At 34.9% G+C, this 72,089-nt stretch overlaps 6 protein-coding genes and 1 long non-coding RNA gene across 11 annotated transcripts; 5 read left to right on the top strand and 2 right to left on the bottom strand.

Annotated features, from left to right (window-relative positions):
* Nucleotides 1-22,648: 22,648 nt before the first annotated feature.
* LOC145041321 (KRR1 family protein) lies at nucleotides 22,649-25,440 on the top strand. 2 transcript variants are annotated; one of them, XM_078989336.1, is made up of 2 exons: nucleotides 22,649-22,958; nucleotides 23,257-25,440. In XM_078989336.1, the coding sequence occupies exon 2, from the start codon at nucleotides 23,283-23,285 to the stop codon at nucleotides 25,131-25,133; it is 1,851 nt and encodes a 616-aa protein (XP_078845462.1). In that variant the 5' UTR covers nucleotides 22,649-22,958; nucleotides 23,257-23,282; the 3' UTR covers nucleotides 25,134-25,440. The 2 variants fall into 2 exon arrangements, with proteins under 2 accessions (XP_078845462.1, XP_078845463.1); XM_078989337.1 differs by having other exon boundaries at nucleotides 23,252-25,440.
* A 14,961-nt stretch (nucleotides 25,441-40,401) lies between these two features.
* Nucleotides 40,402-41,413, top strand: LOC145038327 (uncharacterized). Of its 2 annotated transcripts, none has more exons than XR_013679320.1 (4): nucleotides 40,402-40,714; nucleotides 40,900-40,959; nucleotides 41,074-41,210; nucleotides 41,299-41,413. It is a non-coding gene; the product is annotated as an uncharacterized LOC145038327 (long non-coding RNA). The 2 variants fall into 2 exon arrangements; XR_013679319.1 differs by having other exon boundaries at nucleotides 41,074-41,221.
* Nucleotides 41,414-45,748: 4,335 nt separating this feature from the next.
* LOC145041320 (fructose-bisphosphate aldolase 3, chloroplastic) lies at nucleotides 45,749-47,966 on the top strand. Its single transcript, XM_078989335.1, has 6 exons — nucleotides 45,749-46,011; nucleotides 46,489-46,758; nucleotides 46,854-46,963; nucleotides 47,052-47,142; nucleotides 47,245-47,514; nucleotides 47,580-47,966. The coding sequence occupies exons 1-6, from the start codon at nucleotides 45,853-45,855 to the stop codon at nucleotides 47,856-47,858; spliced, it is 1,179 nt and encodes a 392-aa protein (XP_078845461.1). The 5' UTR covers nucleotides 45,749-45,852; the 3' UTR covers nucleotides 47,859-47,966.
* A 3,041-nt stretch (nucleotides 47,967-51,007) lies between these two features.
* LOC145041309 (Pentatricopeptide repeat (PPR) superfamily protein) lies at nucleotides 51,008-54,909 on the bottom strand. Of its 3 annotated transcripts, XM_078989320.1 has the most exons (4): nucleotides 52,377-54,909; nucleotides 52,198-52,288; nucleotides 51,760-51,820; nucleotides 51,008-51,582 (listed from the first exon to the last, which is right to left on the bottom strand). In XM_078989320.1, exon 1 carries the CDS (start codon nucleotides 54,862-54,864, stop codon nucleotides 52,474-52,476), a length of 2,391 nt encoding a protein of 796 aa, XP_078845446.1. In that variant the 5' UTR covers nucleotides 54,865-54,909; the 3' UTR covers nucleotides 51,008-51,582; nucleotides 51,760-51,820; nucleotides 52,198-52,288; nucleotides 52,377-52,473. The 3 variants fall into 3 exon arrangements, with proteins under 3 accessions (XP_078845446.1, XP_078845447.1, XP_078845445.1); XM_078989321.1 differs by lacking the exon at nucleotides 51,760-51,820 and having other exon boundaries at nucleotides 51,009-51,582; XM_078989319.1 differs by lacking the exons at nucleotides 51,008-51,582; nucleotides 51,760-51,820 and having other exon boundaries at nucleotides 51,998-52,288.
* Nucleotides 54,910-60,711: 5,802 nt separating this feature from the next.
* Nucleotides 60,712-61,421, top strand: LOC145041318 (uncharacterized). Its single transcript, XM_078989333.1, has one exon. The coding sequence runs from the start codon at nucleotides 60,801-60,803 to the stop codon at nucleotides 61,260-61,262; it is 462 nt and encodes a 153-aa protein (XP_078845459.1). The 5' UTR covers nucleotides 60,712-60,800; the 3' UTR covers nucleotides 61,263-61,421.
* Nucleotides 61,422-61,609: 188 nt separating this feature from the next.
* On the top strand, nucleotides 61,610-63,320 carry LOC145041317 (sec-independent protein translocase protein TATC, chloroplastic-like). Its single transcript, XM_078989331.1, has 4 exons — nucleotides 61,610-61,971; nucleotides 62,133-62,425; nucleotides 62,510-62,800; nucleotides 62,914-63,320. The coding sequence occupies exons 1-4, from the start codon at nucleotides 61,728-61,730 to the stop codon at nucleotides 63,121-63,123; spliced, it is 1,038 nt and encodes a 345-aa protein (XP_078845457.1). The 5' UTR covers nucleotides 61,610-61,727; the 3' UTR covers nucleotides 63,124-63,320.
* On the bottom strand, nucleotides 63,249-65,935 carry LOC145041314 (protein DETOXIFICATION 12-like). Its single transcript, XM_078989327.1, has 7 exons — nucleotides 65,560-65,935; nucleotides 64,541-65,085; nucleotides 64,362-64,448; nucleotides 64,161-64,217; nucleotides 63,813-64,051; nucleotides 63,519-63,724; nucleotides 63,249-63,446 (listed from the first exon to the last, which is right to left on the bottom strand). Exons 1-7 carry the CDS (start codon nucleotides 65,800-65,802, stop codon nucleotides 63,387-63,389), a joined length of 1,437 nt encoding a protein of 478 aa, XP_078845453.1. The 5' UTR covers nucleotides 65,803-65,935; the 3' UTR covers nucleotides 63,249-63,386.
* Nucleotides 65,936-72,089: the final 6,154 nt, after the last annotated feature.

Here is a 72,089-nt window from a genome sequence, read left to right as displayed (position 1 = left end):
GTTAAATTGCGTTGTTTTCCGAAAAAGTTGATTATAAGTAGTTAATTATAGTTTATTTTTTTATAAAAATGTCAATATGGTGTCTTATTAGCAACATATATTTTTTTTTACCATTATTATCTTATAAGAAAATTATTTAATAAATTATGGGTCTCACCAACACAAACCAACCCTCCTAAATCCCTAAGGCAGAAGGAGACACCTCTCCTCCAACAAGGAAGAAAGGGAGGAAAAAGAAGAGAGACTCGATTTGTCATTGTCGAGTTGCCCTTCTAAGCCCGACATGACTAGTTCAAGTCTTGCAGTTCGTTGGGTCCTTGTCATCGCTGCCGATGGTGTGCTAAATCCGCTTAGTGCATTTTAATAGATTTTTTCATCAGTCACCTCGTCTCTTCTCGCCACCCCCACCTATCTTTTAGTTTAAAATATTAAATCGTTTTAAAACACTTAGTATTCTTTTAAAATCATATTTGCAAGAAAAAAAATATGATCTCATAGTATTAGTCACTAATAAGTTTCCAAACAAAAGTTTTAAGTGACATTTTAAATGTCCAAGCCCTCTTCTAAGATCTTCAATATTCCTTCTTATCTAAATACATATCAAAAATTCAAAATATATAGTTTAGGGACCGAGAATACCTGTTAAGTAATATATGGATTTGTCATCTTTAAAGTCAAAAGAATTGACAAATTGTAACGCTTTGTTCTGAATTGACTCCTAGTCCGAGGTTGTGGCTCGAAGCCCGGTCATCATAAGGATTATGACTTTTGAAAAATGTAAGATCTAGGCCATTTTGGGTGTGAGTGATGTATTAGAAGCGATCCGGATATTCGCTTTGTGTTTTGGAGCCTAGGTGTATTTCGGTAAAGTGTCAGTTTGGGCTTTTGTGGAAAATGGACTTTTGTTCGGAAGGTCTTAAGGAAGATATGAGTTAATAGAAGTGTATGGCTTCTCGTTATCTTTTCGTGGATATAAGGATCGTCAAAAACGGATTTATAACGAAGAAGTTATGGCCTTTGGAAGTTTAGTGGTTTCAGGCTTAGCCGAGTATGTTGGGCGTACACAAAGACTACATTGGGCGTACTAGTGAAGAAGGTAGTACGCTGGGCGTACTGACCAGGATGGTCGCGAATGTTCTTCGAAGTACGTTGGGCGTACCATATGTACGTTGGGCGTACGCCAATCGGACCTGAACCCTATTTTAGGGTCCTGGACCCTATTTAAGCCCATTATCTCATAACCTAACCCTAATATCTTCAGCCTCTACCCTCTAAACCCTAGAAATTGACCCTTAGCCCTCATTTGAGTGAATTTGGAGCTTGGATGACCATTAGAGGAGTATTTTGGTGTTTTTGAAGAAGAATGTGTTTAGAGAAGAAGCAAGAGGTTGAAGAGAGCTTGTAGATCCAGAGGTTTTACATCATTTCTAGCCTATTGAAGGTATAAAGTTCTCATCTTGGTGCTTCTACATCATAAATCTAGGTTCTCATGGATATTGCCTATTTTTGGTTTCAAGAATGGATTTTTATGGTGAAAATCTGTTTCTGGACTTTGGGTTGAAACCCATGAAGCTATTTGAGTCCCTTAAGCAGTAAAGTTGCAATCTTTAAGGCCTATTTGCATCCATGCAAGAGATCTATCCATTTCCATGAAGATAGTTACTATTTTTACAAGTTTGATCTCATTTGGTGGGGTGCAAGCCACCAAGTGATCAACTTTATGGGTTAAGAAGGGTTATCGGACTCAGATATGTAGTTTGGATGTAATGTCTTAAGGGTTTAAGAGGTTTGAAGAAAATGGCTTAACAGGAGAGGACACTGGGCGTACACACCAGTACGCGCAGCGTACAAGCCATACAAGCTGTACGCGCAACATACTGAAGAGTACGCTCAGCATACACTCAGATTCTGGACTTTACGTTATTGGGCCTCGGTTTGGGCCAATCTTTGGGCTTAGCAGATACTGGTCTGTGATGGGCCACCAGGAGATAGTTAAGGACCAAGGACTAGTTTGGGCTTGGGTGGAAAGCCCATTCGAGGAGTTGGCCCAATTTAGAAAATTGGGCCATTGGAGGACTTTACTAGGCCTTACTGAGTTTGGAAAGACTAGAAAGGATTAGGCCTTGGTCATGGTCCAATTTAGATCAAAGGGGTAAAATAGTCATTTTACCCTTAGATGGATTCTCAGTTTTTGACTAAGTGTTTATTTTGGTAATAATAGTCGGGGAGTCGTTGGAGCAGCTGACAGAGATACCCTCGCCCGAGTTTTCAGCATCCAGTTTGAGAGGTGAGTTTTCCTCCAGTAGGAACGGATCTAAGGCACCAAGGCCGGCTCGTTCAAGTAGTAGAGTACATCGGGGTTAGCCCGATACAGTCTATATGTTTCCAGACTTCGATCCGATGTTGGGGCGGTCCCGAGAAGTAGTTATGTATGCTTGATGTCTTTGTGATTCATGCATGTTTATGTGTTATGTGTTAGGTGTTTTGGACTCTGGTTCGATGTCGGGCAAACCCCGACATACATGGGTGATACCTGCACCTGATCCCACATCGACTTGGAAGGAGAACGAAGCATTTCCTTATAAGGGGTGCAGATACCTTCCTTGTCACAACGCGTTTTAAAGCCGTGAGTGTAACGCCCGTAGATCCGGGTTACTCACTTTAGAGACAATGAGCGTCAAAAATGAATTTTTGATAGAACATTATTTAGAATAAATAATCTTAACCAAGTTATAGTATATGTCACAAAGGTTTTGTAAATATAATGAATGCCGAAATCCGAGTTATAACGAAGAAGTTATGACCCGTCGAAGTTTTACAGCAAAACCGGCACCACACCGGGAATCGTAAAAAGTGAATTTACGACAAAATACTTTCTAGCCTTAGCGATCTAGACAAAAGTCGTAGTATATGTTAAACTGAGAGCGTGCATAAAAAGAACGTCCAAATCTGACTTCGTATGAAGAAATTATGATTTTTCTAAGATTTAGCATAGTAGTGTACAACCCGAAATTCAAATTTTAGATCGGTCGATTTTCATCCAGAATAATCTAAACGAGAAATGAAGATATTTTTAATAGGAGTTAAACAATAAAAAGACAAATGAAAACGGAGCTCGTATGCGAAAGATATGGACGAAGCTCAGTCTCTACTTTTCGAACGCGACGAATTCGATACAGTTTTGTAAATCTAAGATAGATTGAGAATTAGCCAACAGGATCTAAATAAAAATTGTAGTACTCGTAAATACCAACGCGTGGATATAAAGAACGTCGAAATTGGAGCTCGTATGTTAGAGATATGCACGAAACTTAGTCTCTACTGTTCAAGCGCGGCGAATTCGAATACAATTTTGTAAATCTGAGCTACAATGAGAATTAGCCAACGGAGTCTAAATGAAAGTTGTAGTAATCGTAAATACCAACGCGTAGATATAAATAACATAGAAAACGGAGCTCGTACGTGGAAGATACGGACGAAGCTTAGAGACTACTCTACGATAAAATCTCTATAAATAAAGGATGAATCCTTCATATTTTCTTCACACGATAACCTCTCTTTCTCTCTCTAACTTCTCTCTAGCCTCCTTAAACCCCTCCCAAGTCTAGGGAACCTCCCTAGCACGAGAAGGAAACCCCGGAGCGCTCGACAGCTCCGAGAAGAAGAGCTTTCGGCTCGGAAATGCTACTCCAACGAAGCCCGTTTTTTTTTTTTTTTAATAAAATCCGCTGTAAGTGAGCTACGCCTACACTATTTCTAATATAGCTTTTATTTAAAATATAGTAATGTTATTAGGACCTTATAATAATTATTTGGGCTATTATTATGAGTTATATAAGTGTCGTTATAATATCTTTTTAACCACTCGCGGTATGGGGAATCTAGTTTAAAAGGCCGCATAGGGTTGTTCGATTTTCGAAATGCTATATGCCAAAATGGTCATGCCCTCCGGTGTTTTATGTCTGGCCCCTGTCTGTACATAGTGGTTGGAAAATATCATTTAAACGCTTATAATAATAATAATGCTAAAGACTAATAATTAGTCACGGTAAATATTATACTAAAATCTAGTGGTAATAATACTAAATTTCGTCGAAGGAAATTATATTGTTAAAAAGCGAAGCGTTGTCCGAGTTTGGAATCATCACTTTAACAAGTGAGTGCATAGTTACTTTCATCTTACACATATATATGAAGTATTTTATATAAATTACGTGTCATGTGTGCATATTATCTGGATACTTGTTGTCTACGCTGGATGAATGATTTTATACATGTTTTGAATGATTTAAACTATATATTTATTTTATATCTACAAATATGTTGGGATAAAACATGGGTAGATGAAATAGTTGATGTGTGATGAAATAAAATGATGAGAGATAGGTGATGATAATTAGGTAATGATAGATAGGTGATGATGAATCAATGATGTAGGATGAAAGATACTATAACCATGTCCGACAATTTGGAGATGTAGTCATCTACCAGAGTATAAATAGCGACCACATACTATTATAGATAACCTCGTGGAAACACGATCAGACTGATAACCTGTAGGTGATGAATTACGAGTTCAGGCAATGTTGTAACTACGTATTCATGCGATGATACTCTAACCCCTTACTATGAATAACGAGTTCAGGCAATGTTGTAACTACGCATTCATGCGATGATACCCTAACCCTTGTTGGGCACGTATTGAGGGATTAATCACTGAATCAATATTATCTATGCGATGTAGGTGATGATCCTTAGGGAGAGTCCTTAAGAACAAACATATAAGGAAATGCGATATAAGGAGATGAGAGGTAAATATGATGTAGGAGCGACCCTTAGGATAAATCCTTAAAGAAGGTACTTAGGAATAAAGAAGATAATGGGGATGAGTAATTGGGTTAATTGTTTGATGATTAAACATAACAATTATGTTATTGTGGGTTGAAAACCCTATGTACTCACCAGGTTTCCCAACCCAACCCACTCAATTTACTTGTATCACGGGTGACGATGTGAAGTTACATTACACTGAGAGATTACGGAGATATAGATCACTAGTGTAAATGAATGTAAGTTCTATTTATGCTTATGTTTCTGTATTGACGATGACATCCCAAATGTTTTAAAAGGAATAAAAATACATTTCTTTGGAAATGCTCTGATAATGAAATTATCATGTTTTTTTGGGAACAAATTCCGCAACGTTTTTATTGAAAGAGATAATCTGATTTTTATAAAGCATAAACAAAATCAGTCTTTTCCTGGCTGTGAAAAATGGGGATTTCACAGTGAGGGCAGTAGATCCCATAAGAACTCAACAGTTAAGCGTGCTCGGGCGGGAGTAGTACTGTGATGGGTGACCCCCTGGGAAGTCCTCGTTCCGAGTGGCCTAAAGCGGACAATATTGTGATACGTGTCAGAGGGGGATGTTAAAAATGATATCAAAGCTAGGGCACAGGTCGATGTGTTCGACAAGGACATCGAACCCTATAATGGGGGGTGAAGGTGGGTGATACATGCACCTGATCCCACATCAACTTGGAAGGAGAACGAAGCATTTACTTATATGGGGGTGTGGATACCTTCCTTGTCAAAGTGTGTTTTAAAGCCGTGAGGGCAACCGATCCCATAAGAACTCTGCAGTTAAGCGTGCTCGGGCAGGAGTAGTACCGTGATGGGTGACCCCCTGGGAAGTCCTCGTTTCGAGTGGCCTAAAGTAGACAATATTGTGATACGTGTTAGAGGGGGATGTTACACAAATTCCTTACACCGATGAGAATCTTAAAATCATGTTAGTAAATGATAAAGAATCTCTTTTATGGAATGGAATACATTCCTAAACTTGTTGTAAAAACTCGTAAGTCCTTAGTTATAAATAATCGACAAAACTGCACAATTGGTCCTTATGATTTGCGAAAAACTTTGGATAGGGTCCAAAAAGTTTTCAACTTGCATGGAAGATCCAAAATCAATAACTTCCTGTGATTTTGGTCCAAAAAAACTTGAAAAGATGGTTATGCTATTTTATTTTCTTTTTTGTGTTTTTTATATTTATCCTAATACTATTTTACTTTAAAAATAAAAAGAAAAAAAAATAATTATCCCCTTACCCCCACCCACCCCCACCATTCTCTCTCTCTCTACCCCCCCTCTCACTCTCTCTCTTAAACAAAAAGTCACAAACTTAAAACACAGGACCTCAATCCACCACCACAGGACCGCCACTGCCCTAAACCCACGACTATCATCTCCCTAAATCCACTACCACCGCCGCCCTATATGTGTCTTACTTCTTCAAATTTTTTTCTTAACCAAATTGCAGTCATTTTCACTATTTGAAAATGGAAAAAATTGTGATTGGAACAGATGAAATCACTCAGTCGAGTGATTCTAGGGTTCCATCAATGGTGGTTCACATCAATGGAATACGAGGAGACGGTGTTTCAAGTTAGTGAAATTGAGAATGAAGGTTATTGGGTCAACTTTCATCACTAGCAACAAGACCCGTCTTCTCCATTCACTCTGATTCAAAAGGTAACCTCGATTATGCCATTCCAACTATTAGAATCAGGAGAGCAATGAGAGGAATCAAAGATAAAATCAATCTTCCAGAAGTCTCTAGTGATGTTCTGATCAATTCTGGAAGAAAGCAACTAGAGAAAGAAGTAGAGATGTTTCGATTATTACTCCGGAAACCGGTAAATCATTACTCTAGAAACCGGGATGGAAAGGCAGCTCCAATGTCAGGGGAAGGTGCAAGGGTCATCGCTTGAGCAGACACGGTGGCTGCCACCGAGATTTCCTTGAGGGAAACAATGAAAGCCTTCACCACACCCGTCAGAAACCTAAAATGCTCAAGAAACCCACCTGAAACCAGAAACACTCATCATTTTTGTGGATTTGATAGTCAATGAAGGAGCAGAGCTAGATAAAAATGGAGAAGATGAAGGGGCAAGGAGGTTTCCAATGGTGGTGGAGGGCAGCGAGGACCAGACAGAGAAATGGAGAAAACACAATCTCACATCTGAATTTGCTTCTTGTGTAATCAATTTCTTATGGATATGGTTATGAATTGTGCAATTATTGAAGTAGCGGAACCAGAATTAGTTGAATAGAAAGGAGGCGAATTGGTCTCGATCCTTTCCCTCTATCTTGATTATTTATTATAATTGACCCAACATCTGATACCTTCTCCACCTCCTATGTATATATGTGTTATGTGTATGTGCTGGTTATAACGATTTGAAGAGGGAGCAAGTACTAATTTTGGAAAATTTGCAAGTACTTGAAACCCATAAAATCTAATTAAGGAGGGAAAGAAGAAGATGGATCGGGGTTTTTATTGAATTTTTCTTTGAGAGAGAGAGAGAGAGAGAGAGAGAACGGTGGGGGTAAGGGGATAATTTTTTTTTTCTTTTTATTTTTAAAGTAAAATAGTCTTAGGATAAATATAAAAAATACAAAAAAGAAAATAAAAGGGAATAACCGTATTTTCAAGTTTTTTTGGACCAAAATCATAGGAAGTTTTTGATTTTGGATCTTCCATGCAAGTTGAAAACTTTTTGGACCCTATCCAAAGTTTTTCGCAAACCAGAAGAACCAATTTTGCAGTTTTGTCTAAATAATCATATAACATTTAGAAGTTATAATAAAAACCCTAAACCCATATATTATATTGGGTATTCAATCATAAATATAAACCCAAAAAACCAAAATATTTAACCTCCATAAGAGGAAGAACATGTAACTAGCAATCCTGACACCAACAACACTAACCAAACCCATAAAACCTGTCATTTTTTTCACCGTCGTCTTGATCGCCATAAATTTGTTGTCACTTTCACATAAGCAGCTTATAGGAGTAGAAATTATTCTTTATATCGTCCAACATGTTGGAAACATCATTGTGACCAACCTTAAGATCATCTACCTTTAGCTCAAGCATGTCTGCAACAACTTCTTCCCTAATAAGTGACATCTCTAACTGCGTTTGTAGCAAGGTAATATACATGTCTTGTAAACGAAATCCATTGAAAGCATTGTCATCCAAATGGTGCTTGTAGTTGAACGTGTTGGGTTATGAGCATTCTAACACTCCTAAGTGTACATGCAACCCTAAATACCTTGGATCTATGTTTCCTCTATTATACATGCAAATATGAACATCCAAGGTATTATCCTAATCTAGCATACAAAATAATGGATATAACAAGATAGAATACATACCTCTTTGATAGTGCTTGTCTTCATGAAGCTTGAGTGCTTAGTGCCCCAAGTGTGACACCTCAAATGGTTCACACAACACCATAAGCACTTGGAATAACTTAGAGAGAAATTAGAACACTTCATGAAATCGTGTAGCCCTCATATATACACATAGTGTTAGTCATAGTCACGATTTCTTGAGCCATGGGTTTCTTTTATATGGTGGCTATTAGGGTTACACCATGTAACTCATGACTTTACCCATTCCTTATGCTCCATGGGTTTTAACCTCCATGGAGTATCCATGGGTCACCCCATGGACTTAGACCAACATAAGGAATCTTGGATCACAAGCCCACATATATAAGAATGAATGATTTACGCAATCAACCCATATATTTAATTAGTCTTCTTTTGATCACTTAATTAATTCTAGATTAATTCTTGATCAATACTAATTAAATAATCTCATTATTCTTATTATTAATATACTAGAACTTATAATATATTAATAACCGTAAGTGTCTTATTTCTCTCATTATAGTCTATCCAAGTGCATGATGCCATGCAACCCAAATGGACCATGCCGGGTCGGGTCAAGTCTTACCAATTATAGTTATGGACTTAGACATTAATCCAACAGTCTCCCACTTGGATAAGTCTAAAACTATTATTGCGTATGACTTCAGGAACCAACTAGCAATCGTAGCTCTCAAAAGCTTCTGTCGAACTCTGACCTTGTAGATGAACTCTGATCTTTGTCAACGACTTGTCCATTAGATAAGGGATCATATATTCCTCCATTCTAGATATCATATGGACTGAGACATGGATTATAATCATTCTCTCTGTCCATTAGTTGTTTCCCGATTTCCGATTTATGACGACTGACTAATTGAACAAATCAAATCAGTCCTGGCCCGGCCGAGCACTTCCATTTGTCATCATCAAATCATCGAGGGGCCCACAAATATCGCTTTTATCCCGAAGGTAAAAGGAATGGATAAACTTCGACTCATATGGCTTGTTCTACTACTTGTTGAATCATACACAAAGGCACGTTTTATAGCACCGAGTTACCAAATGCAGTTTCGTGCAATCAATGTACAACCAACTCATAGTAACAACTCATATCTCTAGGTTTGAAGAATATAAGATATTATCGTCTCATGATCACTCGTGATAAAATCCATGAAGTGATTCCAATGAGCGCGGGTTGAATCCAATACTCAGAACTTATGAGCACTCATGAGTGTTGTAGCCCTTTGTCCAACAACTTAGACCTCTACAAGCCAACCCATGACAGTCTTAATTCATATCTACTTCCAACATATGACCGACTGTGGATGGTTTGAATAACTTAGTCATTCCGGAAGAATAACCTAGTTTATTCGGGAAGTCAAAACATGCAAAGTGAAACACAATAATAATTGAATCCAATATGGTCTCAGAACTTATGAATATAAATAAAACACCTTTTATTTATCACCATATGATTACACATTATTCATTGTATATTGTTTCAGCTATCAACATTATTCTTGAATTTAAAACAATAGTTGTCCCATGCTCCAAGCATGCACACTATGTTTTCTAAACACTAGTCATGCCATACACCAAGTATGCATACTATGTTTGTCTATGATCTTTACTTTGTGAACTAGATCAATTGAACATAACTTCAATGATTCTCTTTTCACACTCTCAAATCCTTACTGTAAATACAAGAATTCCAAATTCATGTTATTTACTGAAATCTGTTAGATTCTAAACTTATATGCATTGATCCTCTTGTAATGATTATGCACAAAGTCAGAAAGACTTTGCAACAATCATTACAGAGTATTCCAAAGGAGATCAATTCCTTGGAAACATCCTTCTTGCATTAAGTTTCCTTAATCTTACACAGATTGAAAATTCTAACTTTGAAAACATTTCCAGATTCCATTTTGACTATCACTTCTGAACAAGAGTTGCCTCCTTACAGATTATGTCAATATGGTCCTTCCAGAATTATCACTATACTTCCAATTGTCCTTGAGAAACTAGTCTTTGGTAAACCTTAGATTGTCCTCGACAATTGTTTAATCCTTTTAGTCATATCCAGTTCTAAACCTTTTCCCTTCTTAATGCCTTAGGCATTTGGAAAATTTTAGAAAGGATGAATATAGCACATGTAATCGATCCTATATCCGAAGCATATGGGACACGATTCATGATGTCTCACATAAAGACTAAACCAGTCTTTTGCTATAACATTTCCATTTCTATTTGCCAAGTTCTCATAATTCAGATTATGAAAAGGGATGCCGTAATCATAATCGAATTTAAGAACGCAAATAATGGATCCATATACAGAATTTCCTTATGTTGAGCCATTCCAACATGAAATTCATATATATCCTTGACTAAATGATTAAAACCTCACGATCTAAGCTTATAGATTTGAGATGAAGTATAATTTCCTCTCCCTTAATTATAGCAAAACAACTTTTTCCCAATTGAAACCTTTTGTTTTCTATAATTAACATTGCTAGCTTGCAATACTTATCGTAATTTTCATGCTCCCACTAACATGATGATTATAAGCATAACACTTATGCTCCCACTAGCTTTGACATGTACTCAGAAATCACTGGACTTCTAGAAATCAATACTTTATTGACTTTCTTACCAAAGTTCAGATTTCTGATACTAGATTGTTTTGATAAAACTTTATCAAAAACATACACCTTCCTTAGATAGCTTGTGGGTGTGTCAAAACAATTTTAAGAACTATGAAAAGGGATGCCGTAATCATAGTCTTGATCGTTTTGACCTTTGCCATTTCTCACAAGTCCAAGTTAGTGTGCCGGTAAACCACACACGCTCCACTAACGACTTTGAGATCACAATTGCTATCTAGCTAAAATCTACTTAGTGAAAGTGTTTCCTCACCATCATTTTCATGAATCGGAGAGAAACCTTATGACACTTAGATTTAATGGTGTATGAGTTCCTACCCATATGAATTTGTCAAAACCATAATCACAAGACAAGGATAATGACAAATCCAAAACCATATGGATTGAACTCAATCTTAATTTCTTGCCACCTGGCAGCTCAAGGGCCTACCATTGCTTCCAAGTTGTTGTGCAACACATTGAGAACTCTAAGAACTCATATGCAAAGCCAACTTTAACTGGAATGGGCACAGAATATGTCAACACGATAGGTTATAAACCTTAAGTCGTGTGCTAGTGAAGAACTTTAGGTTTTATTCTTGATTAGTTCTTGAGACTTTCAAGACCTTTAAGACTCCCACTGTCCTCTTGACCTATAAGACTTCCTTGTCAAACATCCAAGAGATAGTGTGGATTTTAATCAAGACAAACACTTCACACAATTGGCCTTAGTTGGTCTTTGTTTTATCCAAAACATCACAACTTACCAATTTCAAATGTACAAGAGTAGAAAACTTTTACTCTTACACTTGATTAGTGTTTTAAACCTTCTTTAAGACATGTCACTCAAATTACAATCTTGGAGTACGACTCTAAGACTTGTATTGGAACGAAGTATGACTCATCTTCTTGATTTAACCATTTCAACAATTCAAGATCCCTTCTTCTTAGTCATAAGAATGCACTAAGACTTCCTTAGAGAACTAATCTTGATATGGTTTCTTAATCATTAAGATGATCACAAAACTGATACTAAAGTACTCTCCCATCTTTTCAGATTTGAGAAACTTTTATCCTTCTGCCTAATTTGATTCTTCTTATTCGCTCTGCCTTACATTGGAACCTTTTTCCAATGTCTCAGAGTTACACTTAAGCTTGTAAGTATAATCATATTTACTGAGCTTTAGTAAACTATGACGAATAGCCTTATATCTTTTGTGGTGGACTTAATCAGTGCACATGACTATGTACTCGATCCCTTAGTCCATTACTTGACTCACACATCCATGTGAACAAGTAATTAGTCTTAATTTTTCCAATACTTGAAAGTTCTCATTCATCATGCTATACAACTTGCATGATTCCAAGTCCCGGTCCAATTGAGACTTTGGATGATGAGAATCTTTCCTTATTTGGTAAATTTAGACATTACCACAAATGAAAGAATCAATTTCATATTTCCACTTTTGCTATTAATGGAATCATATAAGCAACAATTTTTCCTCAAATGCCATTGTAAGGATATTTTAAAATAAATAAAATCAAAAATTTTCTTTTATTTTAAAACTATGCGGAAAAACTTATCCTTACAATTCATATGAAAACTTGTTGTTATCTATTCCTTAGCAATATCTCATAACTCCTAAGAAGTAGCTCAAGAATCCGATCTTCAAACTACGCGATAGAAATCCATCTATGCGATCAGATTCAGCATATTCTTTCTTTAAGTTCCTTTACTTTTCTTTGATTCTTAAAACATCACCATGTGACCCAGTCACATCATGTATAAGGAATCTCAGAATAGAAACTTAACAGAGTTAGAGTAGTGGACTTTTACCTGAAGTAGAGTCAATCTTATTGACTTTAACATCCTTAGGTAAATTAGGCAGCTTCGCAACTAATGACCCTTACTTTGGCAATATAAACATATGGACCCTTTGATAATGGTACACAGGACTATTACATACTTAGCTTTTCTCTTTACCATTTGTTCAACCGAGTTGACTATGGCCGATCCCTTTCCATTGGGAAGAGAATGCTTTTTCTGTATTTCCAGTGTCACCATTGTCAATGTCCATAAAGTTTCAGGAAGTTGATCTTAACAATAGATAAGATCATTAAGAGTCTTGTCATAGTCTATTTCATAGGTGTCCCAAAGGAACTCACTATGTAACTTAGAAAGTGATTGAACCACCAACTTTCTCAAGACATTGACACCCAACTCTCCTGGCTTGTCAATATGTGACTACATCTCCAAGATGTGATCACACCTAGACCTTGTCTTGCCAATAGGGTTCGAGTGACCTTAAATTTTTCAAGAACTTGTGGGTTAGGGAGAATAATTGGAGGAGGAAAAAGAAGTATGATATCCATGGGACATCATCTTCATTAGGAATGCTTGTTTCAAGAGATTTGGGAAGATCATAAATGTCTAAACCAGACATCTTTTGGGAGATATTCAAGATAGTTGATCTAAAGTCCTTAATATGACACCCAATATGAAATATTAAGGCTAGGACCCAACAAACTATTTTATAACTTAGAAGAGGTATGCCGTAATCCAAGCTATAAAACAATTTGAAGGTAGGTGAATGACGATTCACCAATTTCCACCAAGATAAACGAAATGTATTATTAGGTTTTAATTGGTTTTGAAACTCCTAGATCTTTTGAGATTCATTGAACTGTTCAATGGCATGTTTCAATCTCGAGTGTGCCCTTCAGGTTTTGTGACTGGGATGCCGAGGATCACAAAACAAGGTGTGAAGTAACCATGCAAATTACTGGGTACCCTTAAGTGTTTATCCCTCAATCGATGTGCCGGTTAACCACACACGCTCCATCGATACTATGATAAACATTAAGTTACCTTTTGCCTACCTTGTTACATACGAGTTAGTGTGCCGGTTAACCACACACGCTCCACTAACCGACTTAAACAAAGTGCAAAGTGTAATTTCATGGATTAGCACCTTATTCACATTTTTCTAAGTAACTAAGGTTGGGTATTATTAAAAGTTTAGTTACTTAGTATTTATCATTAATACTTTTAATGAAGGGAGAATTATAGTCATGTCAAACCCGTTCGGCTAACGACCCTCCACCAGTCAAGCGAGCGGTGGGTGAGAGTGAACACCCATTAAGTTGCCATTTTATAGGCAACAACCTTATACCCACCTTATAGACCGGCTTCGTGAATGAGGCGTACTAGCGGTAAGACCGACTTTACTCTTATACATATAAATATTATTAACTTATAATATTATAAAGTATAAGGGTTGAATTTTAACTTTTAAAATTCTAAGGGCTAACTTGGAATTAAAGTATTCATAAGAGAAAACTTTACAAATTCCAAAACTTGAGGGCAAGTTTTGAAACTATTCAAAACTAATTAATTCCATAACTTATGTATTTAAAGTAGTTTTAATCCAAAAACTCTTCAAGTTCCATAACTTGTGGACAAATTATGGAAGACTTTAAACTAATAAAGAATTAATCTTTTCTTTATTTTATAACTTATGGAATTAATTAAGGTTACATATTTTATTTATTTATTTATTAATGAAGTGACTCTTGAACCTCCATAACTTAAGGACAAGACTCTTCATCTTTTTGTAACCTTTGCCAACTTTATGAGTTTTATGAGTCTTTAATGTGACTCTTCATGTAACTTAAGGATAAGTTACACAAACACATTTTATACTCAACTCTTAGATTAATTTGGATTGAAAACAACTTTTTCACTCAACTTTTCTATTAATCTAAGCAACTCATAAGAACAAGATAATTCAAATCAAACTTTTTCATGTAATTAGTCTAACCTTTAAACTAATACAAAACATGAATCTATTGACAATTATCTTGAAAATGGATTAGCATGAACATTACCACATTTAAAAACAAGTTTATAAGTTCAAAACAACTTAGGGTAATGTTCCTAGTCCATTTCTAGCCAAAAACCTCGAAGATATGCTGTCTGGGGTCCAACTCGTCGAGTGCATGAACACAAATCGGCGAGTTGGATGCATTTTGCCTTGGACTCGTCGAGTCCCTTTATGGACTCGGCGAGTCAGCTGGGCTGACAGCATCAAAACTCGATTTTTCAGCTTCTATTGCAGGTATAACAAGAAAACAAGCCTAGGATCTGATACCACTGTTGGGTTATGAGCATTCTAACACTCCTAAGTGTACATGCAACCCTAAATACCTTGGATCTATGTTTCCTCTATTATACATGCAAATATGAACATCCAAGGTATTATCCTAATCTAGCATACAAAATAATGGATATAACAAGATAGAATACATACCTCTTTGATAGTGCTTGTCTTCATGAAGCTTGAGTGCTTAGTGCCCCAAGTGTGACACCTCAAATGGTTCACACAACACCATAAGCACTTGGAATAACTTAGAGAGAAATTAGAACACTTCATGAAATCGTGTAGCCCTCATATATACACATAGTGTTAGTCATAGTCACGATTTCTTGAGCCATGGGTTTCTTTTATATGGTGGCTATTAGGGTTACACCATGTAACTCATGACTTTACCCATTCCTTATGCTCCATGGGTTTTAACCTCTATGGAGTATCCATGGGTCACCCCATGGACTTAGACCAACATAAGGAATCTTGGATCACAAGCCCACATATATAAGAATGAATGATTTACGCAATCAACCCATATATTTAATTAGTCTTCTTTTGATCACTTAATTAATTCTAGATTAATTCTTGATCAATACTAATTAAATAATCTCATTATTCTTATTATTAATATACTAGAACTTATAATATATTAATAACCGTAAGTGTCTTATTTCTCTCATTATAGTCTATCCAAGTGCATGATGCCATGCAACCCAAATGGACCATGCTGGGTCGGGTCAAGTCTTACCAATTATAGTTATGGACTTAGACATTAATCCAACAGAACGACCAACTGTGAGTAGGTGAAGATACAATCGAAATTTTTCAAGGGATTAAGGTGTGGATGTTTTAGGGAAATTGTGGTAATAATGTTTAGAAATTTGACCATTTTTAGGAACAAAGGACATTATATAGGGAGAACAGTCACACACATGGGGCCTACACATCCTTAATACACAGAAGAATAAAACGACGTCGTTTCTTCCATACATCATCCATGTCAGTGCTAATGTGGCCACTTAAACCGGCTAAATTAGGTTTTGGTGACTAAAAAGACAGCTCACTTATGACCTTATGTCCCTATAAAGCCAAAATTTTCCTTACTAACTATTACAAGCACACAAACCAAACATCATCATCATCATCATCTACCACCAACAAAAAAACCCTAAACCCATATACTATATTGGGTATTCAACCAGAAACACAAACCCAAAGAACCAAAATGTAACACTGTAAATTTCAAAACAAATTTTCAAATTTTTTTATAACACATAATTCATTTAATATTAAGAAAACAACCATTTTTAATCATTCAATCCAAGTAATACAAAATCCCAAGATCTCAAAATCATAAATCCCATGCGTGTGTACTGATCAAGCCGGCGCCTTCCCGCGGTCGTCACTAGTACCTGAAACAAATAACATCAAACATTGTAAGCACAAAGCTTAGTGAGTTCCACAAAATACCATATATAACACATATTAGCCACTCGAGGCTATAACTCTGTGGGTCCGTGCACCCAGACTCTTTGAACCCTCAGGTTCTAACTTTGTGAACCTTCCGGTTCTAACTCTGTAAACATGCACAACATAAATCACATAGAAATAATGCAGTACAACACATAACATACATAACATACAAATACTCTGTCACATAACTCTGGTTACCTACTCAAGGTAAAGTATAGTGAGAAGACTCACCTCGCGTGTCTCGGTAATTTGTAAATCCCTGAAATCACTAGTGCTCGATCTCCCGAGCTATAGTCCTCCTATAACACAATACATTTCTAATTAACACTTTCCCAACTAAGGTTGACTATCCCTTAACAAGTCAACATAGGTCAACACTGGTCAATGGTCAACGGTCAACTTTGATAGGACTCGACGAGTACACTATAACGACTCGGCGAGTCTAAGCGCATACACTGATTTCCCTGGGATCCTCTCTTGACACGTCGAGTATTCTCCTAACTCGACGAGTTCCACCTGGCATGAGTTGTGGGGCCACCACGACTCAACTCGCCGAGTCTCAAGAACAACTCGACGAGTCCAGCTTGACTCAATCCACCTGTCAACTCACTCTGACTCTGCCTGACTCACTGAGTCAAACCCTCAACTCGGCAAGACCACTCGCTGTGTGGTGCTGGGCAATGTTCATGCTACTCGCCGAGTCTGTTCTTCGGACTCGGCGATATGCAATGACTCAAACTCGCTCCTAAGGTCAGATCCGATCCATTAACTCATAGATCCAGTCCTTCCAAGCTTATTTAGCACGTAAAGTCACTATCTTGATGTACATACAACATCTATATGACCATATATGATGATTTTGTCCTAAATACCACAACTCAAGGTCATAATCTCCATTGCTCTTCATAAAGCTTGATGAGTGAGGCTCTCTGGACCTCTATGGATCCAGATCCAAAGCCTCAACATTAGAAAGGGACTATTTGGCATCAAATCAACCCAATAAAGGCCACAAGAAACCCTAAATCCAAATATACTTCATAAAACAGAAGATGAGCTGAAATAATACCTCAAGTTCGAAGATCTTATCTTCAAATCCACAGTATAGCAATCTCCTATGCTTCCTCTTGGTTATGACCTCCTTCTCCTTGCTAAATAACACCACAAAGGTCAAAAATGGCTTCCTTTCTCTCTCAAAACGCTCAAGCACTCTAGGGTTTCTCTCTATGGATTGGTGAGCACAAATGACGGCCATAAGGCCCCTTTAAATAGGTCTCAAACCCCGGGAATTAGGGTTTCATCACACAGCGTGGACTCGCCGAGTCCGGACGCGAACCCGTGCCCAATACCGCGATCCTACTCGGCGAGTTTGAGCTCCAACTCGCCGAGTCCACTCACAATTTCCAAAAATAAGCCAATAATAAATACCTGTAAATTCCGGGCTGTTACACAAAATATTTAGCATACTTGTGACATCTCGATTTTCAACATAAAATTTTCATTTTTATTTATTCAACTATATTATAGTATAATTACATTATGCGGAAACATAGTACAAATGCACGTATGTACTATCGAACCTTGTCCTTCTCACGAATCAATGAAACACCTGAAAAACATTTATAATCAACTGGGTAAGCACGAAGCTTAGTGGGTTCCCCAAAATACCATATATCACAATACATATACATGTATACAAATAATGACTCACAATTTGCCAATAATATGGGTGTCTTAAACTTATAGCCCAACCATTTTGTCTTCAACACAGGTCTATGTGTACTTACGACCTACAAGCCATTTCGTCAACATGCGGGCGTATAGGCTGCCGACCTCTTTGTCGTTCAGCTACCATCTCCTAACTAAATATTAATAGACAATTAAAGTATCATAACAATTGTGCACCTAGAGACTGCACTTTCGAATCTATTAGTAAATGCACATTTATACTTTCCACTCTACCAGTTTCAAGTACATTAACATATATATACACACACATATATATATATATATATATATATATATATTATATTATATTATATTATATTATATTATAATAGTATAGTGAGACAACTCACCTGAATAATTACTCAGACGACTGCCAAATATCCTTTGAATGATCCGATTGGTGGTATGCATTTATTAGGTATTATCCTATAATATTATATCTTATTAATATTTATAGGAATCTGGTAGAAGTTAGATTCTTCACTAATTCCAAATACACTTTCATGACTATCAAATAAGGATTAGTCAGGCATGACAATTGGGAGGCAGGGCCATTTCAGCATATAACTTTTCTAAAATCCAACAACCAAGTCAACGTGATCATTTTATACACCTCTCCGGTAAGTATATCAATCAGTGTATTTGAAATGAATTACTGACTAATTAGGTACTTATAGGTTCCTAATAATAGTTATAATTATAAACATAAGCTATCCTAAAAGCCTAGTAAGTGTAGCTTAACTTACAAAGTTTTTAGCAAAAAACGGGAAATTGCACGGGCATAACTCCGACCTGAGCACTTCAATTTATCTAGGTTATCAAATACCTCAGAGCCTTGCTAAAGTAGTCGGGAAATAAGGAGTATCGGGGCTACGGTGCGAGAGGGTTTCAAGAGGATTTGAGGTTGAATAGGTGAGAAAATGAGATGAAAACAAAACATATATATATATATATATATATATATATATATATATATATATATATATATATATATATATATATATATATATATATATATAGGGTCACAGGGGGTGCACCGCACACCCTCTTGGGGCACACTGTGCTTATTGATTGATGTTGCTCCAACCTTTGCGTGCCATGTGTCCAAAATCTGGTGGGACACACCCACCTTCTACAACACGCGCTCGTCGTGCTTACGTACCTACGCGTGAAGTTTTTCGAAAAACTTATAAAAATTGTATCTTCCTCATACGAGTTTCGTTTTCGACGTTCTTTATATCCACGTGTAGCTATCAACGAGTACTACAACTTTTATTTAGTCTCTGTCGGTTAATTTTAACTTTATTTTTAAAGTTATATTTTTATTAGGCTTAGACCGTTAAAGTCCATATAAAAATTATAACTCTTTCATATGACATTTGTTCTCAATTGTCCTTATATCGATGAAATCCTATTCACGAGATCTTCAACTCTCATTTGCATTGTATTGACTAATACTTAACCGATCTTAATTTTCGATTTCAGTGTCGTGCATTGTAGTTCTGAAATTTCAAAAATCATAACTTCCTCATACAGAGTAATAATTGGATGTTCTTTATAAGCACGATCTCGATTTTATGAATATTACGAAATTTGTTTAGAATACTAAGACTAATCAACAACCTATCTCCCATTCATTTTTTACGACACGCCTTATCGTATAGGATCGAACACAAATCTTCGAATAATCATAACTTCTCCATACGAAGCCAGATTCGAGCATTCTATATATTTACGAAAATCATATTGGCATTTCCTACATGTTTATGATGATTACTTTGGATAAAAAGTAATATATTTCTACTTTGAGTTTTATAAACAAATGTTTATATTAAATTGTACTGAAGGGTGAAAACAAAGGTGTTACACTACTCTTCTTCCATTAGAGGAGAACATGTAACTGACAATCATGACACCAACAAAACTGATGACCAAACCCATAAAACCTATCACTTTATTATCATCAAATATACCGTACATGAGGTAGCTAGCCTATATGTACAAGTGATACATATCTAGAATACTATCACTAAGACAATGGTCTATCGTTATCAACATAATTATTTGTCCCGGGACTTTATTGGAGACTCAAGTATCTACCCATCGTGAGCAGATGTACAACTTAATGAGGAAAATTGTTTCCAAAATGTTAAAATCATAAAAATCATTTCTAGTCATACATGGGTTATGCATTCGACAGTTACCCATCTTAATAGTTTGATATCACACTCCTTCTAATCTTATAACATGTCTTAATCATCATCTATTTTATTAAAATCAAATAGTTACAAATGACCAAAATACCCCTACAAGGGTTCCTAACTTATTGATCTCATTTTCAAGTTTTAACCATTTTTATAAGCCTTTATGGAAGTTTTGAGGGAAATTGAAGATAGGAATCTATGAAAACCGGAAAAAAAATTGGATTTCATGATGGACATCCAGAGAAACACTTGAACCATATGTTTTTCCTCTTGGAAAACCCACGGACCTTGGGCCCTCTGAAAACCACCTATAGATGTAGTCGAGGATGAAGATAGAAGAGGGAAGGGATTCAGATCGACGATGAAAAGGGAAAATGGATGAGGGAGGAGATGCAGTCGATGTCATGGAATTAAACGAGAGAGAGAGAGAGAGAGAGAGAGATTATAACAAGAAAAAGAAAGGAACGTGAGTAGTGGGTTTGGAAGCAGGACCCACATATATTACTTATCATTTGTTTCTCTGATAACATAATATTAATAAATAAAAAATAATAATAAATGATATAAATATCATTTCAAATCTTGTAAACACTAAACCCAAACCAAACCAAACTATAAGGATTATCTAAATTGGAAAAAAGATATAGGAACAAAACATACAAACTAACTCAATCAAATTTTTTCCACATCTATTTCTTAATTTAAACCTTGAATAATTTAAATATCTCCTTGACTGAACCCACATCTTCTTCTTCCTTTTTTTGATAAGTATAAGGGATAATGACTTAAAAAGGTAATGAAGTTTCAAAAATGTACAAAAAATACCTTATTTTATTTTTAGTACTCAAAATACCATTAAAGTATATTTTTTATACACAAAATACCAATGAAGTACACATGTGTTCAAATAATACCTTGTGGTAACCTACAATAGCCGGTAAAATGGTATTTTGTGTACAAAAAAAAAAAACTTGGTCTTTTTTGTACATTTTTGAAACTTCATTACCTTTTTAAGTCATTTTTCCTTCTTTGAATGTAATGGAAATTTAGTTACTTTTTATAAAGAACCCTCCATTTCACTTCGGCCACTACTGTTGTTCATCGCCACCCTCCACCACCATGGCAAAACCCTTTTTCTTATTCTTCCTCATAATCATCTGCCTACTTTCATCAACGCTGGAATCTCACCGGCCACCTCCGTTTCTTGGCAAATCCCCACGGCTTCTCAAAACCCAAAAATTCTTGTTCAGCCGAAGTACACTTACGAGACACGATACTTTGATTAGACTTTTGATCATTTCAGTTTCAATGATCTTCCCAAGTTCCAACAACGTTATCTCATCAACTCCAATCACTGGGTGGGCCCAAGCCCTAGTCGTTTGGGTCCAATCTTCCTTTATTGCGGCAACGAAGGCGACATCGAATGGTTCGCTGCCAACACCGACTTTGTTTCGGAACTCGCCCCTCGTTTTGGTGCCATGGTCATCTTCCCCGAAGTAAAAGCCCTAACCACTCTACTCTACATTAATTTGTTCACTTGCAGACCTTTAATAATACAATTTTATCAAAAGTTGCGTGATTTGATCTAGCATCGATATTATGGTGAATCGATGCTATATGGAAGTCAGAAAGAGGCATACAAGAATGCTTCTACTTTAGCCTATCTAACAGCCGAACAAGCACTTGCTGATTACGCTCTTCTCATCATCGATTTGAAGAAAAATTTATCAGCCGAAGCATCACCTGTAATCTTGTTCGGCTGATCATACGGTGGAAGTAAGATCTTTTCCAACAATTTCAACAAAAATTAAACAAGCACTTGCTGATTACGCTTATCTCATCCCATTTACCTGAAGTACCTGGTTACCACAATGTTTTAGTTGAACACATGTGTATTTTGTTGGTATTCTGTGTACAAATAGTAACATTAATGGTATTTTTTGTACTAAAAAAACAACAATGGTATTTTTTGAACATTTGAAAACCGGATAACCTACAATAACAGGTAAAATGGTATTTTGTGTACAAAAAAAACAACAATGGTATTTTTTGTACACTTTTGAAACTTCGTTACCTTTTTAAATCATTATCCCTAAGTATAAAGATGGTTTGAATTAAAAAAAGAAGTCAGGGATACACAGATACAAGATATGGATGGACTCCAAACCAAAGGACCATTCTTGTAATTTACTATAGTTAATTATAATTTTAAAACTAGGGTTTGGTGAAACCGATTCTCATTCAACGTTTCAATCGAGTCCGAGATAAACACAAGCACCATCGTCTCACTCTCCCTCAGAACACGAAGACGCCAATACTACCTCCGGCGGTCTCCCTGTCCCCCCTCTCTCTCTCTCTCTCTCTCTCTCTCTCGATCAAACGCGATTCTCGAAGCTGCAGTTTCTTTGTCCGGTCTCTCTATCTCTCTGCTCAGTCCGACATACGAAGTCAGGTAGCCGCCTAGCCGCCCATCCACCTCCGGTGGTATTTCTGTCCGCTCTTTTGGTCTCTCTGCCCACCGTAAACGCAAACCCATAGAGGTAAATTTCAATGTACGATTTTGATTTCTGATTTCAAGTTTTAATTTTAGATAAATGTATAATGTCAGAATTTCAGATTAATGTGTAATATCAGATTTTAAAATCTGATTTATTTATTTTATTTTTTATGTTACTGAAGTTTGCATAACTTATTCAGAGTTCTGAGTTCACATATGATGTTTGTCTGCCACTGGAAGTTTGTATAGTTTTGAGCTCTAATTTCTAATTTATGTATAGTTGTTGTGTGTTACTGGAATTTTGGGTAATTATTAATGATACTTTTTTTTTGCTAGATCAGTTATCGGAGTTCATAGCATAGAAAGAATGGGGATGAAGCTGTTTGACAATGGTGGCTCCGATTCTGATGACTTGTCCAAAATAGAAATCAACAAAGAGTTCGCACGCAGATATGAGCATAACAAGAAACGTGAAGATATACAGCGGTATGAAGAGATGAAGAAGAAAGGTGTGATTGATTCGGACATAGATAGCGAGGAAGAAGATGAGTCATCTGAAGACGAGGAGAATATTGTCAATTATTCGAGAAAGCAGGATTTGCAGTTCTTTGATGCTTTAATAAAGGTCAAAAAGCAAGATCCTTCACTTAAAAATAAAGATGCTAAGCTATTTGATTTGGATAATGAGGATGAAACTGAAGATAATAATAAGGAAAAGAAAAGGAAGCCGATGTATCTGAAAGATGTGACTGCAAAGCATTTGATTGAGAAAGGGCCTGAGTTTGATGATGAAGATGATGAAGAGGAAAACAAGGGTAAGAAAAAGAGTTATTCTGAAGAACAGGAGGTATTAAGAAAGGAGTTTTTGGATGCTGTAGGTGATGAAGACGATGATGATGATGATTTGTTGAAGGTAAAGAATGATAAAAGGGGAATCGAAGATGAAGATGAAGATGAAGTTGAGTATGAAAAGAAGCTAGATGAGTATTTTGAAGAGGATGAAAAGTTAGATGAAAATGAAAAGTTTTTGAAGGATTATTTCAGGAAAAAGATGTGGTTAGATAAAGAGGCCGGTAGTAGCAACCACTTAAATGATGTGGAATTAGATGTTTCAGAGGATGAAGAGGAGTTAGAGAGACAAGAGAATTTCGAAAGAGAATTCAATTTTAGGTTTGAAGAAAATGCAGGTGATAGAGTTATGGGGTTTTCAAGAAAGGTTGATGGTTCAGTGAGGAAGAAGGACAATGCAAGAAAGTTACAAAGAAAAAACAAAGAGGAAAGGATAGCACTAGCAGAGCTTGAAAGAAAAGAAGAACTGAAACATATGAAGAACTTGAAGAAGAAAGAGATGAATGAGAAGATTAGAAAGATTAGAGAAACAGCAGGAATTGGTGAAAATGAAGTTTGTTTATTAGATGAACATGATCTTGAGGAGGAATTCGATCCTGATGAGCATGATAGAACAATGAAGAAAGCTTTTGATGAAAACTTCTATGAAGCTGATGATGTGGACCCACGATTTGGTAGTGAAGAAGAAGAAGAAGATGGTGAATTGGAAAAACCAAACTTTGATGAAGAAGACCAGTTTCTTGGGCTTCCAAAAGGGTGGGAAAATGAATATGGATCCGGTGATGGATTCTTGGCTACTAGAGAAAAAACTCTTAAGGGCAAGATTGACAATTCAAATAATGAAGAAGATAAGAAGAAGAAAAGGAAAAGGTCTGAAGAAGAGGAGGAGGCGATTAAGAAAGAGTTAGAAGAGTATTATAAATTGGACTATGAGGATACAATTGGGGATTTGAAAACAAGGTTTAAATACAGACCTGTTAACAAGAACACTTATGGATTGAAAGCAAAAGAGATTTTGGTTGTTGATGACAAGGAGTTGAATCAGTTAGTTCCTTTGAAGAAGTTGGCTACTTACAGAGAAGATGAATTCATTGTTCCTCGCCATAAGATAAAGGAACATAAACAGAGGATTAAATCTCTTATTAAGGGGGAGACTTCTGAGAATGGTGGAAAGAGGATCAAACATGATGTTGAGAAATCTAATGAACAAGTGATTGATGATGCACACACTGAAGGTGAAAAAGTACTTTCTAGGAAACAGAGAAGAAAGAAGAAGCTGAGTGAATTCAAGCTGCCACCTTCAAGGCTTTTAGCATATCAGAAGATTACAGGAGCTAAATCCAGTAACAAAAGGAAACACAAAGCTTAAGTGAAGTGGAGTGAATTCTATAAAAGGTATGTTTTAATGAAATTAAGTTTATGATCATGAGAGACATTTTTGGAGCAATATTATGGGATGACAGACATTTGTATAAGTTGTTTGATTGTTTAAAAAAACCATCAAACCAGTTTTGAGTTGTGTTAAATTAATTTTGGGATGATTGATTTCTAGATGATATTACATTATTTCATGTTTTGTAGTTTTGAACTAGTTTTGAGTTGTGAGTTTTGATTAGAGTTCATGCTTTGATTTAAACGTAACTGACACAAGGGGTGAAAAACACAAACTACACCTATCTTATGCTACTTGTTTAAAAACACAAATTTGTATGTTTGTTTAACTTGTATTTATACATGTTGACAGATAAATTGCATTATTGAAATTGGTTTTGCTCAATCGGTTTTTGTGAGTTTATCTTATTTGATTTTTAGGTTATTAAAGCATCTGCGTATGATGACAATGAAAACTAAAAGGTGAATTGATTTTATTCCCTTAGGCAACGACTATTGCCACCATAACCATCATTACAACCACTGTTGCTGGACGTACCAGCCACAACCATCAAACCCATCACTACTGCTACCAACATGCCACCCTAATCACCATATATCACCACAACTACCCTATTTAGAGAAACACTTAAGTCCCCACCATTTTCATCACTTCCATCTTTTCTAAGAGTTCTTCTCCCTCTATTGTTGTATATACACTTTCGACAACACCATTTGCCTCCTCTACTACAGTCGAGGTTAGGAGGTGTGGACGGTGATGGAGGTGCAATCGAGGTTAGGAGGTGTGGTCGGTGATGGAGGCGACAACATGTGATAGAGGATGAGTGGATGCTACATTTAGGGCTAATAAGAGATTACAAATTTAGTTTTGAGGGCAAAAAAGTGTTTTTAAAGGAATTTAATAGAATGGTCATTTTGTTACCCTTTGTTGCCCTTATAACGATTCACAACGTGTAGAACGGTCATTTTTTTTGACCGTTGGCGAGCTGTTAATATCAAAAAAAAAATTTTTTTTTTTTAATTTATATATAAACACATACAAACATAATTTTAACCATACAATCTTTCTCTCATCTTCATTCTATTGTCAACTTAAAAAAAAAAACTTTTCCTTTCAACCAAATATGGAGCAAAACCCGAACACCCTGTCTCCAAACACAAACACATTCATCCCGATGAGTTTCGCACAATACATAAGTTATATGAACTTGCTCAACTCAAACTCACCCTTAACGCAGTTTCCTACATCCCATTACATGCAGCAAAACCTAAATCTTCAACAAAATATTTTTAGTGCTTTCACCTCCATGCAACACACAACCACCATCAGAAACTGTTCCTGAAACACAAGCGGGAGGCAATCGGAAAGGGAGAGGGAAAGGGAAAGGAAATAGGAAAGGGAAGACAGGCCCGAATACGGAAGAAGACCATCCACTATGATGGACGGAGTATGCATTGACGACGACATGGTGCGGGACTTCAAAGAGTTCAACCATCGGAAATATTATGCGGAGAATTGGATTTCGGGAAGTTGTGCTTGACAAATTCCACGCTCTTATGAAGAAACAACCATATCGCAATATCGATATGCTTAGTAGCGAGTGGACTCCGATCAGTTGCCGGTGCACCAAGTTTAATGAAATTTTCATGAGACAATAATCGCAAAAACAAAGTGGTGCAAATGATTTTGATATGTACAAAGCTATGCAGGAACAATATCAAGTCAAAATGGGACACATTTTCGAGTTTGAAAAAGTATGGGAGATTGTCAGGCTAGATCCAAAATAGATTAAGGTGATAACATCGTCGGATGCACAATCAAATAGGTCTCGCAATTCTAGTTCTTCTAACATTTCCGATGTACGAACTAACGTCGACCTCAACGCCGACATCGAAGAGATCAACACCCCCCCCATGCCGACCGATCGGACACAACAAAACGAAATGCGCTCAATGTCACACGGTCGAAACTGATAGAAAGACACAAGAGTTGGTGGAAATGAAAACAAAGTTCAACCAACACAATCTGATCGTCCAACAAAAGGTTGATGTGCAAAATAAGCACTTAGAATTTCTTCGTAAACAAACAGAGAAATATCAAATTGCGAAGGATTTAACAATTCTTTAGACAAGTGAAGAAAATAAGAGACCACGAGAAGAGCTAGTGCTTTGGAAGATGAAGGGCGACTAGTTGATCGGTTTTTAGTTTTTAGGACAATAGTTTTTTTTTTTTTGGTGTGTGTGTGTGTGTTTAACATTGTGTGTGTGTGTTTTGGTGTGTAATGTTTTTATTTATTTATTTATAAGTTTTTAATGCTATGGTTAATCTAGGAGTTAATTAAATTGCATGTTTTATTTTTTTAAATTAATCCAACGTGATTAAAAAAATATATTGAAAAAAAAAACAATCAAAAATAAATAAATTGAAAAAAAAAGATAAAAAAAGAAATTATGACATGGAAAGTTAAAGATGTTATAACTAGTTGCTTATCTCCTCAATTTGATGTTATAACACAATTTTGATATGGCATATGAGGTGATACCTTTTGGATGTGATAACACCCCTTAACTAGTTGCTCACACCTACTACTCTTAGGTTCATACCTAGATATTTTTTTTTTCTCTCTCTCTCTCTCTCTCTCTCTCTCTATATATATATATATATATATATATATATATATATATATATATATATAGCCACATGTGACATTCTTATTGATTTTGCCGCATGAAATTTTGTGGTTATTTTAAATTAATTTTTATTCCACATGTTATTTTTTTTCATTTTATTAAACTGTAGATGGTATTTATTGAATATACATATCAATTTTATTAAAGAACTTTCCTTTTAATTTCAAAATTACCAAATTAAAGATTCATTAATTTTCTTTATTTATTTATCTAAATTATTTTTTTTATTTAAACGAGAAAAAAAAAACACTTTAATTTTTATAATTCAATATTTTCTCGTTTTTTCTTATAAATTAATTTCAAATGTTTAGAATTTTGTATTGTTTTTTTTAATAAACACATGTAATACATGGGTCTCACACATAGCGTGTGTGTGTATATATATATATATATATATATATATATATATATATATATATATATATATATATATATATATATATATATATATATGGGTGAGATCCGTTGAGAACTCATAGTTTTCCAAGAACTAAAGGTGGAAAGTTAAATCAAAATTAACTCATTAAGGACATGATCGTTATCTTACTCAGTGTTGTAAAACTCGCCGATTAGCCTATTACTCCTCCGAGTACTTGCTACTCGGCCCGTTACTGATGCGAGTTACAAAATCCCGAGTACTTCCCGATCAGCCCCTTACTGACTTGAGCAATGTTGTAAAACTCGATCAACTCGGTGATTAATATGTATAATATACTTAATGAGTTATTATTTAACACACACATACACATGTGATTATTACTATATATATATATATATATATATATATATATATATATATATATATATTCTATTTTCAGTAATTATTCACAAAGTGAGACCATTATGTGTTTCTCAGTTTTTGTGTATTCACATGTATCTAATTTTGTTATATATTTCAATCAACTTATGATTTTGACATATATGATTTTCCCAAAGATATTTCGATATGAATTACCAAATCCGAGTACTCCCAAGTACTCGCTACTCGGTAGTTGGCCGAGCAGGTACCGAGTAAAGAGTTCTACAACCTTGATCTTACCAATCTTATTTAATGTTTAAATTTTTTTGTTATTGGAAATATTAATAAAAATGTCTAAATATTAACATAATAAATTAAATTTCTAGATTTTTTTGTTTAAATTAATAATTTTCGTTTTTTTTAAATATACATTTTTTTTGAAAACATGAACTTTGTAAAAGAAATTAAAAACAAATATATATTTTTTAAAAATGCAACTTTTTTTAAAAATAGTAATTTAAAAAAACAAATTGAAATATTTACAGAAAAAGTATAATTTTTTTAACCAAACAAATTTACATTTTAGGTGTGTATATGCATCTTTCTTATACTACAATTTTTTTAATTAAATCACTAAAAACCCAATTTTATTACTAATATATAAACACAATAATGCAAATATTTTATTCGATACAAAAAAAAATGCTACAAAATTTCAAAGCGTTTTTATGTCTTCGTGTAAAGATTTCCATATTTTCTTCAATTTATCAATTTTCATATCTTCAATATTTTCCACAAATTCTTCCAAATCTACAATAAAATTAAAAAAAATGATTAATACAAGAAAACTCACAAAAATATGTATGTGTATATCATGTAAGATTCACATATGATTATATAAAGTGATATTCAAATGTGGTAGTATCTTTAACACTCAAATAAGCATTGCATAAGATTTATTTATTTATTTATTTTTTTTAAATTAACGAAGAAAGCTTGCACAAAATGCATGTGTACATATAGACGTAGTTCGTGATTCACTTGTGATTTATATGTGAATCATATGAAAATGTGTAATTCACTTGTGATTTACATGTGAATCAAATGTAATTTATATGTGATTTACATATGTATCACATATAATTCATGTGTGAGTTATTTGTGATTTACATGTACATTACATGTGATTCATATGTGAATTACATGTAATTTATATGTGATTTACATGTGAATTACATTTGATTCATATGTGAATTACACGTGATTCACATTTAATTAATATGTGATTCATTTGAGATTTACATGTGAATCACATGTAATTCATATGTGATTTACATGTGAATTACTTATATATCATGTGTGATTCACTTGTGATTTACATGTGATTCACATGTAATTCATATGTGATTCATTTTTTATTTGCACGTCAATCATATGTAATTCATATGTGATTTACATGTGAATCACATATAATTTATGTGTGATTCACTTGTGATTTACACGTGAATTACATTTGATTCATATGTAAATTACATGTGATTCACATGTGATTCATTTGCGATTTACATGTGAATCACACTAATTCATATGTGAATTAAATGATTTTATGATTATTAAAGGGATTTAATGGTGAAAAATAGTTTGGTTAGTGAATCACTATTTGGCATCATTTATATCATAAAATCTCTTTATTCATCATCATTTTTCTATATAAACTTTTTGATATTATGTGAGAATTACCTGAAATCCAAGAAATGTACAATTGTAGAAAGCTCTCACAACTACAACTTGATAGGAACCTAAATGAAAAAGTTGGTAAGAACAATTAAAAAACAATTTAAGACAAGTTTGATATTGTCATTGAAGTTATGGAAGAAAAAGAAGAAGAAGAAATAAAACCTCTCGAGCATTGTTTTCGAATCAGGTATGCATCAACCATACATTTTACCATATCTTTTGATAATTGGATAATCTACTGGGGCCCTCTTGAAAATGATCTTTTAACTTAACTGTAAATAAGGTTTCTTCCTAGTTGAATGCAGGTTTCCTTTGGTCTGTAATTCAAAGATTCATGAGTTAGCTATAGATAGTTAATTATCAACAAAAAGGTAAAACAGATAAAAAAATCATATCTTCATTTCATTAGTAGCAAAAGTATAATAGAAACACTTTGTTTCAATATTTGATTATTTGTCATAAAATTATATAAATCTCTCATCTTCCCACAATGTTTAACATCACTTAGACCCATAAAACTCTCATTTTGAAAATACCTTCCTACCAGATCAATATATTTACCAAAAACAGACGAAGCAGTTTCCTTGTCTTTCTTTATTTTATCCGAGTCATCCCTTGGATTAGGTTTAATAAGCTCCAAATGATTTCCTATTTATACCACACAAATGGAACTCTTATGTGAATTCTCTACAAGTAAAATAGGTCAAATAATTAAATTAAGTTAAAAGAATGGTTCAAAAAGATTTCACCACCTGCAGGAGCTTGGTGAGGCAAGGAAAAACAAGACAAAAAGGACATGAGTTACAACCATTATGATTATCCTTATTCTCTAGTTCGTGATTAACAACATGTATAGGTATGGATTCATGAATATTTACGAAAAAACAAATCATTGAAAATTTCCAAGTGATGAATCTAAATCAGACTGTTAACTAGTTATGTTCAATCAAGAAACTATTTATATACAACCAGTTATCGATTAACGTTACAAATTTTGTTATGATTCGAACATGACTAAATTGATGGCATGAAACTGATCAGATGATCAATTATCGATAGAAACATAAAATCTGGTTAATTAAAGGCTCATCGTTGCCGATTTAAGGAAGAATACATACCTTGTGATACTCAATTTTGGTGGCAGCATTGTGTACCCTAACGCGTTCCACAAACTAACACCCGCAAGATTCAAATTGAGAATCTGCTTCAGGACTTCTTGATTACAATACGCAACTGCGTAATGTAAAGTAAACGCTTCGTTTAAAGTGATGTTTGACTTAGTCAAAATTAGTTTAACGAGTTCGACATCGTCTCAATCGAGGGCTTTGTGAATGCTTTTAATTCGTTTTTCACGTAATCGAGAGCTTTGTGTATGCTTTTAATTCATTTTTCACGTAATCGAGTTGGACATCGTCTCAATCGTCATAATCGAGGGCCTTGTTCCGACTTCAATTTCTCAGGGTCAATTGAGGAGGCGGATCCGGTAATCGATGAATCAATGTGACAGAGTCTGATGACGGAGAGTGAAGAATGAATATGTGTGCTTATGTGTGAAAAAGAGGGATGATCAGACGATTGAAGAATTTGGGAGAAAGACGACATCGATTAATTTGGTGGAGATGATGATCTGATTTTAGTACCATAAATTTCCTTCGATTAATTTCAGCACCATACCCCCGTGTTTAGTTTTTCCAATTACTTACAAAAATGCTACAAATCATCTTGACGTTTTATTATTTTGATCTATAGACTCGCCACAGACTGCTTTGTTTTGCGGCCAAGATTGGCCACCTCGTGTTCCCCTTTATATCTATCACTAGGCGAATGCCCGCGCGTTGCGTAGAAACACCTATATAGTTGAAGTGTTTACAAATATATGATTTTTTTAAATATAACAATAACGTTGTTGTTAAATTTGATATGATAATTTGTATATACTAAATTGATATAATATATTGATTATTTTGAATTATATGATAATATATTGTAACGACCCAATTTTCACATCAAATTTTTTTTTATTTAAAAACGTTACTTTAGAAAATATTAATAACTAAAACATCATTCGATCATCCATAATATAAACTGAACCATGTCTGAAAACCAAAACATACAACTAATCAGAATATCAGAGTATCAATCCCAGAAAAGCTCGTAAATGCGGAAACCGAAGAGTGTGCGTGTGACATGCTGCTACCGCGCCGGCTCCTTTCCCCTAGTTGAGGAGGTACCTGAAACCAAAACTGAAACCCTAAGCACAAAGCTTAGTGAGCTCCCCCCATAATACCCCATACCATGCAAGCATATAACAAACAACATTCAATTAGGAGATACGGGCCACGCCCACACTCGTGAAGATACGGGCCCCGCCCACACTTCGCTTTCTGGGAGATACGGGCCACGCCCACACTCGTGAAGATATGGGCCCCGCCCACACTTCGCTATCTGGGAGATACGGGCCTAGCCCACACTCCACTCTCGGAGAGATACGGGCCTCGCCCACACTCAACCGCCAACTCATATCATACAAGTATCGCACAGACAACAAGTGAAAATAATTCTATCATACTGGCATATATCATAATCAACTCAACTAAGAGATACGGGCTCGGCCCACACTCTAATACTAACGTCTCGTCTATACGGGCCGGCCTTGGTGCCTTAGACCCGTTACTACTAGAAGGAAACTCACCTCGAAATAGCTGCTGGTCTGTGTGGGAATTGATCACCTACTACTGCTGCTGCTGCTCCGGAAACTCCCTGGCTGTAATTCCCACAATATACTTAATCATACACTGCTAACTGTCCTTTGGGTAAAAAGACCATTTTACCCCTGGTCTATCCCTAAGTCAATTCGGAGTCAACTTTTAGTTGACCCGACTCGCCGAGTGGATCTCCACTCGCCGAGTCCCTGTCCAGACAATTGTCTTGGGTCCCTGATTCTACTCGTCGAGTTAGGCTATGACTCGACGAGTTCATCTTCTAAACTGACATTCAACTCCTTCATCCTACTCGCCGAGTTGTATGAACAACTCGTTGAGTTCATCTTCATCCGCAGAACACATATGCTAAGACTCGCCGAGTTGTATGAACAACTCGCCGAGTCTGTTCTTGATCTATGAAGATTGCCTTGGACTCGCCGAGTCAGGGCATTGACTCGCCGAGTCCTAACATGGGTGAGTTCAGCTCCCAACTCACCGAGTCACCCCCTGTGACTCACGGCTCAACTCGATACATCATGAAGGGACCAATTCTAAACTGACATTCAACTCCTTCATCCTACTCGCCGAGTTGTATGAACAACTCGTCGAGTTCATCTTCATCCGCAGAACACATATGCTAAGACTCGCCGAGTTGTATGAACAACTCGCCGAGTCTGTTCTTGATATATGAAGATTGCCTTGGACTCGCCGAGTCAGGGCATTGACTCGCCGAGTCCTAACATGGGTGAGTTCAGCTCCCAACTCACCGAGTCACCCCCTGTGACTCACGGCTCAACTCGATACATCATGAAGGGACCAATTCGGTGACTCGCGACCAGACTCGCCGAGTCGCCGCCATGCATCCACCAAATACACCGATTTGCTCGATTTCAGTCCATGCCATTCATAGATCTGGACTTCTAGGACACAAATCACACGTAAAGTTTCCAACTTTACGTGTGGATATTCACCAATATGGATTTTAGGGCTCAAAATGCCTTAAAAGGGTAGATCTAGGGCTAACAAGCAACATGGGGCCATAAAGCTAACAGATCTGAGCTCCTGGAGCTCAATCTTGCCTAGATCCAGAGGCCAAACATCTTAATACGACATATAATGCACATACAAGCTTGGGGATTTGACCAAGAAAGACCCAAATGAAGTTTTAAGCATAGAATCATGGGGAAAACGGGTTATACCTCAAAGGAACTGCTGGAAGAACACAATAGTTGCTTGGTTGGCTTTCCTTCTTCTGGATCTACTTCTTTCCTCCTTCAAAATCTTCAAAAACACCCACAAAAGTCTCAAACTCTCAAGGAACGGCTTAGGACGAGGTATACAGGGCTCTAAGGGTGAATGGGGGCTGGCTTGGGGCAGTGAAGTCGTTTAAATAGGGTGCAAACCCCTGAAACTTAGGGTTTCATCCAACAGCGGTGACTCGTCGAGTCTAGGATATGGACTCGCCGAGTCACCAACTTAAAACGTGACTCGCGTCTCTACTCGGCGAGTCGGACCCATGACTCGCCGAGTCCAAGGCTAAAATGAGAAATGTTTGAATAAAATTTACATACCAGAAACCAGGTGCTACATATATACATTTATTATAACTTCATAATCTCAATCGTTTGAATGACTTCTACCTGCAAGTTATACATGAATAAAATTAAATATAATATATGATTTGATGTTATTTATAGTTGTTTTTATTGTTAATTAATTTTTTAAAACTTATTTGCTTAATGTTTTAATTTCTATCATTATAATTATTTAAAACATCAAACATTGTTTTTTTATTTTAAATCTAACAATATTATCATTTATATAGAGTTATTTTTAACTATTGTTATTGTAAGTTATTTTAAACTATTTATTTGGAAACTTTTAACGATTATAAAAATATATTTAAGAAATATTTTAGTTAAATTGAAATTACAATTTAGTTTTTGTTTTAATCACTACAATTTATCACTTTTAACTATTTACAAAATATTCTTTTGTTTTTTTAAATGGAACTGAAATTTATATTTGAGTTGACATTGTAATGTACAAAAATACCTATATAGTTGAAGTTTTTACAAATATATATTTTTTAAAATATAACACTAATGTTGTTGTTAAATTTGATATAATAATTCGTATATTAATTTGATATAATATATTGATTATTTTGAATTATATGATAATATATAAATCTATTATAACGTCATAATGTCAATCGCTTGAATGACTTCTACTCGCGAGTTACACATCAATAAAATTAAATATTATATATGGTTTAATATTATTTATAGTTGTTATTTTTAACTAATTTTTTTAAAATTTATTTGCTTAATATTTTAATTTCTATTATTGTAATTATTTAAAACATCAAACATTATTTTTTGATTTTAAAGGTAACAATATAATCATTTATATAGAGTTATTTTTAACTAGTGTTATTATAAGTCATTTTAAGCTACTTATTTGAAATTTTTTAATGATTATATAAATATATTTAGGAAATATTTTAGTTAAACTAATATTACAATTTAGTTTTTGCATTTATCACTATAAATCTACCTTATCATTAACCGGACCTAAAAAGACAAATTTACCCTTATCAATTTCTTTTTTGATTTTTTTTGGTTTGTTTATATTATTAACAATTAAAAAATAAAATAAAATGGGGCCTCTACCACAAACCCTGAACATCTACTATACCACCCACACCCTTCGTCACTTCATCTTCTCCACCATCCAGCTGCATCACCTCCGTCATTAGAGGTTGACCAAGATACAACATAGAATTCTTAGCTATAATTGCAATCTCTCTAAAAATATTGATAGCAGATGCAGAGCTCCTAATTATCACCACAACCTGACAACTAATTACTCATCTATTAATTTTTCTCAAATTCCATGTTTGAAAAACCTAAGACATACAAGAACAATGATACATGTTCTCACAAGGGCTCCGGTGTACGGTATGCGTATATGAATCTGTTTCCTCGGCTACCGATCGGTACCTAGTAAGAACCAAATCTCGTTTAAGATTCTTCTGATTTCAATTTTATTGAGAATTTGGGGGTGCATAGTTTCAGTTTAATGATCATGAATTAACCAAAAGGGTACTGAATTAAGAGAAGAGGAATGAATACCTAGAATCTATGCAATTCAGGGATCTGTATAATGTCCTGTACAAACAACAACACCATCAAAATCTTCATTGAGATGATGTTCTTCTTTTTCTCTTTATTGATCTCACTTCCCTCTTCCAAAATTCCCCAATAGTTTTCGGAAAACCACCAGTTTTCCGATTTTGAGCACTGAAATTATCATCTCTGGCTAGAATTGTCGTATACTTTCCGATCACCATTAGTCTTCCGAACTCTGTTCTAAGCATAACCAAAGTACGGTTAGAGATGGGGATATCTTGGACAAATAGTGATGTAATCATGGTAGTGATGGAAGAAGGCTTATATATCGGAAGCTCCATGAATCCTTGGATGACTACGAACATGTAAACTCTACCCCTATACAATATACTCCCCTTAATCCCAATCTTGACATCCGCACCACTCAATCCTAATGGATTAGATCAGGATGAAGGGGAAACAAAGCAACCATGACCGAAGTTGTCGAATAAGGAAGAACCAGAATAGTCGGTGACCGGATTTGCACGAGGAGGAAGAAACAGAGTAATTGTAGATGGATCCGGTCACGTATGAGGGAAATCTTCGATGGGGATCACAGGCTTTTAGGCATTCTTAGGGTTTATGATTTCAGATAATAAAAAATAATCAATAAATAAAAAAATATTAAACAAATAAAAAATAAATGAAAAAGAAATAGAAAAGGGCAATATAGTCATTTTATGACTTCCAGGGACAAAACGTGCACATTTTAAACATATCAAAGACGATCCGAGTTAATTTTTAAAAATAAGGATCGAACGTGCCTTTTGACACCTACACGATGGACGATTAGTGGAATTTACTCAAACTTTTGGTATTTCTGGCTGTATCCTGTGGATATCTTCCTCTTCATGCCTCCATCTTGGCTTCCAACTTCCGACCCTGGGCTCTTTCTTATTCAAAGACGAACCTTTTTGAGGGTTGATTTGCGTAGGAAAAGGCGGTCCACGTCTCCGGCTTCCCAATTGCAGCTAGGTTTCTCTCGTGTGCTGGATATTGCTATCCACGACAGCTGACGTCTCTCTGTCCCATACAAATCGATCGGCTTCATTTGCTTCTCTTCGTTTTTCTCTCTTCTGAAACCAAAGTTCAACAGGTATGGTTCTTATTTTTTACGCAGACACCACTGCTTCCATTGTTCTCGAGAAACGTGATCTTAAACCTAATATCCTTAAATTTCTCTCAGCGAAGAGTGAAGGTAGGCCTCTGTTTTTCTGTTATTTTTGTTGATGGTTTTGCTTGAAGAAAGAAAATGTCAAAAAATTTTGTTTGTGTTTGTAGTTTGGTGATTGTGGAAGCCTTGCCATTTACAGGTTCTATTCTTATATATAAGATAATTATGTTACATTATCTAACCGATGGTGAGTAATTCAATTTTGTATTCCTCATTATTAGTGTTTCACTTTTTTTTTTCTTCATAATAACTTCGGGCGTTCTTGAGGAAGAAGACTAAGAGAAAAGTTGAGATTAATGCCCCTCATCCCGACTTCCGTTTCATTCCCGCTGATTTCCTTTTCCCTAATTTTGTACATTTCAAAGCTGTGAAGTACCATTAACAGTTTCTCCCTAATCTGTTTCACCTTGGATTGCTATTTACCTTCAATGGTGTCGGATGTAGCAAGCTCTCACAGAATTAAATACATAAAGAGACTAAGAGAGTAAGGGCTTCAAAGTTATATTCATACCTTCGTTTCGATTTCTTCTACCACCTCCTTTTTAAGCTTATTTTCTTAAGCTAATTACTAAAATAACTTAAATAATTTTAGAACCCTTGAAACTTATTCCTCCATTTGATGCGATTTTGAATAATTTTAATGCTTCAAACATGGGTAAATTGCACAAAAAACATTATTTTTACATAGAAATTCGATTTTGACACCGTGCTATTTTTTGTGTCAATTTTGACACTGTGTTTTCCAATTTGTTATAATTCTGACCACTTGACCGATTAACCAGGTTACATGCTGACGTGACATGATGACGTGTCAGTTTTGATGACGTGGCATGCTGACATTGTATGAAGACGTGTCAAAATTGAAATTTTTTTTCTCACAAAAACACTAAGTTTTATTTTTTTTTTTCGATTTTGACACTAAATTTAATTTTTCCTTTCAACTTTGACACTATGTTTTTTTGTTCCAAATCGAACATTATTTTTTCCAATTTTGTTCAATGTTAACAATTTTCTATTTGAAATCGTATAAATATTTTTTAATATATTTAAACTGTATAAAAATGTTTTTTTTTTCATTTAAAAACCATAGTTTTGTATAAATACATTTTTTTACACTTAAACCATATTTTTATATATAAATATATATTAGTTACCAAAGAGCTTCTAGCCCAGCGGTACCCGGTGTTGCCTTCCCTCCTTGAGGTTGAGGGTTCAAGTTCCGTCCTGAACATAGGTGGATTTAAGGTGTATATATATATATATATATATATATATATATATATATATATATATATATATATATATATATTGTATTTTATATTAAATATGCAACTTTAAAATGTGTTTTGAGGTTTAGAGGCGTGTAGTCGATCAAAACTCAGATATCAAGTTTGCAACCCATCAAATTTTTACATCTTATTAGAAGCTTATGTTTAGTTTGATTTTCATGATATAACTAATGCTTTGAATGTAAGAAAAAAAAACATTTTGTATTTAAATAAAAATGTGTTTTAAACGAAAAAAATATGTTTATATGGTTTAAAATGTAATAAAAAATATATATTTATACGGTTTCAAATGGAAAATAGACAAAATTGAACAAAATTTGATAAATGATGTTCGATTGAAACAAAAAAAACATAGTGTCAAAATTGAAATAAAAATTAAACTTAGTGTCAAAATCGAAAAAAAGTAAAAACTTAGTGTTTTTTGTGGAAAAAAAAAATCAATTTTGACACGTCAGCATATCATATCAGCATGCCACGTCATCAAAACTGACACATCATCATGCCACGTCAGTATGTAACCTGGTTAACCGGTCAAGTGGTCAGAATTGTAAGAAATTGGAAAACACAGTGTCAAAATTGACACAAGAAATAACACGGTGTCAAAATCGAATTTCTATGTAAAAAGAGTGTTTTTTGTGTCATTTACCCTTCAAACATTTAGGTTTAATTGGGTGGAATGACCGGTTATTTTATAGTAAGTTTCGTTTGTTTTGAAGGTTTTGTTCCACATCTGAGATTCATTGTTATTTCCAGTTTGTCGCAATTTTGATCGACTGTGAATAGATGGCATGATTTTGAATGGTTTTATTGCTTCAAACATTTCCAATTGATCTTATGGAATGATATGGGTATGATTTTTCCATTTGCAGGTTGATAACATGACACTTCAAGGAGTTAAATCTGTCTTTTTATCTTTTACGAAACCATTTGACATAATCTTACCCCTATGGTGTTTAGTGCTTATCACAATATCGAAAACTGAAATACCAACAACGTCCTTCCCAATTTAAGAAATGTAAGTTGTACATTTGGTTACTTCATTATAAAAAACTTGATTGGTCATTTAGGAATGAAATAATTAAAATTGCTCAAGTTATTGTAGAAAATTTACCAACTAAAAAAATATTGACAATGCCTTTCAAGAGTTCTAACACTGATAAGTGATATCAACCATGTCATAAAATTCTTACTCTTCAAATGGTTAAGTTCATATCCTTTTGTTGTTAAAACCTTCATTGGTGGGTGTAGGGGGATTAGGATGAAATAGCTCACATAATTAATTTTATTATATATAATTAATGAAAGGATACTGCTACTTTTTCATTCAACCGGTTTCTTTTTAAATACAAGAAAAATCAACATAATTTTATTGTTTATTATAACATCTTTCTTTCATATCCTTTTTCTATTAAAACAATACTTTTTTTTTTCTTTTTTCTTTTGAAGGTATTATACTTTGAAAATCAACTCACTTCAAAATAGCTCAAAGATCAATTCTTTAGGGCCGTGATTATCACGATCCAAATAAGTTTCCTAGTACACACACACACACACACACATATATATATATATATATATATATATATATATATATATATATATATATATATAATTATGTTGATTAAGCCTTATTATTTTGCTAGATATGATTTCGTTTCAATAAATTTCTAATGCAAGATTTTTTCTAGTAGATACTATTAAGTAATTTCGCAAATTTATAGACACTCTTCACCCGATTTAGGGAAATTATTTAATCAACTGAGAGATTTCGCATAAAAATAGGACAAACTTCTTTTGCAAAATACCTATTATTTTGAGGGGTATGGTTCAAGCTCATTATTATTATTTTTTTTAATGGCAAATCTAATCCATTCCTTAATTCTACCTATGTCCACGACGGGACTTAGGATTGACATCCTCACGACATGGCAGGGCCAAGAGTGTTCGCGAAGGAAATTTTGTGTCTCATGATGTGACATCTTGTCCATCACGACATGGCCACCATCTAGGGCAAAATCCTAATTTTCCAGGCTTCGTGTAACGCTCGATTCTGGTATAAGCTTAATTCTCTAATTATTGTATTTTTCATTTAGGACTCGACGAGTTGAAGGATTACTCAACGAGTTGGGTCAACTCGGACCGTTGTCTTTGACTTTTGACTTTAGTCTTTGACCAACTTTTACTTTTAGGGGGTTTTAGGGCATTTTGGGTTGTATTTAAGGAATTGTTTCTGTTTAGGGGTTGAGTAGAGCTGATATTTGGAGTCGAGACCTAGTACGCTATTGTTCGGTATTTGAGGTAAGTCATCTCACCACACTCATGGATCGAAGGCACTAAGGACGGCCCATTAATGGTTACGAAATGATTTGTATGGAAATATGTAATTGTTTGTTATTGGATTTATATGTGTAGACCATGAGAGGAGCCTATGGCATTTGGCAAGACCATGGGAGGAGCCCATGGCTCAGGGATATAAGACCATGAGGGTAGCCTATGACATTCCAATGAAGACCATGGAGGGAGTCCATGGCAAACTTATATGTGTTTATGTGTGTGCATGGTATTATGCGATTATATGATTCGAGTGTTTTGGGAAACTCACTAAGCTTGTGCTTACAGTTTTATTGCATGTTTCAGGTACTTCTGATAAGGTCAAGGGTCCGGCTTGATGGCGCAGCATGCATTCCCCCCGTGGTTTCATATTTAGTTTTTGTACTCTGAATTTTAAAATGATACGGATATGTAATGTGATTTTTGGACATCTTGTGATTGATATTTATGAAATTAAAAGTTGAAATTTTCTATAAAAATTTGGAATGTTACACTTCGGGCCTATTTAAAGGAAGTGATGGCTAAGGTTTCTTCCACCCTTAGCCTCCATCACCTTCAAACGACACTTTAGCCCTCTTGAAGCTTTTGAGCTTATTTTTGCAAGTTTTTGGTGGGTTTGAAGGAAAAAGAAGAAGTTTATGTGCTTAGTTTCTCCAAGCAATCCCTCATTATCCTTATGTGCACCTTTTTGTTGCAAGTCCTCAAACTCTCACTAATGGGGCAAAATATAGCATAAAATCTATTGTATGCCAAACCATAAGTTAATTTTAAAACTCAGTGTTTCGGTTATGTTAATAAGAAACATCGACCAAAAAATAGCTTACATAGTGGGACTGAACATCGAGTGGTATCATTGAGGAATTACGTTATAGAAACAATGGTCATAACTGGAAACAATACCAGACTTTGAAATTTTATTTCAAGATTGTCTTTAACACTTTTAAACAACAAAATTTCATTCAAATGTAAAAAGAAACAATTTCCAGTGATTGTTTTGTTATGACCATAAATAAAAGTCAAAGTCAACATTGTCAAAGTCAACAATTTCCAATGATTGTTTCTTTTGTTATGACCATAAGTATGTTGCTTTTGTCGAGAGTAAAAAGCAGAGAATGATTGAAGTTTTTGAGTTTACATATGTATGATAATTTTACCAATAAAAATTCAAATGTTGTATACAAATAAATGTTTCAAAATCTATGTTAAAGTATTATGTTTATTTTACTTATCATATTATAATTCAGGTTTACTTACACATGTATTTTTTTAATTTATTAGTCTTTTGGTTATATAATTATATTAAACATACCGATTGTGGTTTCCACGAGTTATAACATTGTTTTTTTATAAATTCAAAGTTCTTAAATGTTTTGATATTTATATTTATGTTTTTTTTTTTCAAATTAACACATGTAATATATGAGTCACACAACTAGTTTTTACAATATTTGTCGATCTTATATTTCAAAATTGCAATAATAAGGTTAAGACAAAATTTTGACAAATGTTCCTTGGTACTTTTAATATATCCTTAGAAAACATTACACCAACAGACCCTATGGTTTTAGACTTTTCATGATTGGTCATATAATTTTATTTTGTTACAAATTTCATCTAAAATTACTATTTTCCCCTAATAAAATATTTTATTGGTTTTATTTTTATACTTTAATTAAATTAAGTAATAACTAACCCCTCCCATATTAAAACCCTTCTAGTTCGGGTTTATTCACCATGTCTTCTTCAAGGTTGTACTGCCGAACCAAAACCAGCGACCGTAATCGTTGTCATTCGCTATCACCTCTAAAGTTCTTTATTCCATATGTTTTTCTAAGGATATTTGTCAATCTTATATTTCAAAATTGCAATAATAAAGTTAAGACAAAATTTTGACAAATGTTCCTTGTGGTTTTTAAAAAGTGGTATTTTTAATATATCCTTAGAAAGCATTACACCAACAAACACTATGGTTTTAGGCTTTTCATGATTGGTCATATGATTTCATTTTGTTACAAATTTCATCTAAAATTACTATTTTCTCCTAATCAAATATTTTATTGGTTTTATTTTTATATTTTAATTTTAATTAATTAATAACTAACCCCTCCCATATTAAAACCCTTCTAGTTCGGGTTTATTCACCATGTCTTCTTCAAGGTTGTACTGTCGAACCAAAACCACCGACCGTCATCGTTGTCATTCGCTATCACATCTAACATCTTTATTCCATATGTTTTTCTCTGACATAGATTGGCGATGTAACCATGAATGGTTGAGCCCTGGTTTGTTCAATGGTAATGGCTAGGTTTTCTCGCTATTCGTTTTGTGCGTTTAAAGGGAAGAACCATTATCGCTGATTCTCATGAAGGAGGGGGTGGGGACCTATATCACCTCTCTGTCGAAATTAACCCTCGAAACCACCACATGGACCTCTATCGCCATTATCACTTCTTATAACAGCACATGTGACCTCTATTCTCCATTGTTTCATCGTCACCATCATCTCCAACCGACAATATTGCTAAAAGTTTTTTAATATGTCTGTGTCTTAAAGAACTGACGGAGACTTTGAAAGAAACCTTAGGGTAAACCTCACGAAATGGAGGTTATCGGAGATGGTGACCCTAGTTCTTTCCGTCATCACCTCTTTTTTTTTCGGTAATAAATAATGCCTCTTGCTTTGTCACCATCTCTTTATATTGTAAACCAACATCACTTCCGTTTCAATTCCCCCTTTAATTCCACTCTTTCCTTATTTGTAGATTTAATTTTTAGATTGATGCGATTTTTCCACTTTGGATATATAATTTTCTGATCTGTCTTTCATTTATTGTGTATGTGTTTGTGTATGTTTTTGTTTTTGATCATGTATATATGAGATGAAACTCTAGTGTGTGAGTTTTGTTTTTGATTGTGTGTGTTTGTGTGTTTTCTTTTATGATGACGAACCCTAGTTCAAGATCTTCTTGTCTAAAGATAAATTTGTTCGAAAGTTAATGTGTAGGTGTGTGAAAATGGATTATGAAGTCTGAGTCTATTACGGTGGTGGTGGTGGTGAGGAAAAAAGGAGAGGAAATAGGCATTGTAGGGTATGGTGGGGGTAGGTAGGTGGAATGGGTATAGTGGGGCCTTTGTAATTAAATACTAAAAATAGCTAAAAGAATAAAAGATACTATAAAGCAAGGGCGAAACTACATGGGTAAAAGTAGGGGTGAGCAAAAACCGCACCACAACTAAAATTAACCGCAAAACCCGCAATTGATAAACCGCAACCGCAATAAAAACTGATGGTGAGGTTTTCTGGTTTTCAAAAACCGCAAATTTGCGATGCGGTGCGGTTATTAGTTTTCAAAAACCACGAAAAAAACCACACCGCACCGCATATATTATATACATTTTTTTTTAAATGATTAATATATTAAATATTAAAAATTAGACAAGTTTCATTAATAAATGAAGGATAAAATTCTAGAAGACAAAAGTATTGGTTTTTTTGTATGTTTAATTTTGGAGAATGATAAAATTTTACAATTTTAAGATATTTATTGTTAATTAGCAGTGATTTCATGTTTTTAAGATAGTAGTTGTTTGAGATTTAAGTTAATTGTCTTATACCTTATTCTTTTTTTATTATTATTACAAGTAATTGTTTGAACTCTTAAAACCATTTGAACTCTAAACTGCGGTTAAATACCACACAAAATAACCGCACCAAATTTATGCGGTTAATAAACAAAAAAAAAAAAAAAAAGAAAAGAAAAAAACGCACCGCAAAAAATAACCACCTAACCGCACCGCAAAAATAACCGCACCAAACGGGTTTGAAAATAAATTAACCGTATTTGCGGTTAGTGGTGAGGTTTTGGTCAATAACCGCACCACGCTCATCCCTAGGTAAAAGTAGGCTTTGGCCCACTCCACACAAATTTGAGGTGAAATATATATTATATATAAAATTCATATTTCTATTGAATAAAAAATGCCAAGATTGTGAATTCTATCCCGTTCAAAACTTAAATATTTCTATTGGATAAAAAATGTCAAGACTGTGAATTATGTCCCGTTCAAAACTTAAATTCATAATGAATGGAATAATTTACCTACCGAGACATGTCGATAAAAGAATTAAGACAACAGTTTTTTTGAATAGATCAAATTGTATTTCAATCTCCATGGTGAATTATTCGTTCATTAGGTTAGTATATTAATATATTTTTTTTTATCATCGTAGTTAATTAGTTACTTCCAACTTAAACGAGCAATTTAATTTAAAATCATATATTGTTACATGTTGTTACCATTTGAAGTATTTTGCTACTTGTTCGTATTTTATAAATTATTTGATCTATTTTAAAACAAAATCATAGGCCACTACCATAAAGGACACAATAATCTTTTTTGCATAGATAAGGACAAAGGACACAATAGTCTTTTTGCATAGATAAGGACCAAGTACATAGAAAAATTAAAACTACAATGACCACCGTTACAACGTTTTCCAAAGACATCCAGAAAGTGACAATTTTTGGAAACTGTACGGACCATTTATGAAAGTTTGCTAAAATTAAATAATTACAAAGAGCACCTTCAAAAACTGTTGAGTATAAAACGCCGTCGTACTATCCTTTGGGTAAAATCGTCATTGGGAGATCTTGAAATGGGGACAAAAGTGTCAAATCTGAGAAAATGACACCTACTACATTCGTAGTTCCGCACACCACCCTTGTCTTCTTATATAATGCCTCGGTTGCCTGCGGACTCCCCAAGAAAAACAACTCTATAAACACCCCTTCGTCTCGCTCCCCTCTCGAAAACTCTCTTTTCCATCAATTTTTATACGATATCGTTATACGAATCTCGATGGCGTCTGCAAGTTTCGTGAAGTTAAATGCATCTTCCTCACCTTGGATCGGTCAACGATCCTTCAACCAACGTACGGGATCTTCCTCCCGGTTACCCGCCACTCGTGTATCTGTCATCCGCGCGGGATCTTATTCCGAGGAACTCGTCAAAACCGCTGTGAGTTTGAGTTTCCATTTCTGTTTCATTTAGGATTGAATTGTTCTGGTTTCTGTTTTTAAATTTACAAAGTTGATCTGATTTTGCGTTGTGAATGGACGATCTGATTAATCGAACTGCGTTTTTTTGTTGTTGTTAGGCAGTAGTTGATTTTAGGGTTTAGTTTAATTGCAACTGGATTTAAGTCTTAATAGTTTGATCACTGTAGTGGTAGGCGGAGGGGTCATGTCCTTTTCGAATCACGAGCAGCCAAATAACATTAAATTTATATTGGAGGGTCGTATTGTCTTCAATTTTATTTTTCAAACAATTGCTTAGTTGACTTTTTATGCACTTTACGCAATTCAAACTTAATTGTTCATGGATTTGGCTTTTTTGGAAGCCGAGTAGCTCCTCTTCCTTTTTCTTCCTGAATCATGTTTACAGATTTGTGAGATCATTTACATATACTGATTATATCTTTTCTTGTTGGAGTAGAAAACAATTGCATCACCTGGCCGCGGTATCCTTGCCATTGATGAGTCAAATGCAACTTGTGGAAAGCGATTGGCATCAATTGGATTGGACAACACCGAAGCCAACAGACAAGCCTATAGACAACTTCTGTTGACCACTCCTGGTTTAGGTCAATACATCTCTGGCTCCATCCTTTTCGAGGAAACCCTTTATCAATCAACTACAGATGGAAAGAAGATGGTTGACTGCTTGCGTGAACAGAACATCGTACCTGGCATTAAAGTTGATAAGGCATGATACATTCTCTTCTCCTTTTGGAATCCAATTCTATCAACTTCTTTTCAACTTTTTATCATCATTCTTACTTATTTAGTTATCTTTCACAGGGTTTAGTTCCCCTTCCAGGATCTAACAATGAATCTTGGTGCCAAGGGTTAGATGGGTTAGCTTCTAGAACAGCTGAGTATTACAGTCAAGGAGCTCGCTTTGCCAAATGGTGAGATATATCATAAATAGTCTTGAATTTTTTGTATCTTTTTTGAGGTCTAGCTCAATGATCTAACATTTAATGTTATATTTTGTAGGCGTACTGTTGTCAGCATTCCTTGTGGCCCTTCTGCTTTGGCTGTGAAAGAAGCTGCATGGGGTCTTGCACGTTATGCTGCCATTTCCCAGGTTTGTTGCTGAAGATTGTGTTATTATATAAGTATCTAACACATCAAGAGTAAGTCAATGGTGAAAGAAAGAGTTGACCTTTTGTGTGATGACTTGATGTAGGACAATGGATTGGTGCCAATAGTGGAGCCAGAGATCCTTCTAGATGGAGACCACTCAATAGACTCAACACTTGAAGTAGCTGAAAGGGTTTGGGGAGAGGTTTTCTACTACTTAGCAGAAAACAATGTTCTTTTTGAAGGAATCTTGCTAAAGCCCAGCATGGTCACTCCAGGAGCTGACCACAAGGAAAAAGCTTCACCGGAGACTATTGCCAAATATACCCTCACCATGCTTAAGAGAAGGGTCCCACCTGCAGTTCCTGGAATCATGGTATGAGAATCTTGTTTATTTGTAGTGTTTTTCAAGAAAATGAAATGATGATTTTGGTTGTGTAGTTTTTGTCAGGGGGACAATCTGAAATGGAAGCTACCTTAAACCTGCATGCAATGAACCAAAGCCCTAACCCATGGCACGTGTCCTTTTCATATGCACGGGCCCTACAAAACTCGGTGCTCAAGGCATGGCAAGGGCTGCCCGAAAATGTGGAAGCCGGGCAGAAGGCACTTTTGACACGTGCAAAAGCAAACTCATTGGCTCAGCTTGGAAAGTACTCTGCTGAAGGTGAAAGTGAAGATGCTAAGAAAGGAATGTTTGTCAAGGGCTACACCTACTAAGTAAAGCACACTATTTAGGTTGGTGAGTTTTTGTTTTATTTTTTGATGTGTGGTTGTGTAATTTTAGAGGTGTTTTTGAATAATAATAATAATATCCGGATGCTAAAACTGACCCTTGAATATGTGGGGTAGTGAAAGGTGAGGGTGGGTCTTAGAGATGATAAGGCTAGTTTTGATGATGCAAATGAGTATCTTGACTTTTTTTCTTCTTGTGTAATTTAGAATGGAACAAAACAATGTGTTTGAATTTGGGTTGCCTCTGAAATGAAAATGACCAAGGGAGGGAAATCGAGTAAATGTTTGTACTTGAAAAACTTAACTAGAATGATGTTTGTTAGCTTTGATTACTATTTTATAAAAGAGTTATTCACTAAAAATTGACCACTTTTTGAGCCAACGTAACCATGCCTGCCTAACTTAGGCCTAAGTGTGCTTGCGAATTTCATTTACTACCTTGCGAATTTCTTTTAATATTCCCGAGCATTAATATTTCATAAGTCTTGTTTTTTTGTTCCTTTAAAACCTACAAAAGATAAGTAGGTTATAAAATCACTTACAAATGAACAAAATGAATAACTGACGACACAAAATGAACCACTAGAAAGAAATGTGGGCAAGAACTAGATCAAAATATGACAAAAAAAAAAAAAAATCACCTTAAATCAACCCACGGATGCTCGATTGCAACACTGTTGTCATATCAAGTCGTGCATCCATGTCGCCCTCAAGGGATGAACAGCTGGATCATCTAGCAAGTATCTAGTGGAAAGCTTCTAGAAGCAAAAAAGACATTAAAGTCGAATTCACTGTCACATCATGGTCAAACAAGATGTTCATAGTCCAGTTTGAACTGTAGTAGAACTATACGAACCCAAAACAAATAAGTCAATTTCAACATATTGTCAGTCGGTTCCGAATTAAGAAGGAACACTCTCTTTAGATTTACTATAGTTCATCAATGTCAACCCGGACTTTATTTGTCTTCAAATGATTGGAGTCGAATATCCATTGGAAACAAAAACAATCATATATGGATCCCCATGGATCAAACCTATAAGTATAATCACAGAAAGACCATAACTCATGTTTACAAATACATATTCTTAATACCTCTAAGAAAATGTCAGATTCAACAAAGAGAATTTATAAGGTAGGAAAGAGAGCACACATCCAAACTTAAACCTACTTCTTTATACAAATGAGAACTGATATCACGGGTTCTCCATGCATGCCCAAAAGAAGAAACCTTTGAACAAATACAATGCTCCTCATGGATAAGCAAAAACCTAACACCTGCATAAAAGCTAAAATATATGATCGTGCTCTTCATAAACCAACGAAACATGTGGTGTCTATACAGATGATCTCATAACAAGCAACAAGTATGACAATAATGACCCCTAAACTCACACCAACTCCAAAATACTCAACACGCCTAAATGTATTGTGATGGAAATACCAGCAATGAGCAAAACGAGGAACTCCACACAAAACAAACTACATCAAGGTCAATCAAAAACAAACTGAAGCAAGTGCAACTGATCACTATCAGTCATCATCACCAACACATTCTAAGGGAGCTTTTTCATCGGTTTAATCGGTTTTTTGTTTATTCAGTTTGATTCTGTCAGTTTTTAACAATTCTAAATTAACTATATCCAAATCAAATACGGTTTTGGGTTATACGATTTCCATTTATTTAGGACAGTTAATCAGAAAATTTCTCATGTTTTTGGTCATATGATTTTCATTCACAAACTAGGGAAATAAGATAGCTTTTTTGTTACCCCCACGTATTTTTGTATTATATAAATTATTCACTTGGTCAAATATTAGACCAATTCGCGGGTGTAAAGTTGTAACGTCATGTTTGGACTGGTTATTTAACCCATAATATACATATACATATACATATCAAAGTAAAATTTCAACAATATCAATATAATAATTCATTCGGGTTATTCAATTAACCCATATTGGGAGAAAATTAACCACACATAAACCGAATAAGTTAGAGAAAATTACAAAAATAATCAAATTAGCTAATTACTTTTTAGAAAATAGCCAAAAAAAATAAAATTAAGTTGCATATTTAGCAATCGAAATCGTTAATGGAAATGGTCTATCTGCGATTTGCCGATCCCATCTGTGAATGTACAAGTAGCTAAAGCATAGACGTGTTTTAGCCAGTTGTACATTCTCAAATGATTTTTTTTCCCGTGTATATATAAGGAAGAATCATAATAAAATCGCAGATGGACAGTGCGATTTCCTTTCCCTTTGATCTGCGGGGTTTTTTTTTTTTTTTTTTTTTTTTTTTTTTTTTTAATAATATTTGACTATGAAATCAATAGGTTTGGCTACGAAATCAACATATTTGACTACGAAATCAATGAGTTTGACTACGAAATAACCTTATTGAAAAATGAAGAGAAATCGTAAGGGAATGATCTAGAGAGAGTTTCTCTAAAATGAAGAGTGAAATGAAAGAAAAAAAAACGTTTTTATACTAAAAAATGAGAAATCGCAGATGAAAAAGGGAAATCACAGATGGACTAGTCTAGTCCATCTGCAAAGGTACTACCTAAAGCACAACTACGCTTTGGGTGCTTGTACCTTCACAGATGGAATGACAAAATCGCAGATGGACCATTCCCATCTGCTAGATGAGCAAAAGGACCGAACCGGCTGGAACCGGCCGGAACCGAACCGGAACCGGGAACCGGCTTCGGCCAAAATCAAGAACCGAACCAACCCGGCGGTTCTACCGGTTCTTGTCGTGTCTTCAAATGTTGGAACCGATCCTTGAAAAATAGCATCATACGATTCCGGTTTCATCCGGTTCTACCGGTTCCGGTTCCTACCAGTTCCCGGTTCCAAAAATCCACAGAAATAACGTCCCAATCCCAGCCCGACCGGTTCCATCGGGTTCTAGTTCCGGTGCCGGTTCCGGTACCGTTTCCGGCCGGTTCCTCGGTCCATATGCTCATCCCTACCATCTGCGATTTCAATGGTTATTTTTGCAACTTCGATTTTTTTTGGTTAAATTTGCAAAATAATTAGTGTTTTTGGCAAAATTTGTAATTTTCTCATTAAGTTATCCTTATCTTGTTAATCAAGCTAAATTACCCCAAAACTGAATAAACACAACCAAATAACCCATACCTTATTCGATTGGATGAATTATTCAAATGCAATTTTTATGACACTCCTAGCCAAACTCAAAGAAGAACCCAAAGATAAACAACATGCATCGAATGAACTTTAACCCATGAACTACTTTACAGATGAAGTAAAAACGAGTCATAAGAACCAACATGTTAGTTTGTGGTTGCTTCAAATAAAGCTCCTTGAATTTATACTGTATAACCTCGGTAGTAGTCTCCAAAAAAAGTAAGTCAATCACATCCTTTCATTTCCCATGGATAATTGTATTCGATTCAATGCTCATTCATCTTCTTAAGCTTCTGTGAAGATGTATGCTATTACAATCCCCACTCTTTATATTGGAAAGTGGAATGTGGATGATTTTGTAGCCAATATACTAGTGTCAAACGAGTAATATATTTTATCGAACACTTGGCGTGCGTCACAAATTTGCAAACCCTATAAACAAGAAAAACCCCAAAATGCACTCCAACAAAAAGAAAAGATTCACCGAATAATATTTGTGACACATCACACATACATTCAAATGGTGCTTTAAGACATACTTTGCATGGTCCTGCATCAAGAACATACATGATACGATGTTAGCATTCATGGTAACATTCTGTAAAAAGGAACAATGTTCATGCTTTCATGTCAAAACATAATATGAAGTCTTAACTTTGAAAGCTTAAAACTAAATTTACCAAAGCATATGAGAGATGAATCCATGTGAATCAGAGAATCGTCCTACCTGTTTTTATGGCACTTTTTGGAAGACTGATACTTGATCTCTGGAGCTGTTTCTCATCAGGCTTACAACCAAAAGTTATATATAAACACAATTTTAACCTCATTGGTCAAATAATCATATACTTGACTTCCTCTATTTCAAACAAACACCATTCACGTAAAAATGCAAAAAGAACACCACATATTTTATTTCTAAAATTTGACTACAATTGTTCATTCTTGCAAAGAACACCACTATATGCATACTGCAAAACTTCTCGGGAATTTTGCATTCAACTGAATATGAATTAAGTTATACAAGAAGAGTGTTTGCATTGGAACAAACAAGGTATGGCTTTATGGTTTGACATGATGATCATCATCAAGATTCATTTAGCAAAAAAAAAAAAAATGAAAGAATACAATACTAACTTTCCAGACATTTTTCTCATCTACATACCTGTTATAACATCATAAAAGATTGTTTCTCATTGTGAGCTCTAGTGTATCAAACCTATGTCTTGAATGTATAAACATTCGAGTCAATTTAACTGCAAAAATAAACATAAAATTACACAACGAAAAACACAATAGAATAGAATGTTGTAGAAATCAAAGATGGAAAAAGTAAAAACTAACCTGAAGTCATTTCAAGTGATTTGTTAACGTGTCCATCTTAGTCATTTCACAACCGATAGCCACAAAAAAGGAATTGACTTTTTGACCATATCAATCACTATAAATAGGAAACAGATTTTGCTTCACAAATCTCCTCATTACCAAGAACCACATTTTCAAGATAACGAACTGCATCAGCTTTTGAATCCAAACCTATTTTCTTCAACAATGCACTATGTGTACACGAATCAGGCTCAATTCCTCTATCCACCATCTCTGTATATAACCTCAAAGCCTCACTCCAATTCCCCAAATCACAATTCCCATTAATCAAAATGGTATAAGAATATTTATTAGCAACTAAACCCCTCGCTTCCATTTCAGAAAAATATCTATATGCTTGATCCATACGTCTACATTTGCAATAACCATTGATCAATGCATTATATGTAATCACATTTGGCATGATACCCTTCTCTTGCATCTCCATGAAATACATTAATGCCCATTCTACCCTTGCAGTAACCGCATGTGCGTGTATCAACACGGTGTACGTCACAACCGTAGGATCCACCCCTTTGCTTTGCATTTCATTAAACAAGTCTTTGGCTTTCTGAATCTTCCCAGATTCCAAATGTGAGCAAATAATACTTGTATATGTGAAATGATCAGGAACAAAGCCTTTACTAACCATTTGTTTTATCAACTCATTAGCTCCTTCGACATTTGCATCCTTACAAAGACCATGTACAAACACATTATATGTGATTAAATTTGGCCCAATACGTTTTTCAAGGATTTCTAGTAAACCAATTGCTCTTTTGGTATCACCAAGTTTCAGTTCTCCTGCTATTCGAGTGATGTACGCGTATTGATCAGGCTGCAAACCATGTCTAATCATTTCTTGATAAGTTTTTGTTGCCATTTCCAAATCACCCATCTTGTGACAAGTGTTTGCCAATATCGTGTAAGTGTAAACATCGGGAGGAAAACCAAGATTTACCATTTCGCCCTTGAGCTCCATTGCCTTTTGCATGTTCCCACTTCCACATAGCCCTTGCATAAGGGTGTTGTAGGTAATCATTGTGGGAAAAAGATCCCTACGCCTCAACTCGGATACCAACAAGAAAGCTTCTTTTATACGCCCCAAAAGACAATACCCATAAATCAAAATATTGTATGAAACTATATCGGGCATTAAACTGTTTTTTAGCATAATAGAATGTTGTTGGCGAGCATAAACGATTCTTCCTTGTTTGCATAATCCATACATGAGAATGTTGTATGTATGTACAGTTGGTGAAGCTCCTACAATCACCATTTCTTCAACAAGATTGACTGCTTCTTCAATTAAGCCTTTCTCACAATACCCACGAATTAAGGGATTGTAACTGTATGATGATACCTTCAAGCCCAAAACTAACATCTCAGAAAGCATCTCTTTTGCTTGATCAAAATCGCCTATTTTCACCATCCCACTAATCAATGCATTATAAGTAACATCATTGGGTTCACAGCCTTTTGTTTGCATCTTTTCCAAAAGGTTTAATGCTTGTCCCACTTCTCCCTCTTTGCAATACGAATCCAACAAAGTATTGTATGTTATGATGTTTGGCTCAATGTGATACACATTCATCATACTATAAACTTGTTTTCTTTTGTGAACTAATTTCTTATCTCTAAGCATCTTAAGAATCCTGTTGCAGTTCTTCACGTCTGGCAAGAACTTGCTTTCCACCATTTTATTAAAAACCCATAAACATTGCTCGACCATGACTTTCTTAGCTAAGAAAAAGAGCATAAAGTCGAGCAGCTTAGCTGCAATATTTGCATTCAGATTGCCATCGATTAAAGAATTCACAACCCCATTCAAATTCCCACAAACCATTTTTTCCATCACTGGATACGCCCGATTCATCAGATTGCTCTCCGCGAGAATCTCAAGAATAGCAATAAACGAATTATCTGAAGGCGTAAAGCCTGGTTGTTTTTCCACCCAATGGAAGAACCTAAGAGCAATCCTGGGGTGTTCTTTGATTGAACTAAGAACCCTAGTAAACAATTCGGGTTCAAATATCACTGCTTGGAATCTATCCTGAAGCGGGTTAGGACCCGGTTTAGTATTGTAACAAAATGCCCAATAATTTCTTTCAATCGCTGAAAATATGAGGTTTTTGAAATGAAACTCGGTGCAATCGATACTATTATTTGTACAGTTCTGGGTATTGGTTTTGACAAATGGGTAGTTCTGAGATTGATGAAAAGATTTCGATAAGAAAGTTAAACGAACCTTTATGAAATTGAAGCTGTGTTTTCCAGTGGTGACGATGGATTTTGAAGATCTAACATGGAGGGTCATTGAGCGTTGGTTATAGTGATTGAAGATGAGAAGAGATTCATGTGATATGATGGACAATTTGTTGCTAATTCGAAGCAGGTTTAGGGTTTTGAAAAATCTTGCACAGGGTAAGTAGAACAGAAGAGGAGGAATCGATCGACGTAGATTCATCCATCGCCACCAGCTCTAGTGGACGGCGGCTGGTTAGAGTGCTTCACCCCCTAGCCCAATTACTTCTTTAAATTGATGTCTTTATAATTTGGCCACTATAATTTTAGGTTCTTTCAAAACTGGCATCCAAGTTATTTTTTATAATTGACCACTAAACTTTAAAATAGTTTATATTTAGCTTCGAGCTGTAGACGTTTTTCTATTTGACTCACGATTCACGAGACATTTTTAGCAATCTATAATTAAAGGAGGATACAACACGGAAAAATATATTCTCACTTGTCATTGTACCTTCAGATTCAGGTTGAAAGACCTAAAATTTTATAGTTCTTTCCGTTTTAATTTTGGTGTTGTTAACACATTTATTTTTGTGTCAGGTTAGCATGGTTTAGACATTGTAAACGTGTCGTGTTGTGTTGACTTGAAACACTAAACATTGCAAATGTGTCGTTGTCGTGATGGTGTAGAGATGAGAATTTTGCCCAAAAACCCGAACCGAACTGAAAACAGAACCGAATTAGACCTGAATAAGCAATTCGATTCGGTTTTCGAGTATCTATATAAAGCTTATTCGGTTCGAATTACCCGAATAAGGGCTTATTCGGTCCAAAAGGACCGAACCGAATATGAAAAGTCATATTTTTTTCCTAACATGATTGCTTATTCAATCTTCTTTTCTATCGATCGTTACCCAACAAAACCCACGTAATACACCAAAAAAATCAATGCAATCGAATTCAATCATCTGTATTACACCAAATCGACGAGTCGACGACATTACTCTTTGATCGATTGAGGTTTTTCTCATCCTTGCGATAGTACTCTTTGATCGACAGTTGCAGCTACTGCCCTTGTGACTTACGATAACCTGGACTCATTGATCGATCATCACCGGTTCAAAGTTCAAACTTCAAATTCCATTCACGATAAGAAAAAAAAAAAAGTCGACCCTTGCATCTGGAAAAAATAATCGTCTCATCATCGTTGTTTTCTAGTTTCTACTATGATCAAACTCCATTCAAGTCATACAAAATACAATATTTATAATCACATTGTAAATGTTATTCGGTTTATTCGGGTTATTTGGCTCCTTAATCATCTTCTACATGTTGTTTGGGTTATTCGGGTCGGAACCGAACCAAACTCGTATTGCTTATTTGGTTCGGTTTTCGGTTCATACAATTACCCTTATTTGGTTTTCGGTTTATTTGGGTTCGGTTCGGTTCGGTTCCGACCCAAATAACATCCCTATGCTGGTGTGTAGGAGTTGAGGAGGCAAGAAAAAGGTGAAAACTCTTTCTTCGTACTTGGAGAGAGTAAGAGTTAGGAGGCGGAATGACAAAATTTATGTTGGATTAAGATGTCTAAAATCCAAATCAAATTGATATGATATTGATGAATAAAAGTCAAGTCTTTTTTGGGTTCTCCTCATAACCAATAAATTGTATTGATTGATTTTAAAAAGAGATAAATGATTTATTAATATATTATATGACTTATATATTAATTAAAAATAGTTATAATTACTTTAGAATTAATCAGAATTAATTTAGAATTAATTATAGATTAATTAGAATTAATTAAAAGTTGAAAAGTTGAGCGGATGACATGTTCTAGAATCCTCCTGCTATTGACGGTTTTGGAGGCTCTCTTGGAGCCTTCTAGAAGCCTTCATGAGAATAAACTAGGAACTAAACAATCACCTTATTTGAAATAATAATATTTTATGTTCAAATCACAGTTTTTAGATGTTTCCTTATCAGCTATAAATAAAGTCTTATCGTTGAAATTTTTGGCCAAACTTTCTAAAGAGATCAAATCCGAAAATTTCATACCTCTCCCCTTTCTCCTAAATATTATAGGGTTCTTGTATTGTGGGTGTGAACCATTAGAGGCTTGCATACAATTGTAACTAGTTTTCAAGAGATTGTTGAATTGTTCAAAGGGTTTGTTTACAACAACAAATAAGAGGTATATAACTGACGTTGTGAATTTTAATTTCAACTAGGATTAGAGTTTTGTTGTTCAATTGTATGTTGCTTCAATAGAGTTATGACATAGATCCAAAACTAGGTTGCATGTACCCTTAAAAGTTTAAGATATTTTTCCACATTATTACATTTAAAACCCATCAATTTATAACATGTTTAAATGATAAAGTTGAAAGAGTGCGAGTTAAACAAGTGTTGGGTGATGTCATAAGGAAGGAGTGATTCAGTGAAACTATAAAGTATGAAAGAAAACATAATAATTGAAAAGAAGTTTTCTAAATGGTTTAAGTCTTTTCCACATCATAAAAAGATTCAATCCAAAAAAAAACTTTTATATTTGATTTTGTTTTTGGTATGTCCAATGTATGTATTTTAAAAAAAAAATCCATTTAAATAAACATGAAATTTTCGAGTTGAAATTTTCAACTTTAACATAATTTGTTTGATTTGTGTATCCTTTCTTTCAAGTCAATTAGTTTAATTAAACAATTTGAAATCTCTTACCAAATTTTTTTATTTCGTATTGAAATTATGTCAGTTTTGCCACCTCTAATAGCACACGTAGATTCGTATATATTTTGTAGTCTTTTTACATAAGCATTTGTTAGAATATTTTTTTGATAAAATTTGTATTATTTGGAATTGCTTTTGTATATACTTATCTTTAGTGGTAGTACTTTTAGTATTTTCTCATAATTAACTAAATTAATTGTTGTATTTTGTATCATTGCGAAGTTATGTTCCTGTTCTACTCGATCAAAACATCGACAATGTTACAGCCTTTTGAAATCTCGATCTTCATTCTTGATCAATTTGGATTCTATTCATTAATCCTAACATGGTATTACGAGAATATGTATTGTTCTTGGTCTCTCATCATCCCAATCATATCCTTAGTAGTGCTCTTTGAGTTTTGGTCAGAAAAACCATTAAATCGCACGACCATGTCATGATTCTACAATAGATAATATTTATTAAATGTTTCAAACCTCACCCAAAAAATTCTACCAAATCATTTAATATTTTTTTTGGTTGTATTCTTTAACTACTACTCGTATTTTTTTTGTGCAAGTTAGATAGAATAAGACCTTCAGGTATGGAGGGGATTTCTACGCATGAAATCCGAGTTGGCGCACTTGAGGATGTGTGAACACCGTCCCCAAGCCTAGTAGTCGTGTTGTGGATTGGAGCTATTCATGGATGATCACAAAGGCTGTGATTGGCTGAAGGATCGAAGCCATCTGTTTCTCCTCTACCTTCCTTGTTTTACTCTGCATTTTTCCCATATTCATCTCTACAATCGACTCTATTCTCTTGTCTTTTGTCTCTCTGTTGTGAGAAGTGATGGAAAAAACGAAGACTGGGATGGACCTGTCGGTGATGGTGATGATGAACGGAGGTGATTTCCGATCAGGTAACGTTACATCGTTTTGTAATATGGATTTGGAACTGACTGGTGTTCTTGAATCAATTTATTCAAGAGACAAGTCTGTTCTTATCCTTGTTACATATGATGTCTTTGCTATTGCTTAGGTTGGAAATATGTGAGGGGTTGTAATCATGAGATAGTAGATGCTTGATGAAATACATATAAATTGTTTGATGAAATGCATCAATGAGATGTTTTATCAGATAAAGTTTCTAACATATAAATCCTTTGATGAAATGCATCAATGCGATGTTTTGATGTGTTGATAATGTGCATGAACTCATAGAAAGCTGTAGAGATTTTCCAAAGGATCAAACTAAAATCCTTGGAAACATTGAACCTCATGATGTATGAGATCGTTGGTTATTTAAAGGTTCTCTATGAATATAGATTAACCATGAACTTTTAAAATTATGTTTTTTTTTATCTAGTTTAATGTAAAAAATAAAAAATAAAAATGTAAATGATGTGGAGTGGTAACCATATTCAATGGTTAGTAATGTGGTAGTAAGGATCTAGTGAATATGATGGGGTGCTGATGTGGTGTCACTTTTCTAGTAAAGATGTAGTGACCATACCTTATGTAATAACATAATGCTCTTGTTTCTAAGCTTTATAGTAGGCAACATATGGTCTACACTCATGACTTGTGCCATTCGTCCATTCAGAATTATACTTGAGCTCTACGAATTCTAGCCTAACCCCTATGGTTTCCATCCATATTGGACCGACAAGTGTAACATTTTTTGGTACAACATGATCGATATTATGTTGTATAATTGTTATTAAAGTTAAAACACGAGTATCATCCATAATATATATGCTGTAGTGATAAAGAAATCTAATCTTATCGAAGCACTTCAAAGAAATCAAGAAGTAGTGCAACAATTTCTATCAAGTTCTAATGATGTACACATCATCCATCTTTGATGCAGCAACACACCCAACCTTTTAGATTTATTGCAGAAAAACAAGAGCAAATCTACCAACTTACGGTGGGTTTTGTGAGTATTATATAATTTTCATCATCCTTAGAACAATACATGAGTGTCTCATTCTATTTGATATAGTCATGTAACACCATGCAAAAACTTATTCATCATTAAAAACAATGATATTATATTATTTGTAGTTATGAAGTTTTGGTGGGTGTTTAAAGCCTAGAAATGGTGAATCGACTCTTGATCCATCTAAATATGGACTTGAGCTTGTAATTAGTGATATTATCTTATTTGGAAACGATCAATTTGGTCAAATCTGAAGTTTTAGAGCTTGGGTGAAGTTTTTGAGATATAATATATATCTAAATTTGAATTTAACTAAAACTGAATTGTAAATAGCATTCTAGAACACCTTCACATGCGGAAAGAGCTTTGAAAATCCTTTTCCAAGGTTTCATGTGTAATGATTCATATGTTACTTAAATAATGATGTTGTTACTATGACGGTACGGGGCAAAAATGAAAATATGGTTATTTAAAGATAAATACAATAAAGATTCAAAAAAATATCATTTATTTTTTTATTATAGACGTGTTTAATTAACAATAATAATCAATCCAAATTGTTTATCTTTTGAGCTAATTTAAGTTTGAACCAACTTTAAGCCCTAACAATCATTTAGATAATAATATATATATATATATATATATATATATATATATATATATATATATATATATATATATATATATATCCCAAAAAAATTGAGCCTCTGGAGACGTGGGCTCTGGGCGGTCGTCTGAGTTGTCCACCGTTTGACCGGCCTCTTCCGTACATAAGTTATACTTTTGATCTTCTCTTGTAATATATACTTTGAGTAACCATTTTTCAAGGGTTTACTTTGTGAATTCCCTTAGAACGAGGAACAATGATAATATGAATTTAGAAGACTTTGGGGTTGGGTCTTTATTCCATATCATACATTGCATTTTTTACGGTATTTATTCTTCATGGTGTTTATAAGTTTATGATATCGATAACATTCTTTGCAATCCTTCACCACAAATTGAGTTTAAAGAGCTTTAATGAGTTCTACATATATCTAACCATTTAAGACAATATATTTAAAAAAATATAGCATGCATATTGCTACATAGTATTTTGAAAACCTGAACCGTTTGATTTGATTACCAATTACAACATGATGTTTTCAATCAATCATATTTAAAATTATACACTATATTATATAATTACGAGATGTACTTTCTATTGATAATACAACATTTTCACTTCTTACAATTTTTTATAGTCTTATAGATATTACACAAAACAGTAAAAAAAATACGACATTAAATGTTAGCAAAGTGGGTATCTATTATTACATTTAAATGGTATATTATCCAAAACTTACACCCTTTTTTGAGCGAAGAAAGAGACACGTAACATGTAAAACATGAGGTCTCCTTTCCATGCATTTGTACCTCACATTCTCACGTATCCTCCTCTTCATATTTATCATTCCCCTTCCCCCTCGCTGCAACAGAATCCAAAAAGAGACCGTAAAGTTTTCAGAAATGGCGCCGGAAACTAAAAAGCAATCTGTGTTCCCAACGGACACGGAGGAAGTGAAGATCATTTTCAACCGTTTCGACACCAATGGCGACGGTAGAATCTCAGAGGAGGAGCTAATCGGCGTCCTGAAGTCATTCGGATCCGATACATCTCCGGACGAGGTGAAGCGAATAATGGCTGAAATTGATACCGACTCCGACGGCTCCATTAGCCTCGATGAGTTCGTGGGATTCTGCAAAGGACTCGCCGGAGAATCTGAAATCGACGACCTCAGGGAAACGTTCAAGCTCTACGATCAAGACAGCAACGGAAAGATCTCCGCGTCGGAATTGCATCAGATCTTGTGTAAATTGGGGGAGAACTACACCGTTGAAAGTTGTGCGAATATGATTAAGTCGGTTGATGCTGATGGGGATGGTTTCGTCGATTTTGAAGAATTCAAGAAGATGATGTCGAAGAATTAATATCACATCGCATTGTAGAATAGTAGGTGGGTTTACACTGATTCTATATTTCATGCAAAAACTTGATTTTTTTGTTTTGGGTCCATGGATTTAATCATTCCCTTTGGCGAAATATCGATTGAAAATTATTGTAATGTGTTTTTTGATTTCAAATGCACAAAAATATTCTTTTAGTTAAATTTGTTTGTTGTATCAAGTTTTTGAAATTATATGATATTTAATTTCTATATGCTGCATATTTAAAAGGGTTTGATTACTTGATGGTAGTTGTATGTAATTCCGCAAAACATGAGGGGGTGTATGTGTATGTGAACGCACATTTTCCTTAAAAATAACATTGCGCGCAAGATCGAAGATTTGGATGTAGTAGGTAGGATTGCTAACATGCACTACGCCTTCCGAACCAAATTCCCCTAAAACCCCAGAAAATCAAAGTTCAAATTTAACCGGAAAGTATCAAGAACAATGGGAAGTACAAATGCTCTCGTCAATCTTCAGTTCAACTCAAACAATTGCTTCAATTGTGAGATTTCTAGAACAAATCATTCAAATTCCTTGCAGATCAATCAAAAAAAGACGTATCTGAATGTCTCAAATAAGAGGCAAAATAAGTTTGATAGAGTCGTTTGTTTTGCTGTTGAGGATATGAGGGATATGCAAAGAAAGCTTGGTATCGGGTTTGGAGGATCAATTGTTGAATCTAAACCTAGTAAGTGAAAAACCTAATTTCATTTCTTGTTTTTAAATCGATTATGACTAGGGTTTATGTTACATATTAAAGAATTGATTAATGTATTTATGTAATTCGTTCGTAATTTGATCGATCTTTGGGGGTTAATGAAATAAGTTGCATTCTTTTCTTTGTTATAGAGGTGGTTGAGGAGATAATAGAAGATAAAAAATCAGAAAACGAAGGCGCAATTTATAAATTTCTTTATCCGGATAAGGAACTTCTTCCAGAAGATAAAGAAATGAGCATCTTCGATCATCTGGAAGAGCTTCGAGAACGGCTTTTTGTGTCCGTTTTGGCTGTCGGAGCCGCCATCTTAGGATGCTTCGTGTACTCAAAAGAACTCATAAAGCTTCTAGAAGCTCCGGTCAGTACTCAAGGCGTTAGATTCTTACAATTAGCCCCCGGAGAGTTTTTCTTCACAACTATAAAGGTCAGAAATCAGAATCCAATTTATAACACATTTTATATAAAAGAGCTCGAGTTTTCATGAAATTCATAACATTTGTTGTTATAGGTTTCTGGGTACTGTGGCATTCTTTTAGGAAGCCCTGTGATTCTCTATGAAATCATAGCTTTTGTTCTTCCGGGGTTAACAAAATCAGAAAGAAAATTCCTAGCCCCAATTGTTCTTGGATCATCAATTCTATTCTACGCCGGAATCGCGTTTTCCTATTCCGTTCTCACTCCGGCTGCTTTGAACTTTTTCGTTACATACGCAGAAGGGGTTGTGGAATCATTATGGTCGATTGATCAATATTTTGAATTTGTTCTCGTGCTTATGTTCAGCACCGGATTGTCATTCCAGGTAAACTTATTCGAATCGGAATCAGAATCTCTGGTGAATGGAATGGAATTGGATAATGTAGATGGTTTTTCATTTTTGTTTGTTGTTGATAAGTTGATTAAATGATCATACAGGTTCCAGTGATACAACTGTTACTAGGTCAAGTTGGTTTGGTGTCTGGGGATCAAATGTTGTCAATATGGAGATATGTGGTTGTTGGTGCGGTTATTGCTGCGGCTATTGTGACTCCATCAACCGACCCGTTGACTCAGTTGCTTCTTGCGGGACCGCTTTTGGGTCTTTATTTTGGTGGTGCATACACCGTCAAGTTCATCGGCCGGTAGACTGTAGAGGCATGACTGTCTACATCTGTCATCTGTTATCTGTCATCTGCTACCTGACGTCCTTATGGGCATTGGGTATAGTTGTTGGAATGGGATTCAGTAATTTGAAATTTGAATTCTGAATCTTTGTATGTTGTAATATTGAAATTATGATATCTTTATGAATAAAACATATGCATTTCTACTTGGAAACAAAATATACAAACATCATTTAATCAACTTTATAGTTACATAAACGAAACACAAACAAGTACACTTTAACTTCACATTATTCTCTCCACAGACGATTCCTCATTAAATAACCTCTCTCTCACCTTTGTAGCCTGTACAATAAAACCCGATTAGTTACTTTACATTTTTCTCAAGTTACGTTTAAAATCATGATTAGAGCAAACCTGTTTTTCGTAATTTGTGGAAATGGTTACAGTGGTGAGTAAAATAAGTTGTATTGCAGCACCCACAAGGATTCCAATCCATAGACCAACTCCTCGTAATGATGTGTAGAATCCCAAGAAAGCAGCAACCGGAATCCCAGCAAGATAAAAAGCAGCAAGATTGATATAAGCCCCAAGATGTTGCCACCCAACACCCCTCGCAACACCTAATTCAATAATATATCTAATCAACAAATACAAATATTCATGTTTCTTTATGAACATAACAAAACACTTTGTAAGTTGTAAAATAACCTGAAAGGGTTCCTTGTAGACTATCCATGATAATGTTTAAGCAAAGAAGAGGAGCCATTTTTGTAACATAGTCAACAACTTCCTTTTCGTTTGTGAAAATATACCCGAAAACACGCCTACTAACAAAAACACTTGTGCTAATGACACTTGTTTCGATGATGGCAAGGATAAGGACAACATAGACTGCCATACGGGCGCCACGTGGGTTTCCAGCCCCTAGCTCATTCGATACCCTTGTGCTGGAAATACAAAAAAATATGTTTACTATAGAAAAATGGTTGCCCAATTTCAACTTTTGGCCTTTTTATATATTTATTTATGATTTATGATATATGATATGATACCAACCTTATTCCAGCCCCGAATCCGAATGCTATGGCGTAAAGTGTCGCAATAGTATTGAGACTGTTCTTACATCAAAATCACAACTTATTTTTTAATGAAAAAATAGGTTAATGACAAAATCGACCATCCCAAGTTATTTATTGGGATTTACCCATTTGGTCATGAAAGTTCTAAAAAGGTTTTGTTCAATGGTCAAATACATACCATACAGAAAGAACAGAAGTTTCAAGCTCCGGATTTGGGAGAAGACCGGATAACAATATTAGAATTTCATATGACCACCATTCAAGACTGCAAATATTTTAATGTTTAAAAATGTTAAATATAATTTGCAAATATAATGAAATATATAATTTTTGTAGAAAGAGAGAAAGAGTAGCAACCAAATCATGACAGCGGAAGGGATAGCATAGCTAAAGAACTGTTTCATCCCATGGACAACCTCGATCGATATAGGGGCGCGTGTTTTTTCACACGAGGGAGAATATTTCATGTAAAAGAAAAGAAAGATTGCATTTAGCCACGTTGTAATACCCATGGAAATTGCTCCCCCAATGTTTGCTAATGTGGTCTTGTATACAAGGGCATAACAAAGAGGAATGTGTAAAAGTAGAGCAACAGTTGAGCTAATGAGCATAGGCCATAGCATGCTTTGCATTTGGAAATAACGAACGAGTGGTTGTAGTACTGCATACGCAAAGATTGCAGGGATGAGCCAAGTTATGAATTTTCCAGCTTCATGTGAGATTGAAGGGTTTTGACCAATAAGAAGGAGTATAGCTCCTGTATTTTTCCAGATGATAGAGAGAGGAATGCAAACGATTATAAGAGAGAAAATGGCGGTGTAAGTTTGAGTTCCGAATTTTTTGTATTGTTGAGCTCCGTAAGCTTGTCCACATAACGTTTCCAGTGCACTTGACATCCCCATCTGTTGAAACAAATCCAAAATCAAATTGTTAAATTAATGATCATAAATTCATACAACAACGAAGCTGTTGTATATCATTTCATTATTATAGGAGAACAGAAATGTAGGGATTCGATTTACATCTTAATAATTCGAATAAGTTATAAGACAGAGAGGTAAACTTTTGAGTTTTTGAGATTTATCTACTTTCAGAACGCTTCAATTGCAAAATTGGATATGGATTCTGCTAGAAATTCAACAACAAGTTTAGTCTATCGTAGTAGAATTTGTTGCAGATCTGGATAAAATCAGCTAGTTTCCCCCAGAAGTTCATCCTAATAAATTTGAAGTTTCGAAAGTAAACCATGACATTCCAAGTATGAATATTAACAAATTCGTGGAGAATTTTAGTATGTGACAGCATCAGCAATTCGTATTCAACGTCATCTAACGTTAGAATTATGAGAGAGAGAGAGAGAGAGAGAGAGAGCTGACGATTAAGCTGAAACCAGTGACGCTAGAAATGGAGATGGCAATGGCGGCGCTAGAAAGAGCAAGCTCACCGAGGTGACCGACCATCATGACCGAGATAACCTGCAACAAATACTGTGAAAGAGTCACTGCCACCATTGGCGCTGCTATGTATCCGAATTTCTTAGCCTCCTCCCCAAATACGCTCCATGTTAATCTACGATTAGGATTATCATCTCTTTCAATCAACGGTAATCCTCCTTCCATCCAGCCTGCCTCTCACTGCTGCCTCAGACTAACGCACCGCCGCACCGGCCTCAATCAGGAACTGGATAATTTTCTCGTCTTGTTGCTCTCAGACTCAGATAGTATTATGGGGAGCGATCATCATTTATGGCGTCACTCGGCAACTTTAATGCATTCAAAAAATTCAGAAGAAAATGAAAATATCATCGTAAAACAAAAGTTATTCTAGGGACCACTTTTTTTGTATTTTATTATTTTGTTAAAATAAACGCCGCTAATTTCATCCGTAAAGTTGGCAAATATACCCAAATACGTAAAAAGGCGTAATGATTTTGAATTTTAAGCGAGTAACCAAAAAAAAAACGCAATTAAAAAAAGAAAATTTAAATATCCGAATATTTCTCGTTACTACTTACATATATACTTATTTAAAAGAAAATAAAAAAATAAAAAATATACATTAAATATATAAATGTTATTATTTAATTGGATAAAATGATTTGTAAAAAGAAAAATTAGTAGGAAGATATTAAATTTCTTTATTTAAAATTATGATAATGTTATAAAATATTATTGAGAAAATAAAACTAAACACTAGTCATAACTTTGAATAGTCCTTGTGGTATTGTGTTACTTGAAGATGTGGTCTTTAAGTAAGCTTTTCATTTATAGAGTCCTTAAATGTTTAATTTGTTGCACATGTTGATTTTATTATTAGTTTTTGGTATATGTTTAGTCCTCGTTTAACCTAAAAATCCATTTAACCTAAAAAGATTATTATGTTCCTATATATATTTCATTTTTAATAATTTTATATTTTGTTGATTGTTTATTTATTAAATAAATGTTTAATAAATAGGTGGATCCCACCACCCACAACTTAAGCGCTTAACCATTTTATCTTTTCAACTTCCCAACTTTCCCATCCATGGATCAAAGAACAAAAGTAGTCGCCTCTCTTCTACACATCTGTTGTCGGAAAACATTGCCGCCCGACAACTCTTTATCTCTTTCTTTTCTTTGTTGTCAGATTGCTATTATACTATCAGTTCCAACCAACTAAACCTTTCCCCCATTTTCCTGATTCACGATTATACCACCACAGGTATTCCCGAAGACCCTCTGGCCGCCAAACTATTGGTACTCTAACCAACATACCACTACTCCTATGTCCTGACATATAAAAATATATACTATAATACATAGTATAGTGAGGAAAATCACTTGAATCGAATACCCAAGGAAATACAACAACACACTAGCTCATTTGTAACATCCGAAATGTAGGTACTTGAACTTTGACACTTGAAATGAAAGTATTTTAGCATATGAAGTCCTTACGTACGTTGGGTATACTATGAGTACGCTTAGCGTACTAGGATGGGATGATCGCAGATTGGCACCACGTACACGGGGCGTACATGGCGGGAGTCAAAACCCTAATTTTTGGACCATGAACCACTATTTAAATATACTTATACCTTTTGGACCAAACCCTAAACAACCTTCATACCCTCTTTTCATCCTCAAACCCTATATTTGCAAGTGTGTGTGAGTTTTAAGCCTAAAGGTGATTTTGGTGGACATTTTGTTGGATTTGCAAGAAAATGGAAGTGGTGTTCAAGCTTTGAACGTGGGAAAAGAATAAGGATTCTACATCTAGAGCATCATGGTGGGATTTTGAAGGTATAAAGCTTTCACCTTGCTAATCCTTGTTGTTAGTTGAGTTAGGGTTTTGTAAAAATCCACTTTTGAGTCCATGAATCCTCTATTGTGACTTTGAGCAACTCCAGAGATTAGAAATATTAGATCTGGGGTCCTTTGGCTTGGTTAAAGCATAAAAATGCTAACTTGATGATGGTTATGGCTCCATGCATGAGTTTAAGACTTTTAAGATAGTCTTAATGAACCAAGTGAAGTGTTGGGTTTACATATGACACGCAAAAGCATAAAGTTGCCAACTTCATGCCTTAGGACCTTTGAAGTGACCAACATCTAGAATTTGAGCGTAAAGTCTTCGTGTATTAAGCACTTAATGGATTTTGTACAAAGCAGCATGTACGCTGGGCGTACTATCTTGTACACTACGCGTACAACTCATGAACTTAGTACGCTAAACGTATTGAAGAGGTACGTTAGGCATACGCTTCTAGTATGCTTTGGACTTCCGAACGACTTGTGGGCCGGTTGCGCCCTAATTAGCTTTGGGCATGGATCTTCTAGTGTTTGGGCCTATGAACTTACTATTGGACCATTGATGGCATGATTGGGCCTTTTTAGGCCTTGTGGCCCATTATGGTTTGGACTTTGGATTCTAGGCCTATTAGTAAAGGAAATATTTTTGGGCTATAATGGAGGGACTTGGACTTAGGATTTTGGGCTCCTTGACTAGCTTGTGTCATAATCCTAATTTGGGTTATTTTTATATTTATACAATGTAAGATTTTGGATTGATAGTTGAGCAACTATTTGATTTCAGCCGATTAAGGTGAGTCTTCTCATTATACCAATAGGTTGAAGACACCAATGTCGACCTATTAACTGATATGTGGATTTAGCAGTTGATATGAAATGGTTTTGTTAGTTCGTATGTAATGAATTGTATGAAGACCATGGGCGGAGCCCATGACACCTGGTAAAGACCATGGGGGAGCCCATTACCCTTGGATGTTAGACCATGGGGGTAGCCCATGGCATTCCAGGTGAAGACTATAGAGGGAGTCCACAGCAACTCTATATGTATATATGTTGCATGGTACTATGTGATTATATGTTTTTTGTATTTTGGGAATTCACTAAGCAATCGCTTACAGTTTGTTGGGTGTTTCAGGTACTTCTGGTTTTAAGGGGAAGGGTCCGACTTGATGTCGCTGTTGGATTAGTGTCTAAGTCCATAACTATTTTGGTATGTACTTGACCCGATGGTGCATGGTCCTTTTGGGTTGCCTTCACCAAAGCAACTTGATAGGATGAATTATGGAGAGTAAGGATTAAATATGATTTATTAATACGTTATGGGAATAATATATTAAAGGAGAAATCATATTGTTTAATTAATATTAGTCAATAATTAATTGGTAATTAGTTTTGTGACTAAAAGAGATTAATTAAACTTAAGGGACTGGAATTGTAATTATAAGATAATTGCAATTTGGGCCATGGATTGCCTTGTATTAAAGGATGGACGAATTCTAATGGGAAACCCATAAGGAAATCGTCCATGGGCTTAATTATAGGAGTCTATGGGTTGCTTAGGGCTTAAGCATCCAAATTAGGGTTTCCTTGTTAGATAACCCTAATAGCCCAACTATATAAAGACCCCTTAAGGCTCAAAAACGTGGCTTATGTTCTTGTAAGGGTTTACACATGTTTTTGGCAGCCTCCAACCTCTCTCCTCTTCATCCTCTTGCTTATGGTGTTTGTGAACCATTAGAGGAGTGACACTTGTGACTCTAGCCTTCCAAAGTCAATACAAGGAGGAATTGGGATTGTTATTGCTATATAACAATCAAGGTATGATCTTAAACCTAATTACATATTAATATGATTACTTGAATGCTAGAATTAGGGTTTATAGTCTTGGATTCAAAGCATGTACAATAGAGAAACCTAGATCCGAGCATTAGGGTTTGTATGAGCACATAGGATGTCTTATGACCAAAACCCATCAGTGGTATCAGAGCATAGCTTGGTTTCAATTGTATTGATGCATTGTATAACTAAAAAATTCAATTTTTTGGATTGTGGAGGCTGGACTCGCCAAGTCCATGGCTGAACTCGACGAGTCCATGCCTGACTCGACGAGTCAACTCGTCAGATAATGTTTATCTCGGGATTTCTTGCTGTTTTTGCATATGGATAGTTACCTTATCATGTTAGATCAATATAAATCCGATTTTATGATATATATGACTATATTGTTGATCTAATTAAAGATATTTATCAATTAACTAGATAATTGTTTCCTTATAAGATAATTGATTAATTATTTTAAGTAAATTGATAAATTGATTTGCAAGAAATCATTAAACAAATAAAATATGGATAATTATGTAACTAAATGTTAGTTTAGATTATTTGTTATTTGATCCTTGTTGTTATGAAAAGTTTCATATTTTCCCCTTTAGGTTTTATAGTTTAAATTTGAACCCCAAAGTTTTGAAGTTTTGAAATTTAAATAGTTAAAACCCTAATGTTTTGAAATGTTTCAAAACTTGCCATCAAGTTTTGGAATTTAAAAGTTGATTAAAAGTTTAATTAACAATGTTAAATTCTAAAACCCTAGTAATGTTTTGAAAAGTTCAAATCACACCCTTATGGTTTTATTAATTAATTAAGGAGTATAATTAAAAGAGATTTAATAAATCCATAAAGGTTTAGGTTAACCATTTAATTGAATTAAAAGTGTAATTGTTAAAGTTAACCATATAGTATTTTAAAAGTATAAAATACACCCTATACTATATATAAGATTAAAAGTCTAACATTATATATATGTATGAGTAAAAGTCAGTCTTACCGTTAGTAGGCCTCATTCACGAAGCTGGTCTATAAGGGGTGTTTAAGGAAATTGCCTATAAAATGGCGATTGAATGGGTATCCACTCTTACCCACCGCACTCTTGACTAGTGGAGGGTTGTTAGCCGAACGGGTAGGATATGACGAAACCTTCCATTATAAGTATAATGAAATACAAAGTAACTAAATGTTTTTCAAATTCCCAATCTTAGTTACTTAGGCAAAAGTGAATTGATGCAATTCCATGAAATTACACTTTGTGCCCTTGCGAAGATGTTAGTGGAGCGTGTGTGGTTTACCAGCACACTAAATGGTTCTGAGCAAAGGTAGCAAAGGGTGACTCAATGTTTGTCATAGTTCGGTGGAGCGTGTGTGGTTTACCGGCACATCGAATAGGTGATTGTAACATGTGAGGGCACCATGTAGTTTGCATGGTTATTCACACCCGCTTTATGATCCTCGGCATCCCAGTCACAAACTAGAGGGGCATATCGAGATTTAAACATGCCATTGAAATGTTCAATGAATCTCAAAGGATCTAGGAGTTTTCATAGATTTAAAACTTAAATTTCTTTTTCGTTTTTCATGGTGGAAATTAGTGAATCGTCATTCACTTACCTTCAAATGTTCTGTAATTTGGGTTACGGCATCCCTCTCCCGAGTTGTAGGATATTGTGTTGGGTCCTAGCCTTGGAATTTCATTTGGGTGATTTACCAAGGACTCAATCAATCAACTAACTTGAATTCGTTTTTCTCCCGATGTCAAAGTTCGACAACTATGGTCTTCTCAAATCCCGTGGAACAAGCATTCCACATGAAGATGATATTCCACGATTCGATCGAGGAACAAGAAATCATGCTTCACTTCCTCCTCCTCCTCCAATTATTCTCCCTAACCCACAAGATTGTAATATTGAAAGGTTCAATATCGCTCAAGCCCTTTTGGCAAGTAAACATAAAGAGGGCAAGTCGGTGTGTGCACACGTCTTAGGGATGAAGTCACACATTGATAGATTAAGAATGATGGGATCCGTTGTCGGTGAAGCGATGGCTGTTGATTGGGTTCTTCGGTCACTTCCTAACTCATATAGTGAGTTCGTAAGAGAGTACTATATGATGAACCGCGACGTGACCCTTATAGATCTCACCTATATGCTTATTGCTGCTGAATCAGCAATGGTTTGGCGCAATAGAAAAGCAAAGTTGATCGGTGAATCTGCCTTCAAGACCTCTATGGATATAGATAATGGCAATGAAAGACATGCAATGATCAAAAAGTTTGATCATAAGAGAAAGGCGATGTCTGAGGTAGTTCCATGTGTTGTTCCAAAGGAGTCAATTTGCTTTTATTGCCAAGAGAAGGGGCATTGGAGACAAAGTTGCCCTATTTACCTAAGAGATCTAAGAGATGGGAGAGTCAAAAGTATGACTACGCTTTAGGTAAGAATCCACTATCTAACTCCGTTAAGTTCCTATTCATTGATTCTTAATACATGATGTGATAAGATTGCATTTGAATGTTTTGAAGGATCGGTGAAAAGAAAGGAAGCTTGATAAGAGAGCAAGATGAATCTAATCACAAGTGATGGATCTCGATCTCATGGATTTGAAGATTGGATTTTGAGCTTAGATAGTTATGATAGAGTTGTTAGAAATTTTCTTTTACATAGTTTTCAATAGATTTTGCATTGTAAGGACAAATGTTTTTCCGCTGCTTTTAATAAATAAAATAAATTTTGGTTTGACTTATTTATTTGTTTACTTCCTTGCAATGAAATCGTTATGAAAAT

Source organism: Lactuca saligna, chromosome 4 (assembly GCF_052625555.1).
Source record: "Lactuca saligna cultivar CGN05327 chromosome 4, ASM5262555v1, whole genome shotgun sequence".
NCBI classification, from domain to species: domain Eukaryota; kingdom Viridiplantae; phylum Streptophyta; class Magnoliopsida; order Asterales; family Asteraceae; genus Lactuca; species Lactuca saligna.
Note: the sequence above shows the minus strand (reverse complement) of the source record. Positions and strands in the feature narration are given on the sequence as shown.

Bases quoted from the DNA above. Each gene is read 5' to 3' on its own strand.
- LOC145041309 (XM_078989320.1), bottom strand. From the start codon at position 54,864: ATGAATCTACGTCGATCGATTCCTCCTCTTCTGTTCTACTTACCCTGT.
- LOC145041320 (XM_078989335.1), top strand. From the start codon at position 45,853: ATGGCGTCTGCAAGTTTCGTGAAGTTAAATGCATCTTCCTCACCTTGG. The intron at 46,012-46,488 runs GTGAGTTTGAGT...TTGTTGGAGTAG, and splicing joins AGGAACTCGTCAAAACCGCT to AAAACAATTGCATCACCTGG. The intron at 46,964-47,051 runs GTGAGATATATC...TATATTTTGTAG, and splicing joins GGAGCTCGCTTTGCCAAATG to GCGTACTGTTGTCAGCATTC.
- LOC145041321 (XM_078989336.1), top strand. From the start codon at position 23,283: ATGGGGATGAAGCTGTTTGACAATGGTGGCTCCGATTCTGATGACTTG.
- LOC145041317 (XM_078989331.1), top strand. From the start codon at position 61,728: ATGGGAAGTACAAATGCTCTCGTCAATCTTCAGTTCAACTCAAACAAT. The intron at 61,972-62,132 runs GTAAGTGAAAAA...TCTTTGTTATAG, and splicing joins AATTGTTGAATCTAAACCTA to AGGTGGTTGAGGAGATAATA. The intron at 62,426-62,509 runs GTCAGAAATCAG...TTGTTGTTATAG, and splicing joins TTTTCTTCACAACTATAAAG to GTTTCTGGGTACTGTGGCAT.
- LOC145041314 (XM_078989327.1), bottom strand. From the start codon at position 65,802: ATGGAAGGAGGATTACCGTTGATTGAAAGAGATGATAATCCTAATCGT. The intron at 64,449-64,540 runs GTTGCTACTCTT...AAATATTTGCAG, and splicing joins CCTTCCGCTGTCATGATTTG to TCTTGAATGGTGGTCATATG. The intron at 64,218-64,361 runs GTATGTATTTGA...ATGTAAGAACAG, and splicing joins ACTTCTGTTCTTTCTGTATG to TCTCAATACTATTGCGACAC.
- LOC145041318 (XM_078989333.1), top strand. From the start codon at position 60,801: ATGGCGCCGGAAACTAAAAAGCAATCTGTGTTCCCAACGGACACGGAG.